Genomic DNA, 72,089 nt, shown 5'->3' with positions numbered 1-72,089 from the left:
ACACGCTCACACACACACTAACACACACACCCTACCATGATAGTCTCAACACACACACACTAACACACACACTACCGTAATACATTCAAACCAGCACCATACACGCACTAATACATACACACACATGCACACACACTACCATGATAGTCTCAGCACACACACACTAACACACAAACTACCATAATACATTCAAACCAGCACCATACACGCACTGATACATACACACACACACACCCTACCATGATAGTCTCAGCACACACACACTAACACACACACTACCGTAATACATTCAAACCAGCACCATACACGCACTAATACATACACACACACGCTCACACACACTAACACACACACCCTACCATGATAGTCTCAACACACACACACTAACACACACACTACCGTAATACATTCAAACCAGCACCATACACGCACTAATACATACACACACACGCACACACACTACCATGATAGTCTCAGCACACACACACTAACACACAAACTACCATAATACATTCAAACCAGCACCATACACGCACTAATACACACACACACACACACTACCATGATAGACTCAAACCAGCACCATACACACACTAATACACACACACACACATACACACACACACTACCATGATAGACTCAAACCAGCACCATACACACACTAATACACACACACACACACACACACTACCATGATAGACTCAAACCAGCACCATACACACACTAATACACACACACACATATACACACACACACTACCATGATAGACTCAAACCAGCACCATACACACACTAATACACACACACACACATACACACACACACACACTACCATGATAAACTCAAACCAGCAGCATACACACACTAATACACACACACACACACACTGCCATGATAGACTCAAACCAGCACCATACACACACTAATACACACACACACATATACACACACACACACTACCATGATAGACTCAAACCAGCACCATACACACACTAATACACACACACACATATACACACACACTACCATGATAGACTCAAACCAGCACCATACACACACTAATACACACACACACACATATACACACACACACTACCATGATAGACTCAAACCAGCACCATACACACACTAATACACACACACTAATACACACACACACACACACTAATACACACACACTACCATAATGCACTCAAACCAGCACCATACACACACTAATACACACACACTAATACACACACACACACACTAATACACACACACTACCATAATGCACTCAAACCAGCACCATACACACACTAATACACACACACACACACACTAACACACACACTAATACACACACACTACCATAATGCACTCAAACCAGCACCATACACACACTAATACACACACACACACACTACCATAATGCACTCAAACCAGCACCATACACACACTAATACGCACACACTACCATGATAGACTCAAACCAGCACCATACACACATTAATACATACACACACACTACAATAATACACTCAAACCAGCACAATACACACACTAATACACACACACACACACTACCATGATAGACTCAGCACACACTCAAACTCAAAAGAAGCTTTATTGGCATGACAAATAAGGACATTCGTATTGCCAAAGCAAGTTACACACACACTCACTACCATAATACACTCGAACCAGCACCATACACACACTAATACATACACACACACACACTAATATACACACACACTACCATGATGGACTTAAACCAGCACCAAACACACACTAATACATACACACAAACACACACACACACACACACTACCATGATGGACTTAAACCAGCACCAAACACACACTAATATATACACACACACACACACACACACACACACTAATATACACACACACTACCATGATGGACTTAAACCAGCACCAAACACACACTAATACATACACACAAACACACACACACTACCATGATGGACTTAAACCAGCACCAAACACACACTAATATATACACACACACACACACACACACACACACTAATATACACACACACTACCATGATGGACTTAAACCAGCACCAAACACACACTAATACATACACACAAACACACACACACACACACTACCATGATGGACTTAAACCAGCACCAAACACACACTAATACATACACACACACACACACACACACACACACACTAATATACACACACACTACCATGATGGACTTAAACCAGCACCAAACACACACTAATACATACACACACACACACACACACTAATATACACACACACTACCATGATAGACTCATCACACACACGCTCTCACACACACACACACACTCACTACCATAATACATTCAAATCAGCACCATACACTCAACACCCACACCTACACATTTAATACCATAATACACTCAAACCAGCACCATACACTCAACACACACACACTTACACACACACACTCTTTGTGCCCAGGCATAACAGTTCTCTGTGTTGTGGTGTGTGTTTATTCTCAGCCAGTGTGATTAAGTTTACTCAGAAGGGGTGCGTGGCCACGGCCGACTGCAACAAGACCACCAGCGTTAACGTGCCGGGGATCAACACTGCTACCCTCTACGATATGTATAAGACCTGCTGCTCCACCGATCTGTGCAACGCCGCCATGCCCCTCACCAATACACTCACACTCACCATCGGCTCCCTGGTCTCACTCCTCCTCGCCAAGATGCTAATGTAAAGAACTCACACACTCACCTCACCAACACACACACTCACACACACACTCACACACTCGTATCGATATCCTCGTGTTTTCTTTAATTATTTGATCCTGTTTAGGCATACGTGAATATTTGGGGGTTTTCTTCCTGTCTACCTTTTTTGTGCTACAAATGTAAAATTAAGAGGTTTTTATTAATTTTCTGTATTACGTGGAGACGAATCACACACACACACACACACACACCACACACACAGTTTTTGGTTTTGTATTCACCTTGACTTTTGCTTTTTGTAAAAAGAAATGCACCAAGTCGCGACAGTTCTCAGATTCTTCTGTATCTTTATTCATTTGTCATGTGAAATGTCAGTAATGAACGAATCCTCTCCACCCTGCTGTTGTGTTACGTTTTTATCAACTGCACACACACACACACACACGTGTTTATCACTGTATAGTGTTCTAATTAAACTGGTATTCTTTCTGGTGAACTGGAAATGTGTGGGATTAAATAAAGTCTCTACTGAAATTCTCCTGATGTCTGTTTTACCACCGCTTCATCCTGGTCAGGGTCACTGTGGGTACAATTTATTGGGCGAAAGGACACACAATCAGTACACACACACACACACATTTTTAGTATCACCACCTGGACTACAGGTTTTCGGACTGTGGAAGGAAACCCAAACAGGCACGGCGAGAACACGCAAACTCCACAAAGAAAGGACCCAGACCATTCCACCTTGGAATCAAACCCAGGACCCTGCTGTGGGGCGACAGTGCTACCCACCGAACCTGGTCAGATGCTCCACAGACACAATTTGAGTGGGAATCAGAGGTAGCAAAAGAAAGTGACTTGCAGAATACAGTCTAAGCAAGTGAGCATAAAGGGCCTTGCTCAAGGGCCCAACAGTGGCAACCTGGCAGTGGTGGGGATTGAACCAGCAACCTTCTGCTTACTAATCCAGTACCTAAACCGCTAGACTACAACTACTTTATTTCAAAGTAGTTTTAGATCATTAAATTGCTTTTAAAATAATTCCACCATAAGAACACCCTACCCATACCAGTTGTGAAACATGGTGGCGGTAGTGTGATGGTCTGGAAACTGGACGACTTGCTATATTTGATGGAACCCTGAATTCTGCTCTCTGACAGAAAATCCTGAAAAAAAAACGTCTGCCCATCAGTTCATGACCTCGAGTGCAGTTGGGTTACAGCAGGACGGTGATCTGAAGCACAAACAGGTCCATCACTGACTGACTCAAAAATGAAATGGTTTTGGAGCAGCGAGTCAAAGTCCTGATCTGAATCTCACTGAGAGGATGTGGAAAATTTTTAAATAAGCAGTTTATTCTGGAAAACCCTGCGATGTAGCCGAATTAAAACAATTCTGTAAAGAAGAGGAACAAAATTCCTCCACAGAGACGTTAAAGATTCGTCACGAGTATCACAAACGTTTCATTACAGTCGTTACTGCCAAATGTGGAACAAGCAGATACTAGGATTAAAGGGGTGATTACTTTTTAATCATGAAATGAGCTGTTTCCTGTGTAATTTGCAATTCGCTGTGAAATTCAAACTTAAAGGTTTGTGCAGTGGCGGCTCCTGCAAAATCTCTCAGGTGGGGCAATTGTTGCGATGATGGCCAAGGTGACCCGTTCAATGGGTAAATTAAAGCTTAAATAATTAACATCTTAAGTCATCTGTCGGTTTGCCCTCACAAATAACTTTGAACGTGGAGAGAGAGCAGCTTTACCATCAATCATAAAATTAAATAAAGCCTTAACACGAACAATTTATCATATTCATCAGATAGCATTTTATTTTAGGTGCAGCAGATCCAGAATAAAGATTGGGGCATCGGGGCTGATGTGCAATGAATAAACAAGTACAATTAAACAATTGGGGAGATACAATAAGTGCAATCACAATTCACTATTTAAAAATGACATTACTTACTTGTAATTTATATGATTTTCCCCCCTTTGTAGATACTTGCTTGATGTTTAAATTTGGTCTGGGTGGCCCTAATTCTTTAGTTGCTAATTTATCCTGATTACTACAATGACTGAATGGCATTTCCCTTAATGACACGATGGAGTTGCTCTGAACTGAGGTAATTGTAGTCATGTTGACGAGATCGCTAGCTGCTCCAATTATCGCTACACCAGGTTACGTGTGACGCAAGCATGGAACCCATACAGATTGTATTGCAGTGCCTACAGTTATAAAAAAAGTGCCTTAATATGAGAGTCTATCAGAGCAATCCGACTGAAATCACCAAATGGGGCGGTACTGTACGGAACACAACTCCACACTGATTGATGATATTCAGAGGCAAGACAGACTCCAGAACAGTGACAGCTAGTTTAACACTGGTTGAATGTGATAGAAAAATTTCTTCCCTTTCGCCCTTTGGTGGTGCGTCGTCCGATCGCCCTAAAGAACGAGCCTGAAAGAAGGGTGGACTTGTTCCATCAACCATTCAGGATAAGTGATCCATTTATCTATTTATTTATATTAGTTTGGGTCCTTAAAAATATTCCAAACGTTTAGGGTTCTTAACTAATTAAATAAAAAGAAAATGGATTGGCACAGAGAGCTGTAAAACAGCAAACATTAGAGACTTTCCAGTGGAGAAGGAGACAGGAGTCAAAAATGAACGGCAGAGAGAATAAAGAGGTTTGTTGATGAAGGTTTCTGGGTAAAAGTTTCCACAGTGAAAGCACAGTAGTCCAGCTGGCAGGAAAACACACCAAATAAAACCAGTGTGTGTCTGTCATGCTCTGTAACACCACACCAGGGTACAAACTACACTACACCACGTTTCAGCTCCACAACAACAAATCTACAGTATTATCCATCTATAACAAGTCTCGAACTTTCAGAAAATGAATTGAAGTGAATGGGGACAAAAAATGGGCATGGCAGTTGGGCGGAAGTGTATATCCCCATGCTGTATCCAAGTCGGGGTGTCATTAATGGGCTGTATGATATAAAGTTGGAAAGCTGTTGATAACTTTAAAAAATTGAATGGAAGTGAATGAGGTGAAAAACTGGGTGTGGCAGGTGGGCAGGGGTGCGTATCCCAATGCTGTATCCCAGTGGGCTGTGATCTTATCCAAATGCTGTATAGCAGGGGTGCACAACATACGGCCCGCGGGCCAGACACGGCCCGGCAAAACTCTTGATCCGGCCCACCAAATGAAGTGCTGATGCATTTTTAAATAAATGATGCTGTCACTTTAAATTCACCGGATAATTCCATCAACTTGCGACTGAAAATTAAGTGATGTAAATACAAGTTACCTCAGCGGTACCATGTTTGTCCAAACCAAGTACGAGTAAAAAAAGAAAAGTGGATCTGGAGCATATGAAATTTAACCCTGAATGGACATACAAGTATTTTTTTTATTAAACGGGCCATGGCGTTTTCTCATGTCTGCTGTGCTTGCGACCACATTAATCAGTTGGTGTCAGAAAGATGCTGCAGTATCTCCCACTGACCAACACATTTCTTCTAACTACCTGATTTTATGTAACTGTATTTAGGGCTGGGCGATTTTCACGATTAATTTGAATGAACGTTTTCACACGATGTTAGAAATGTGACAATCGTGATTGATACTTTATATTTTAATTAAAATACCAACATGTCACGAGGCAGAAACTGAGGAGATGCTCGCGGAATATAAATCAAGGAAAGTTTAATATTAAAAGGACGAAAACAGTGTACAAAATCCAAAACCTGAGGATAAACAGACCGGCAGCAAACGGAAGACAACAAGGATTATACACGGTCATGGTTAGATTCAGAAATAAGGAGCGCAAACACGATCGACACAACTTCACAACGACCCAGGAAAAAATGTACTGTGAAATTTCATAGTAAAACTGTTAAATATTTTTCACAACTGAAATATTTTTCACAACTTTCACAGTAAAACCATGAATTATTTCACAGTTTTACTATAAAAAAAAAAAGTTCATAGTAAAACTGAATTATTTTACAGTTCTACTATGAATTGATGGTAATTTGGCCACTTCATGGTTCTACTGTGAAATTTCATAGTAATCTAGTTGACAGTTCCACTATGAACTTTCACAGTTTGACCATAAATTATTTTACAGTTCTACTACAAACTATTTCATAGTAAATCTGTAAACCTGATTATTTTACTGTGATGTTTAACAGTTCCACTGTAAACTTAGTAAACAGTTTTACTCTGAACTTCACAGTTTACTTTGACTATAATTATTGTACTTTGACATTAATTATACAATACAATACAGTGTATACTGTAGATCTCACAACTCCATTTATTAAGCAACGGTATAATTTCAAACACAGGCACAAAAACAACTGGTAAGGATTCCTTCTAAATGGTAAACTAATAACACATGTACCAACTTGGCATTCTATAATGTAATGTTAAATGCACTAAAATAATAGTAATATAGAAAATAATAGTAATAGATTGTATTTGTTATATAATAACAGAATTATATTACACTTAAAAATTTATTTTACAATGGTAATTATACAATTATATAATTTTATTTTACAGTAATATATACAATTATATAACTGAATAATGTATTGTGGTATAATTAAGCAACAGAACACGAGAGGGAGTGTGTTATCACGAATAACATCACGGCTGTGATTCGGTCGCAGGCACGAGCCGAAGGCGAGTAGATCATCACAGCCGTGATGTTATTCATGATAACACACGACCTCGAGTGTTCTACTGCTTTTATACAACAGTTTTCACAAAATAAAGAAAGAAAATAAATCAAAGAAGCCCTAAATTTAATAATAAATATGCTTTAATATTGACAATACCTTCCACCAAAAAGTAGTTCCACAACCAATATAAAGTTTAACACTACAAAGCAGAACATCCCAAGTTGCAAAAACTCATTTCAGGGAGGTAAGAACAACAACAAGAAAAAGGCAAGAACCTCCGAAGGGAAAAAAAGAAATAAAAAAACCTCTTGCACACACCAGAGGATATATGGGTGATAACAGAACTCTTAGAAGCTGCTAACTGGGCTATTATGCTAACTGTTCGCGTTACAAACACATTTATGTTCGCTACATAGTGCACTAGATAGTGAATTAGACAATTGGTTATGTTCCCTATACAGTGCGATAGAGTGTATTTAATCAGATAACGCATTCATGTTCACTACATAGTGCATAGTGCATTGGTTATGTTCCCTAAACAGTGCGCTAGACTGGATATCAGATGACGGATTTAAAACGTGATCGGGAGCTGTGTCGCCTGCGTGCATGTTTGTTTGTGAAGTATTATTGTAAAGAAATACAGGAGATAAACTGTTCCGTAGAGCTTTGTTTTATTGCAGCCTTAAACTGAACCCACGCATGCGTATACGGCATCAAGCATAACTCCGTATTCTGTATTAACCCTTTAACGTCTTAAAGGCACAACAGTGTGCATGCAGCTTGTCGTTACTGGCAACGCGTCAGCGGAGTAATACAGTTATTGTGTGAAAAGCCCGTGCTGTTGTCACGAATATCAGCACGCTTAGATGGCTTCTGAAAAACATGACTTACCTTCATCTGCACTAATGCACTGACGCAGACAGATCTTCTCTCTTTTTAATGTCATTATTTTAGTAGCTCAGACTGCCTTAAGATGGATCGGCATGGCCCATCTGATTCACTAGTAGACTGAAAAAGAATCAAACAATTAATATCAGCAGCTATGCGATCAGTACACAGTTTAGCATTCACCCCGTAGTAACACACCTAACTGAAGTAAAAAACAGTCAGGGCTTTAAGCATATATAGATGGGCAGGCGGACACAAAGGTGGATGAATGGATGGATGAATAGACATTGTCAGCACCAAAACTGTAAAGAAGTGAGTTGTTTCACATATTTTAACACAAATATATTTTAAACACAATCTATTCTTCAAAAATCAACTAGCACTTACTTTAATTTTCTGTTTTATAGCATAGTCCTAGAATGAAATGATTTAGTATATGTAGTTATCTGGGGCTACAAAAACAGTAACATTCTGTGGATGTGGTTGTAAAGCAATGTACTGAATATCAAACTAGCTGCTACTATCATGAACTAGAATATAGAAAACCCATCCTGATGTGCTGATGTAAATGTAGGCATATACTGTTATCTACAATACCCGGGTCTTCACTGTTGGACACTAGACTCTCTCTACCTCAGCAGCCCTCCTTGACATGTGGCCATTTTCCTGGAATAAAAATACTGTTTTTAATTTCATATTTAAAATATGTAGTTAACAGAATGCTACAATAGCTTAAACACAGTGGCACGAATGCAGGGTTTTCCCTGGGTTGTTGGTTGGCTTACATGGTGTGGTCACTGGGCTTGGGCTGTGCCCAAGTCTTATAAGAGGAAGGAAAAACATGAAATGTGTGTTTATCAACGTTTTCTGAATAAATCATATAAACTTTGATCAACTGCCTCAGTTGATAATTTACAGCAATACAGCAATAATTTAAAGCACACATAATCACCCATCATTCCAAAGAAAATGCTGGACCTCCACTATTTTAAGAGCAACTTGCAGGTTAACGTTCACATTTAATTAATGTAGAGATATGTGTAGAAATAAGACATAAAAGGTGAATTGTCTTGTAGGAAATATTAAAAGCATTTACAAACTCATCTATGTTCATTTCTTAGTACTATTATCTGTACACTTAGAATCATGATAGGATTATTATAGTGCAGTTCAGCACTGTAACAACACTATAAACTAAGTAATTGTACCAGCCTTAACGCGTTGCAAGTATTACTAGGCATTTAAAAAGAGAAAAATCAACTACCGTCAGCTAACAGACTGTTAATGCTAATGGTTTAGCTAACGTCCCAAGTAACTCATTTGAAGACACAGAATCCTGAGACCTGTGTTACTTTCGGCTTTCTAAAATGGGCACTTATTTTTAATAACATTTCAGGCATAGTTAAGATATTATTGTTTATTATTATAAACTGTTTAAGTTTATGACTTACCATCGAACTTCAGGAGCTTAGCATGTTAGCATGGCGCCGCTTCACCAACGTCTTTTTTTATCCATTTCTCACTTTCCAGATAACAGTTTAGCCGTTGACGAGATTACCGTCGTCAGATTCTTGTGTCCTTTAATAAGTTCTGACTCAATAACACTTGTAGCAGGAACTTTATCTTTAAGCAGATACACAGCGCGGACTTTAACAGACTCGTTTCTGAGAATTAAATCACTGAAACTGAGACTGTATTTCGCGCGGTTCACCTGACTCGAAGCTCGAGATGCTTGGTTGAGATAACGGTCTCAAATCAAGTGCGCATGTGTGCATGCCCAGATGTCCAGACTGACATGATGTCTGCAGAAGAGAGCTTTGCGCAGAACAGGCAGAATAAAAGGTTATAACATCATCTGTCTGATGTAATATTGATGTAATGTAATATTTGTCCTGTCTGCATGAGGTTATTTGTATTTTTGTAATATTATAAATATGTAAATCTGTGCTGTATTCTTTTTTATTGGAATATTGTTAATCATCTAGTTTTTTAGATGTAAATAATGTCTTTTTGACATGTTTTTCATGTCATGTAATTAACTTACTTCCACACACATACACTTACAGTGGGGGAAATAAGTATTTGATCCCCTGCTGATTTTGTAAGTTTACCCCCTTACAAAGACTTGAACAGTCTATAATTTTTATGGAAGGTTTATTTTAACAGAGAGAGACAGAATATCAACAAAAAATCAAGAAAAAAAAACATTAAATAAAAGTTATAAATTAATTTGTATTTAATTAAGGGAAATAAGTATTTGATCCCCTACCAACCAGCAAGAATTTGGACCCCCACAGACCAGTTATGTGCACAAAAGGCACACAAATTAGTCCTGTCCCTGTATAAAAGACTCCTGTCACAGAATCAGTTTCTTCCGTTCAAATCTCTCGACCACCATGGGCAAGACCAAAGAGCTATCAAAGGACGTCAGGGACAAGATTGTAGACCTGCACAGGGCTGGAATGGGCTACAAGACCATCAGCAAGAAGCTTGGTGAGAAAGAGACCACTGTTGGTGCGATCATTCGAACATGGAAGAAATATCACAGTCAATCACCCTCGCTCTGGAGCTCCATGCAAGATCTCACCTGGTGGGGTAAGAATGATTCTGAGAAAGGTGAGGTCAGTCCAGAATTACACGGGAGGAGCTTGTCAATGATCTCAAAAAAGAAGTTGTGCACCCCTGCTGTATAGAATCAGAATCAGATTTAGAATACTTTATTGATCCCAGAGGGAAATTCCAGTTTTTTACAGTAGCACCCATTTATGTAAAAATAAACACTCTACTAGCTTAAAACAAAGAAAAAAGAAGAAAAAGAATTTGCAAATAGAAGTTAAAAAGTTATTTACACACAATTAAATAATTAAAATGCTTACATTATTATTATTGCATATATATATAAAGGGAGGAATTATAGAGTTTGAATAGCTGCAGAAGAGCTGCAGTGTGTGGGGGTGGGGGTGTGTGGGGGTGTGAATGCTTTTCCCACACAGGCGACTGTATCTGTGTCCAAGCTGTCGTTTAAGCAGAAGTTCAGTATTTCAACCTGCCATTCAAAAACAGCATGGTCCTGACCATTGAAGAACAGGGTAAAAACAGGTTAAAAAAGTATGTAGAGAAACAGATGGACTACAGTCAGTAATTGTAGAACTACTAAGTGTTTCTATATGGTAAGTGGAGCTGATAAAATGGACAGTGAGTGTAGAAACAAGGAGGTGGTTTTAATGTTCGGTGTATGTCTGTGTTTAGCCGGGTTTACTTCAAGTGTGGTGATTATGCAGCTCGAAAGTTTTAAGAATCTGAGTCAAAAAAGCTTCATGTAAAAAAAATAGCATAACGTGGCTGAATGTACTAAAAGTACAACACAGAAACACTAAACGTCTATTCATTCTTACTGGTTATAAGTGCTCTATACTGGTTATAAGAGCTCTGTACTGGTTAGAAGAGCTCTGTACTGGTTATAAGCGCTCTGTACTGCCCAAATTGATCACGTCACGGTTCACGCTGAAAAAACTAGTATTCTGTGGTGCCAGATTAGACACTAGTTCGGTGGAAACAATTAAGTTCATAAACCGGAACAGTGTCGGATCCGCGTCGGTGGAAAAGGGTTAGATGTGAGCCTACAAGGTGCCCCAGTGTATTTACAGTGGGGCCAAAAAGTATTTAGTCAGCCACTGATTGTGCAGGTTCTCCTACTTAGAAAGATGAGAGAGGTCTGTAATTTTCATCATAGGTACACTTCAACTATGAGAGACAAAATGAGAAAAAAAATCCAGGAAATCACATTGTAGGATTTTTAAAGAATTTATTTGTAAATTATGGTGGAAAATAAGTATGTGGTCACCCACAAACAAGCAAGATTTCTGGCACTCACAAACCTGTAACTTCTTCTTTAAGAAGCTCTTCTGTCCTCCACTCGTTACCTGTATTAATGGCACTTGTTTGACCTCGTTATCTGTATAAAAGACACCTGTCCACAGCCTCAAACAGTCAGACTCCAAACTCAACCATGGCCAAGACCAAAGAGCTGTCGAAGGACACCAGGAAGAAAATTGTAGACCTGCACCAGGCTGGGAAGAGTGAATCTACATTAGGCAAGCAGGTTGGTGTGAATAAATCAACTGTGGGAGCAATTGTAAGAAAATGGAAGACATACAAGACCATTGATAATCTCCCTCGATCTGACATCCCATGGGGTCAAAATGATCATGAGAACGGTGAGCAAAAATCCCAGAACTACACGGAGGGACCTGATGAATGACCTGCAGAGAGCTGGGACCAAAATAACAAAGGCTACCATCAGTAAACACACTATGCCGAGAGGGACTCAAATCCTGCAGTGCCAGGTGTGTCCCCCTGCTTAAGCCAGTACATGTCCAGGCCCGTCTGAAGTTTGCCAGAGAGCATATGGATGATCCAGAAGAGGATTGGGAGAATATCATGTGGTCAGATGAAACCAAAATGGAACTTTTTGGTAAAAACTCAACTCGTCGTGTTTGGAGGAAGAAGAAGAACCCAAGAACACCATACCTACTGTGAAGCATGGGGGTGGAAACATCATGCTTTGGGGCTGTTTTTCTGCAAAGGGGACAGGACGACTGATCCGTGTTAAGGGAAGAATGAACGGGGCCATGTATCATGAGATTTTAAGCCAAAACCTCCTTCCATCAGTGAGAGCATTGAAGATGGAACGTGGCTGGGTCTTCCAGCATGACAATGATCCCAAACACACCGCTCGGGCAACGATGGAATGGCTCCATAAAAAGCATTTCAAGGTCCTGGAGTGGCCTAGCCAGTCTCCAGACCTCAACCCCATAGAAAATTTGTGGAGGGAGTTGAAAGTCCGTGTTGCCCAGCGACAGCCCCAAAACATCACTGCTCTAGAGGAGATCTGCATGGAGGAATGGGCCAAAATACCAGCTACAGTGTGTGCAGACCTGGTGAAGACTTACAGGAAACGTTTGACCTCTGTCATTGCCAACAAAGGTTATTTTACAAAGTATTGAGTTGAACTTTTGTTATTGACCAAATACTTATTTTCCACCATAATTTACAAATAAATTCTTTAAAAATCCTACAATGTGATTTCCTGGATTTTTTTTTCTCATTTTGTCTCTCATAGTTGAAGTGTACCTATGATGAAAATTACAGACCTCTCTCATCTTTCTAAGTAGGAGAACTTGCACAATCAGTGGTTGACTAAATACTTTTTGGCCCCACTGTAATTGAGGAGATTAAAAAATGATCGCACGTGATAAAAAAATACAAACCTAAATCTTTCCATTAGTCATTTAAAACAACTCCATCCACCTTACAACCTCATTAAATAACCTCCACCTTAAAATACACTCCACAACTCCATCCACCCTAAAACCTAAATAACCTCCACCTTAATGTACACTCCATGACGCCATCCACCCTAAAACCTAAATAACCTCCACCTTAATGTACACTCCATGACGCCATCCACCCTAAAACCTAAATAACCTCCACCTTAATGTACACTCCATGACTCCATCCACCTTTAAATCTCAGTAAATAACCTCCACCTTAATGTACACTCCATGACCAGAGTGGTAGAGAGAACAGAGTGGCGACACTCCCATAGGGAACCGTTGGAAAGGGGGTGGGACATATTTTTTGCGCAGCTTCCGGGTTGTGGAGCTCTGAATAGTTCCAAACATCCCATAGAGCCTCATTCATTTCCACTACTTATCAAGCATTTTCAGCTGTATGTTGCTTTGCTAATGAATTTGATGTCATTAATATACTTAATACTGTCATTGTTTAGCATTTGCTCAGCACTAAATGTTACATGTTTATCTTAATTAATAGGTATAACTGAATTTAGCTTAGCTTAGTTAAGCTAAATTAATGCCACTAGAGTCTTTTCACCTAAAATGAGTTGATTAATCAAGAGTCTTGTTACAGAAATGATGATAAAACATTAGTCATAATAAATCATTATACTTTTACTTGCATACTTAAGTAAATTTGAAGGTAAAGAGTATTTTTACTTTTACTACTACTTTTACTGGAGTAATATTTTACCTTGGATATCTCTACTTTAACTCACCTACATGGTTTGAGTACCTTGTCCACCACTGACATTAGACAAAATGAACTAGTGCATATTCATAATGAATTCATTAATGTATTACATGTAGGAATCAATGATTAATCACTCATGATATAAGAGATGAATGAAGCTATTTCATGTACCTGCACTATAATGTTAAAGGTACGGTAGTGTGTTTATCAATCTGTACATTCAGTGCAGGTAAACATTATGAATCTGTTACGTGGGGGGAATAAGGAGGACCCAAGATGCAGAGAAAGTAGCAAAAGTTTATTAATAAAAGTAAACAAATAATAAGCAGGGATATAACGTTGAACACAAGAAAACTTAACCGAGTCGCGAACCCCCATCGCGACTTGCGAGGCCGTCGCGACCGGCATTGCAGGGCAGGAGCTTCTCCATAGAGGAAATTAGAGAATGGCCCGAACTCGCCGTCGCAAAGTTCGGGGACAGGTGGCCATGTCACCGACCGCGCCTCAGCACGATCGGGAAGCCGCACACCTATAGGAAACAAGAGAATGATCCGGACCCGCGTCCGCGCAGTCCGTGTAAACCGGTGGCTCTGTCACTAGCCGCACCATGCTGTCACCAGGCAGAAGCTCACCTATAGGAAACAAGAGAATGATCCGGACCCGCGTCCGCGCAGTCCGTGCAAACCGGTGGCTCTGTCACTAGCCGCACCATGCTGTCACCAGGCAGAAGCTCACCTAAAGGAAACAAGAAACACACCAAACTCGCCGTCGCGATGTTCGGGGAAACGGATGGTTTATCACCAAGCCGAAGCTGGAATGCAACCAATCCGTTTAGCGCAAGGAACACACCGAACTCGCCGTCGCGACGTTCGGAGCCATGACTGTATTCCCAAAGACCGCTTAAGCGGCGGGGGAAAAACAGCCAACCCGGAGCGCTTGCATAACGGGTTCGCAGGCCGAATTCCCAAAGACCGCATAAGCGGCGGGGGAAGACAGCCACCCGTATAGTGCAAGGAACACACCGAACTCGCCGTCGCGATGTTCGGGGAATCGGGTGGTTTGTCACCAAGCCGAAGCTGGAATGAAACCAACCCGTATTGTGCAAGGAACACGCCGAACTCGCCGTCGCAAAGTTCGGGGGCAGGTGGCCATGTCACCGACCGCGCCTCAGCACGATCGGGAAGCCGCACACCTGTTTAGCACACGGGACACCCCGAAATTGCCGTCGCGAAATTCGGGGAACCCGTGTGCTAAAACACCAGCCACACCTTGCTGTGACTGGGTAAAGAAGCCGACTTCAAACTAAAAGAAACCAAACCAAACGAAACAGGGACAAAGGCATGACAACCTGCAGTTGCACAGTGCCTGCTTAAATAAGCAGGTGCAGCTGCAGGTCGTCAGCCTTAATTAGGAGACCTCTAATTTAAGGCCTTTGTTCCAGAGGATCTGTAATTCCTGCAACGCCGGGGACCAAGGTAGGTTAAGCCCAACGCCGCAGGAAACCTTACAGAATCCAGCCACATGGTTCAGTGTTTAACCAAAATCATTATTATTATTATGAATCCTCAGGAAAGTGAAGGGAGATTATAGTTCATGCAAAAAACAAAACAAAAAACTTCAATCTCTGTACTGTATATTGTCTCTACTACCTAATGATATCGCATTATGTAATGTATGCTAATATAATGTACTGTGTGTTAACAAGAATGACCTATTATAAGTCATTATAAACATCAATCTTCCACTTCATATACCAAACTGACATTAAAGCAGATGCAGTAAATGTAAAGGCAGGTGAAAATACCCAGAAATTGTACAAACTTTTATTATTTATTGTTTAATATTTCACTCACTGCTGCCTGTCCCATATGAGAACATGACAGCGCCGGGTTTGTTTGGAACTATTGGAGGGTTACATGAACGACGTGACCGCGTAGCAGCGAGATCAAGGAGTGTCGCAACTCTCTCTCTACGGCTCTGTCCATGACTAATGCACAACTCCGTCCACCTTAAAATGCACTCCACTCCAGCAGCATGTTGTTGGCTGAACAGAGAACCTGGTAATGAATAAATTGACTGGTAATGAATAAATTGAGGGAACACTTGGTGGTTTCAAGGTTTATATGAACTAGATGATGATTAAGGGATCTGGTATAAATACAGCAGGTGCAGCAGTGTTGTTGGGATTTTAAACACCTCACTGTCTCAATTCAACGACGAAGACGAGGAAGACCCGGATCCACCCTCTGAAGTACAGCCTGTAGAGAGGAAGATATTAGCACCAGTCAGGGGTCAACAAACCTCCTGCAGGAGCTCCTGGTGAACGTCCGGCTGCTCAAACCCAGCCGTGCCACAACCACACCCTGATGACATCACATCACTACTCTAATCCAGGCAGGTCACGAGCATTCATAGGACGTCCACTGTCCACTGAGTACAGCAGGTGCAACTGCTACTCTTATATACACCAATAAGCCATAACATTAAAACCACCTCCTTGTTTCTACACTCACTGTCCATTTTATCAGCTCCACTTACCATATAGAAGCATTTTGTAGTTCTACAATTACTGACTGTAGTCCATCTGTTTCTATACATACCTTTTTAGCCTGCTCTCATCCTGTTCTTCAATGGTCAGGACCCCCACAGGACCACCACAGAGCAGGTATTATTTAGGTGGTGGATCATTCTCAGCACTGCAGTAACACTGACGTGGTGGTGGTGTGTTAGTGTGTGTTGTGCTGGTATGAGTGGATCAGACACAGCAACGCTGCTGGAGTTTTTAAATACCATGTCCACTCACTGTCCACTCTATTAGACACTCCTACCTAGTTGGTCCACCTAGTAGATGTAAAGTCAGAGACGATCGCTCATCTATTGCTGCTGTTTGAGTCGGTCATCTTCTAGACCATCAATGGTCACAGGACGCTGCCCACGGGGCGCTGTTGGCTGGATATTTTTGGTTGGTGGACTATTTTCAGTCCAGCAGTGACAGTGAAGTGTTTAAAAACTCCAGCAGCGCTGCTGTGTCTGATCCACTCATACCAGCACAACACACACTGACACACCACCACCATGTCAGTGTCACTGTAGTGCTGAGAATCATCCACCACCTAAATAATACCTGCTCTGTGGTGGTCCTGTGGGGGTCCTGACCATTGAAGAACAGCATGAAAGGTGGCTAACAAAGCAGGCAGAGAAACAGATGGACTACAGTCAGTAATTGTAGAACTACAAAGTGCTCCCGTATAGTAAGTGTTATGGCTGATATATATACAGTGTATCACAAAAGTGAGTACACCCCTCACATTTCTGCAGATATTTAAGTATATCTTTTCATGGGACAACACTGACAAAATGACACTTTGACACAATGAAAAGTAGTCTGTGTGCAGCTTATATAACAGTGTAAATTTATTCTTCCCTCAAAATAACTCAATATACAGCCATTAATGTCTAAACCACCGGCAACAAAAGTGAGTACACCCCTTAGTGAAAGTTCCTGAAGTGTCAATATTTTGTGTGGCCACCATTATTTCCCAGAACTGCCTTAACTCTCCTGGGCATGGAGTTTACCAGAGCTTCACAGGTTGCCACTGGAATGCTTTTCCACTCCTCCATGACGACATCACGGAGCTGGCGGATATTCGAGACTTTGCGCTCCTCCACCTTCCGCTTGAGGATGCCCCAAAGATGTTCTATTGGGTTTAGGTCTGGAGACATGCTTGGCCAGTCCATCACCTTTACCCTCAGCCTCTTCAATAAAGCAGTGGTCGTCTTAGAGGTGTGTTTGGGGTCATTATCATGCTGGAACACTGCCCTGCGACCCAGTTTCCGGAGGGAGGGGATCATGCTCTGCTTCAGTATTTCACAGTACATATTGGAGTTCATGTGTCCCTCAATGAAATGTAACTCCCCAACACCTGCTGCACTCATGCAGCCCCAGACCATGGCATTCCCACCACCATGCTTGACTGTAGGCATGACACACTTATCTTTGTACTCCTCACCTGATTGCCGCCACACATGCTTGAGACCATCTGAACCAAACAAATTAATCTTGGTCTCATCAGACCATAGGACATGGTTCCAGTAATCCATGTCCTTTGTTGACATGTCTTCAGCAAACTGTTTGCGGGCTTTCTTGTGTAGTGACTTCAGAAGAAGCTTCCTTCTGGGGTGACAGCCATGCAGACCAATTTGATGTAGTGTGCGGCGTATGGTCTGAGCACTGACAGGCTGACCCCCCACCTTTTCAATCTCTGCAGCAATGCTGACAGCACTCCTGCATCTATCTTTCAAAGACAGCAGTTGGATGTGACGCAGAGCACGTGCACTCAGCTTCTTTGGACGACCAACGCAAGGTCTGTTCTGAGTGGACCCTGCTCTTTTAAAACGCTCACCTCAGATCCTCAGAGAGTTCTTTGCCATGAGGTGCCATGTTGGAACTTTCAGTGACCAGTATGAGAGAGTGTGAGAGCTGTACTACTAAATTGAACACACCTGCTCCCTATGCACACCTGAGACCTAGTAACACTAACGACTCACATGACATTTTGGAAGGAAAATGACAAGCAGTGCTCAATTTGGAAATTTAGGGGTGTAGTCTCTTAGGGGTGTACTCACTTTTGTTGCCGGTGGTTTAGACATTATGTATATTGAGTTATTTTGAGGGAAGAATAAATTTACACTGTTATATAAGCTGCACACAGACTACTTTTCATTGTGTCAAAGTGTCATTTTGTCAGTGTTGTCCCATGAAAAGATATACTTAAATATCTGCAGAAATGTGAGGGGTGTACTCACTTTTGTGATACACTGTATGTATGTGCAAGTTCTCCTACTTAGAAAGATGAGAGAGGTCTGTAATTTTCATCATAGGTACACTTCAACTATGAGAGACAAAATGAGAAAAACAAATTCAGGAAATCACATTGTAGGATTTTTAAAGAATTTATTTGTAAATTATGGTGGAAAATAAGTATTTGGTCAATAACAAAAGTTCAACTCAATACTTTGTAACATAACCTTTGTTGGCAATGACAGAGGTGAAACGTTTCCTGTAAGTCTTCACCAGGTTTGCACACACTGTAGCTGGTATTTTGGCCCATTCCTCCATGCAGATCTCCTCTAGAGCAGTGATGTTTTGGTGATGTTTTGGGGCTGTCGCTGGGCAACACGGACTTTCAACTCCCTCCACAAATTTTCTATGGGGTTGAGGTCTGGAGACTGGCTAGGCCACTCCAGGACCTTGAAATGCTTTTTATGGAGCCATTCCATCGTTGCCCGAGCGGTGTGTTTGGGATCATTGTCATGCTGGAACACCCAGCCACGTTCCATCTTCAATGCTCTCACTGATGGAAGGAGGTTTTGGCTTAAAATCTCACGATACATGGCCCCGTTCATTCTTCCCTTAACACGGATCAGTCGTCCTGTCCCCTTTGCAGAAAAACAGCCCCAAAGCATGATGTTTTCACCCCCATGCTTCACAGTAGGTATGGTGTTCTTGGGTTCATCTTCTTCCTCCAAACACGACGAGTTGAGTTTTTACCAAAAAGTTCCATTTTGGTTTCATCTGACCACATGATATTCTCCCAATCCTCTTCTGGATCATCCATATGCTCTCTGGCAAACTTCAGATGGGCCTGGACCTGTACTGGCTTAAGCAGGGGGACACACCTGGCACTGCAGGATTTGAGTCCCTCTCGGCGTAGTGTGTTACTGATGGTAACCCCACATCATAGAAACAATGATGAGATCTTGACCCCAAGGGAGATTATCAATGGTCTTGTATGTCTTCCATTTTCTTACAATTGCTCCCACAGTTGATTTATTCACACCAACCTGCTTGCCTATTGTAGATTCACTCTTCCCAGCCTGGTGCAGGTCTACAATTTTCTTCCTGGTGTCCTTCGACAGCTCTTTGGTCTTGGCCATGGTTGAGTTTGGAGTCTGACTGTTTGAGGCTGTGGACAGGTGTCTTTTATACAGATAACGAGGTCAAACAGGTGCCATTAATAAAGGTAACGAGTGGAGGACAGAAGAGCTTCTTAAAGAAGAAGTTACAGGTCTGTGAGAGCCAGAAATCTTGCTTGTTTGTTATTGACCAAATACTTATTTTCCACCATAATTTACAAATAAATTCTTTAAAAATCCTACAATGTGATTTCCTGGATTTTTTTCTCATTTTGTCTCTCATAGTTGAAGTGTACCTATGGTGAAAATTACAGACCTCTCTCATCTTTCTAAGTAGGAGAACTTGCACAATCAGTGGCTGACTAAATACTTTTTGGCCCCACTGTATGTATGTATATATATATCTTCTTCTTCTTCTTTCGGCTTTTTCCCTTTTTCAGGGGTCGCCACAGCGAGTCATCCTCATGATCGCTCATTGATTTGGCACAGTTTTTACGCCGGATGCCCTTCCTGACACAACCCTCCCTAATTTATCCGGGCTTGGGACCGGCACTACAATGCACTAGTGCATCTAGCGGCTAGGTATCTATAGGACAATTCAGTGTTTCCAATTAACCTGGTGGCATGTTTTTGGACTGTGGGAGGAAACCGGAGTACCCGGAGGAAACCCACGCGGACACGGGGAGAACATGCAAACTCCGCACAGAAAGGACCCGGACCGCCCCACCTGGGGATTGAACCCAGGACCTTCTTGTTGTGAGGCGACAGTGCTACCCACTAAGCCACCGCGCCGCCCATATATATACTGTATATATATATATATTAGGGCTGTCAAACGATTAAAATTTTTAATCGCGATTAATCTCAGAATTTCATGTAGTTAATCGCGATTAATCGCATTTTAAAAAATCTGTGTAAATGTTATAGAAAAGAAGGATTTTTAAGTGAAATGTTACAATTAAAATGGTGAACACATTTTATGCTAAATGTACTTATGTTAAAAACTGCTGGGACAAGAGAAAACTGTAAGGGAGTTTTTGTAACAGACTTTTCTGTGGTTGTATCGTGACAATGGTTAGATAGATAGATAAGATAGATAAGATAGATAGATAGATAGATAGATAGATAGATAGATAGATAGATAGATAGATAGATAGATAGATAGATAGATAGATAGATAGATAGATAGATAGATAGATAGATAGATAGATAGATAGATAGATAGATAGATAGATAGATAGATAGATAGATCGATCGATCGATAGATACCTTATTGATCCTGAAGGAAATTAAAGCCCCAGTAGCATAATACAACAAATAATTAACAGTACAAAAACAAAACAAAAGCAAACAGAAAAAAAAATAGAACTGAGTCTTTCTTGTTATTTACATAAAATGAATAACTGTAATGATGCATGAGGTATATTGCTAGTGTGAAAATGGAATAGTAATTAAACTATCAGATTATTACATAGTAAAGTGACGTGACAATATTGCACAATTAGGCCAATATAGCCACATATATACAGTACATGCACATATATACCCATATACATACATATTCACACATGTAAATACCCATATACATACATATTCACATATGCAAATACATACACACATACTCAAGTACACATATGCAAATACATACATATAGATACTGTAGTATGGACGTTTCTACACGAAGTGAGTGTGTTTTGACCCTTTGGGGCTTCCATAGTTCATGGACTAGCGTGCTTGACTCAGCTGTGCGCTAACCAGTACAATAACAGAAGTAATAAAGTGTTTTGCTCCCGACAACTTGTGAATATAGCGTGTATTTATTTCTTTATTATGCAAGTGCATCACTACAACGCTTGGTTATATTATTTTAACAAACCGCAAATAAACAACGGTGGCAAGTCCGACATTAAAACGTTGGTTCTACCAGTCAAGTCTCAACATGAACTAGAATTTGCGTTAACGGCACTAATTTTTTTAATCGCGTCAAATTGAGATTGCGTTAAATATATATATATATTTATATATACACTCCTGATCAAAATCTTAAGACCAGTTAAAAAATTGCAAGAATTTGCATTTTGCACTATTGGATCTTAAGAAGGTTCTAAGTAGAGCTTCACAATGCTAAAAGAAGAAATGGGTGCAAGAGACAAAAACTTTTGAGCAGGGAATTTATTGAAAACAACAATTTAACTGAAACAGGCTGTTCATCAGCTGATCAAAAGTTTAAGACCATAGCTCAAAAAAACCCGAAAACCCCCTCAAAACAGAAATCAAAGTGTCAACAAAAGGACTCAGTAATGAGTAGCTCCACCATTCTTGTTGATCACATCAAATAAACGTTTAGGCATGCTTGATGCAAGTGTTTTCAGGAGGCTAGTGGGAACGTTGCTCCAAGTGTTGAAGATGGCTTCACGAAGGGCATCCACTGTCTGGAACTGATGTCCATTTTTGTAAACTTCCCTTGCCATCCATCCCCAAATGTTCACAATCGGATTTAGATCATGGGAACACGCAGGATGGTCCAAAAGAATGACGTTATTCTCCTGGAAGAAGTCCTTTGTCAGGCGGGCATTGTGAACTGCAGCATTGTCCTGTTGAAAAATCTAGTCACAACCACACAGACGAGGGCCCTCAGTCATGAGGGATGCCCGCTGCAACATCTCCACATAGCCAGCTGTTGTTTGATGCCCCTGCACAACCTGAAGCTCCATTGTTCCATTAAAGAAAAAAGCACCCCAAATCATGATGGCGCCTCCCCCACTGTGCCGTGTAGAAAACATCTCAGGTGGGATCTCCTTGTCATGCCAGTAACGTTGGAAGCCATCAGGACTGTCAAGGTTAAATTTTTTCTCATCAGAGAACACAATTTTCTTCCACCTTTCAATGTCCCATGTTTGGTGCTCCCTTGCAAAGTCCAAACGGGCAATTTTGTGGCGTTGAAGAAGACGTGGCCTTTGAAGGCGTTTTTTGTTTCTGAAGCCCTTCCCTCGCAGATGCCGTCTGATGGTTATTGAGCTGCAGTCAGCACCAGTAATGGCCTTAATTTGGGTCGAGGATCGTCCCATGTCTTGACGGACAGCCAATCGGATCCTGCGGCTCAGCGCTGGTGAAATTCTTTTGGGTCTATCACTTGACTTTTTTGTTCCATAACCCTCAGGATCTTTTAAAAAATGCAAAATGACTGTCTTACTGCGTCCAACCTCAGCAGCAATGGCACGTTGTGAGAAGCCTTGCTTATGCAGCTTAGGCCTTGCTTAAGCATCCTACCGCGTTCAAAGTCAGTGAGCTTTTTTGCTTTTGCCATCAGGAGGTCTTGACAGTGTAAGTACTTGACAGAAAATGACATGGAATCCAAATTTTTGCATAGATTTTGGCTTTTAAAGGCTGTGGTCTTAAACTTTTGATCAGCTGAAAAAAGCATGTTTGAGTGTAAATGCAGTTTTCAAAAAATTGGCTGCTTTAAAAGTTTTTATTTCTTGCACCCATTTTTTCTTTTAGCATTGTGACGCTCTACTTAGAACATTCTTAAGATCCAATAGTGCAAAATGCAAATTCTTGCAATTTTTTAACTGGTCTTAAGATTTTGATCAGGAGTGTATATATATATATATATATATATATATATATATAGATATATAGATAGATAGATAGATAGATAGATAGATAGATAGATAGATAGATAGATAGATAGATAGAGAAACAAAGACAATGAATAAATGAATGAATGTACAAGCTTTTGTATAAGACTGATTGTACAAGCGTTAATTTTCGTCACCCGCGACACCTCACCTCTGCGCTCACCCTCCAGCTCCTCCCTTTCGAGTAAATTTTTCCTTTCTATAGAAAGCTAGAACAATGAAACGGGTTTGATATAATTGTTGTCTTAATCCTGTTAGCACTGGGTGCAGCTGAAACGTGCAATTCTGATCATTAAAGGGGCGTCCACAGACTTTTGGAAAGTGTATTTCAATACAGTCGTTCCCTTTTTGTACCAGTGTGACGACATCCCAGTTCTCTAATATGATCTATACTGGTACTGGTTCGAATATTTGCATGTCCTGTATTCTGAGACAGTTGGCCGTTTGTGCTACTTCTCCTGCATGGCCATAAGTATGTGGACACCCCTTTGTTTATTGAGTAAGGTGGCTAAAGTTCTGTGAACTGGCCTAGCTCCCAAATCCAGATTCTAAGTCATATCCAATTCCTTGGACTTGGAATCCGCTGCCGCTTGGACAACCCCCGATCTGATCAAACACATGCGTGACTTAAATCAAACAGTTGAAGGTTAAGGACCTTGCTTAGGGGCCCAACAATGAAATCCTGGCTGTGATGGGTTTTGAACCAGCAACCTTTTGATTACTAGTTCAGTACCTTAACCACTGAGCTCCCACTACCCTAAAATGAGCTCTAGATCCACAGAATCTTCTCAATCAGCAGATCACTTGTGAGGTCAGGCACTGATGCCGGACGAGGCCTGGCTCACAGTTGATGTTCCAATGAATTCCAAAAGATGTTCAGGGCTCTGAGGTACCTCCTTACCCAACACATCGAACCACGCCTTAATAAGCTATATGCTTTAATATCAGTCACTCTTCTGAGTAGCCTTTCTATAAGACTTGCGTGTGTCTGTGGGAATTTGTGCCCATTTAGTCAGTAGAGTCAGTGAGGTTATGGTTGAGACCAGGACTCATTTACACATAATTAGTCAAACCATAATCATGCTGAAAGAGAACGGGGACTTCCCCAAACTGTTCCTACAGAGGTAAAAGCATCATTTTTAGCAATAGATGAATCAACTAAAAAACAACAACTCGGAGGGGCATCCATATACTTTTGGCAATATCATGTATGTAAAAGAAAGAAGGCTATAACTTCTATAACCCTGAATGTGCTCATTTTAAGCACCACCCACACACACACACCTTATTAAGACTCTGCACAGACTTGTTTTTAACAATTTGACATTCCAAAGGTTTGTTCTTAATGTTTATGATGCCTATATTTTTAATATTTAAAGCGACTTGGGATTGAATATGACCCAAGTGTTTGAGGGTTAAGTATCTTGCTCAAAGGTCCATCGGTGACTACCTGAGAGTCGTGGGGCTTGAATCAGAGGCCTTCCAGGTACCTGACCTGTACCATAACCACTGTAACACAATTAATCCTATAGACAGATACAAACAGGCACCAGCTTATCATATCCCAACATACAAAATTCTTTAGAGTACATCTGCTTGAGGGGAAAGGCAAGATAATTATATAATTATTACAACTGTATACTATATGCATGTTTAATATTTATACACATAATTAATATAATAATTATAACAATATATATAAGCATCTCAACATATGAAAAAGAATAGATAGGTATGTATTATCATTCTACTGCTACTACTAATAACAATAATAATAATACAACGTTGTAATAGTATAAATTGTAAAAATAAATAAACATACAAGTCTTGTTGGATGCAGAAATGTGCACATATGTATGAGGTAAACGCTTTATGTAAAGTGCAGAAGCTAATCATATATAAATAAAGTCCAGTTTGTAGACCAAGTAACTGAAGTTTAGAAGAAACTGTTTCTTGGGCTCATATGCTTCTATGTTTATATGTTTATTTATACTTTATTATAAAATATTTTGTCTGTTTAATTCCAGCTTTCATTGTTTCAGTCTGAATCATCAAGAAGAACAACAGCAAATTTCCATTTACAGTTTTAATGACATACCTAACAGACAACACAGACATCTGGAGGCTGTTATGAAGAAGATGAACTGGCAGGAGCCGGTTTGGGTGCAGGTTGTGGATTGTGTAGTTGTGGGTATAACAGGGCAGATAATGCAGGGCGGTTCCACTATAAAAACTAGCGGATCTGCACAAGTGCACTAATTCTGCTGAACTTTACTGGTGTTCACACCTGAGGAGAACTTCAGATCTACAGGAAAACTACATCTCTACAGCTACAGACATGAACAGAACCATCACAGGTCTCCTTATCCTGGCACTGTGCCTCGCAGCCGGTAAGTTTGTGCCGCTCTTTTGCGCATTTTTAGTGCCGAGTGCGCATTTGTGTTGGCATGGAACTAAACAGACTTGGCTGGAAAGTTTCTGTAAGGAAGAAGCATCGTGTTTATTAAAATTACACACACATAATGAAAAAACATGTATTTACTGCATTTTATTCATTTTTTTACTTCATTTTATTTATTTTACTTTTTTATTAATTAAATATCTGAGATTTTAACAAAACCTACTGTTTTATTTGTTTGTATTTTAATTATTTATCATTTATTTTATGTTGGTTCTAAAGACTGACAATGCTCAGAGTTTAACTGGATTACTTATGTAAACATTATATTACCAATTTTTAAGAATAATATGTTTAAGTTTGTTTAGTTTTATCCCAGATTAGAAGAGTAATATACAGCAGTGTACTGTGTATTCATATAAATAGAGAGGGTGGGTCAATACACATTTCAACAAAAGAAATCCATGTATAAAAGTTAGTTGTAATAATAATGCATTTATACAGACATCAAGTGATGAATATGTCACATTTAAACATTATTACAGTATATTGCTACTAATTCTATTTAACTTCTTAGAAGTCCATAAACAGGCTATTAAAGTGATTGTACATTTTGGCTCCCTCTGTAAATATAAATTTGATTTAAGAGTATGAAATATACAGCAATAATATTTTGCATATTTTGTACCTAGAATTGGATTCAGAGATTGTATAGCTCAAACTGTTACAAAAGGAAAATATAAAAAAACATGTTATGGAGAAATGTTTGAGCGGGGAAAAACTAGGAACAAAGGACTGCCAGGGGAAACACCGGCCACCTCAAGTTTTATGAGGAAAAGAAGAAAATATAACCACAGGCTTTCCCAACAGAAGAGTGGAACTACAATAAATTAACTTAGAAAATGACAGAACTAATATTTTAATATTTACTAACTAATATATACATTTCTTTTCTTTCTTATCTTTTCTTTTGCAAGAAAAAGAGAGGAACTTGAGACTTGAGGGTGAAAGTAAGAGCTCTCAGTCCTCTACCCAGATTACCGGCTGTGTGTGTTTGCTCACATGAGACAAAGATCCAGCAATGTCTGATTGCTTCTCTGTCTCTTTATAGGCTTGTGCACAGGTGTTGTGCATCAGGCCTGATTGCCGGTTTGCTGTTGACCCCTGGTGGCTGGAGTCTGCCTAGCCACATGGCCACCCCTTACAATACTCCCCCTCCGAGGAACGGCCCCTGATGTTCTCAGTCTCACGGCACGATCCCGCCAGAAAGCCCGGATGAGCTTGGGGTCCAGAATGTGACGAGCTGGGACCCACGAGCGCTCTTCTGGACCATAACTCTCCCAATCCACCAGGTACTGGGTACTACCCTGGACATCAAGGAGGCGCCAGACCGTGTAGGCTGGACCCTGGTGGGCAGGAGTACTGGTGGAAAGTGGGGTTGACGCACATGGAGGGTGGCAGGGCTAGACGGTAAGAGACCGGATTTACCCTACGGAGCACTTTTTAAATGGACCTATATATTGCTGGGCCAGTTTGCGAAAGGTAACTCGAAGTGGCAGGTCTTTGGCTGACAGCCATACCCGCTGGCCCGAACGGAAGGAGGATGCTGGTCTGCGCTTCTGATCTGCATTTCATTTTGTGTTTTCACCACTGTTCTGAGTGCTAGTTTGGCTCTGTTCCAGGTCTTATGACACCGCCGGATAAATTGTCTGGCTGACAACATACCAGCTTCTGCCTCCTGTTCAGAAAACGTGGGCGGAGCGTAGCCAAACTGGCACTCAAAGGGGGACATACCTAGTGAGGAGTGCCAAAAGGTGTTGTGGGCCATATCCGCCCACATTAGGCGGTCTGACCAGGAGGAGGGATTAGCGGATGCCAGACACCGAAGGGACCGTTCCAGGTCCTGGTTGACCCTCTCGGTTTGGTCGTTTGACTGGGGATGGAACCCTGATGACAGGCTCACATCAGCCCCTAGACTTTGACAAAAGGCCCCCCAGAACTGGCTGGCAAACTGTGGGCCTCTGTCAGAGACCACGTCCCCTGGCAACCCGTGAAGTCTCACCACGTGTTGCAGGAACAACTTGGCCATCTCCCTAGTCAACTTGCTTTAAAGAATTGGTCGACGACCACCAATGTCTTCCCCTTCGATGGGGGCAGGCCCGTGATAAAGTCAAGGGAGACATGAGACCACGGGTGTGATGGGATAGGCAAGGGGTGTCCAACTGGTTTGGTTCTGGGGTCTTTGTTCTTGACACAAATTGCACATGCGGTTATAAAAGCCAGTGTATTGCGATCCATGTGGGGCCACCAAAACTGCTGCTGTATAAATTCCAGTGTGCAGGTGACCCCTGGGTGTGCTGTAAAAGGTGATGTGTGTCCCCACTGAAGGACTCTCTTCCTGACAGTGGAGGGGACATACAGCCTGCCTGAGGGTCCTCCACCCAGGTCAGGCTCTGTCCGTTGAGCCTGCTGTATTGCCTCCTCTAGGCCCCAGCAAATAGGCGCTATGATGTGGGCATCGGGGATCAGTGCCTCGGGTGTCTGCATCTGTGACGGGGGTTCCCACTGGCGAGAGAGAGCATCAGGCTTAGCGTTCTTAGTAACCGGCCGGTAGGACAGAACAAAATTAAATCTGGCAAAGAACATGGTTAGCACCCTCTAGCCAGTGTCTCCATTTTCAAGTGCTAATTTGATGGCTAGCAATTCTCGATCACCCACATTGTAATTCCGCTCAATGGGAGTGAGGCAATGCGAAAAGAAGGCACAGGGGTGTAGCTTCTGGGCAGGGCCTGAGCACTGGGACAGCACTACACCCACACCAACTTCAGACGCATCAACCTCGACCACGAACGGAAGACTTGCTTGGAGAAGCTGGAGAATGGAGGCTGTGGTCAGGTGCCGCTTGAGCTCCTCAAATGCTTTTTGGGCCTCCTTGGTCCACAGGAATTGCCCAGGGGTTTTGCGAGTGAGGGCCGTCAAAGGTGCGGCCACTGAACTGAAATTCTTCACAAATCTTCTAAAAAAGTTTGCAAAGGCCAGGAAGCATTGGACCAATTTTAGCGATGTTGGATGGGGCCAGTCCACCATAGCCCGAATCTTGGCCGAGTCCATGCTTAAATGGTTGTGAGAGATCAAGAACCCCAAAAAAGAGATGGACCTGGCGTGAAACTGTGACTTCTCCAGCTTCACAAACAAGTGATTCTTCAACAGCAACTCATCTGACATGGCCTATGTGTTCATCTATCGTTCTGCTGTAGATCAGGATGTCATTAAGACAAACACGTAGCAGTCAAGGACCTCCCTCAAGACCTCATTGATGAGTCGTTGGAAGACGGCCTGCGCATTCATCAATCCGAAGGGCATGACCAGGTATTCATAATGGCCCGACGGAGTGATGAATACGGTCTTCCACTCATCACCCTCCCGGATACGCACTAGGTTGTAGGCACTTCACAGTAGTGAAGTGCAGTAGACGATCACCTGCTGCAGTGCCTCAAAGGCTGAGGTCATGAAGGGCAAAGGGTACCGGTCCTTGACCGTGATCTTATTCAAGCCCCAATAATCAATGCAGGGTCGAAGGCCCCCATCCTTCTTCTCAACAAAGAAGAAGCCAGCCAATGCCGGGGATGTGGATGGCCGTAAGAATCCTTAGGCCAGGGCCTCCGGGATGGGGGGGGGGTTAGTTCCTGGGAGGAGTTGAATGGCCATATTGAAGGGACAATCGGGAGCACCGATTACATAAAAGGTGATTAGCTCAGCATGTTGTCCGATCAGCAATGTTACAGGTCTTGTCTTTAGTGTGACCACCCCTGGTTCTAGGGATCGCCCATCTATAGCGGAGATAGGCAGAATTAACCAAAGCTAGACCCAGTTCTCTGGCTAGTGCAAGGTCTACAAAATTACCAGTGGCCCTGGAGTCCACAAAGGCTCCTATATGTTTCTCTGAGGTCCCTCACAAGAGGGTGGTGTGAAGGAACACTCCAAATGTACGAGGAGTCAATTGTCAACCCTCAGGGCCAGTTCAATTTATCCCTCCAGCGTAACAGGGGGGTCGCGGAGAGCAAGCTCATCCCTTAAGTCCTTACAGAGGCCCTGCTGGAAGGCTGCTTGTAGTGCCACTGAGTTCCACCCACTTTCTGCAACAAGCATACGGAACTCAATAGCAACTAACTAACTGTTTAAAGTTAAGGAGACGGGGCCCGGTCTCCCCTCCACAGACATGGTTGTCAAAGGTCTAGTGCAGGGCCGCCATGAACTGGACCGCAGAGGCACACTCCTCTGGCTGGGATTCCCACACTGGGGTGGCCCAGGCGAGAGCCCGTCTCAAGAGAAATGACACAATATATGCAACCTTGGCTCGTTCAGTGGGGAAGCGAGATGGTTGCTGCTCAAATGCTAATGAGCACTGCAGAAGAAAATTCCGGCAAGCACCTTGTTTACCTGTATAACGCTCAGGGGCAGGCAAGTGTGGTTCTGAACGAGGGGCAGAGCCTGCAGCAGTTACCAATGCTGCCCCCTGTCCCTCAGCCTGGGAGGGTCCAGGCACCTCAGGAGAAGCTGAGGTGACCTGGGTAATGGTGCAAGAATTTGTTGCAGGGCCTGTTCATGCCTCCCAATGGCTGCTCCCTGGTTTGTTAAGGCAGTAGAACAAATTTCCACAGAAATTGTTTAAAGCTTTTGAGAAGCCCTCTCAGAAGAGTGGATGTTGTTGTAGCTGAAAGACGTAGATGTCGCTCTATTTTAATACTAATTGTTAATGAAGCTGGATTTCCAGCGAGTTCCAGACCAAGACCTGTCAGTACCGGTATACCTTTGCGGATGTGGGGCGTGCACATGCTTCTGAGTATCACATCAGGTGTGTGGTGTTCTCACTTATTGTTTCGGATGATTAAGCAGTTTGATCTCACACCCAGAAGCATGTGACTCACATTGTTGATATACATGTACTCGTTCTTTATGTAAAGGTTCTTTATTTACTCCCGGAGAAGCAAACAGTCGCACTACAGCGTTTCTGAAACTCACTAGCTGTTGGTCATGTGATTAATGGCAATATGCTGATTGGATAAAAGAAATCAAGAGTCAAAATCTAAAGCTCTGGACTAGTAATCATAAGGTACTGGACTAGAACTGGATTAGTAATCATAAGGTACTGAACAAGTAATCATAACGTACTGGACTAGAACTGCACTAGTAATCATAAGCTACTGAACAAGTACTGGACTAGTAATTATAAGGTGCTGGACTAGTAATTCTAAGGTACTGGACTAGTAATTGTAAGGTACTGAACAAGTACTGGACTAGTAATTCTAAGGTACTGAACAGGTACTGAACAAGTACTGGACTAGTAATCATAAGCTACTGAACAAGTACTGGACTAGTAATTGCAAGGTACTGGACTACTAATTTCAAAGTACTGGACTAGTAATTCTATGGTACTGGACTAGTAATTCTAAAGTACTGGACTAGTAATTCCAAGGTACTGAACAAGTACTGGACTAGTAATCATAACGTACTGAACAAGTACTGGACTAGTAATTCTAAGGTACTGGACTAGTAATTCTAAGGTACTGAACAAGTACTGGACTAGTAATTATAATGTACTGGACTAGTAATTCCAAGGTACTGGACTAGTAATTGTAAGGTACTGAACAAGTACTGGACTATTAATTCTAAGGTACTGAACAGGTACTGAACAAGTAATGGACTAGTAATCATAAGCTACTGAACAAGTACTGGACTAGTAATTGCAAGGTACTGAACTACTAATTTTAAAGTACAGGACTAGTAATTCTATGGTACTGGACTAGTAATTCTAAAGTACTGGACTAGTAATTGTAAGGTACTGAACAAGTACTGGACTAGTAATTATAATGTACTGGACTAGTAATTCTAAGGTACTGGACAAGTAATTGTAAGGTACTGAACAAGTACTGGACTAGTAATTCTAAGGTACTGAAAAGGTACTGAACAAGTACTGGACTAGTAATCATAAGCTACTGAACAAGTACTGGACTAGTAATTCTAAGGTACTGAAAAGGTACTGAACAAGTACTGGACTAGTAATTCTAAGGTACTGAAAAGGTACTGAACAAGTACTGGACTAGTAATCATAAGCTACTGAACAAGTACTGGACTAGTACTTGCAAGGTACTGAACTACTAATTTTAAAGTACTGGACTAGTAATTCTATGGTACTGGACTAGTAATTCTAAAGTACTGGACTAGTAATTATAAGGTACTGAACAAGTACTGGACTAGTAATTATAAGGTGCTGGACTAGTAATTCTAAGGTACTGGACTAGTAATTGTAAGGTACTGAACAAGTACTGGACTAGTAATTCTAAAGTACTGAACAGGTACTGAACAAGTACTGGACTAGTAATCATAAGCTACTGAACAAGTACTGGACTAGTAATTGCAAGGTACTGGACTACTAATTTTAAAGTACTGGACGAGTAATCATAAAGCACTGAACAAGTACTGGACTAGTAATCATAAGGTACTGAACAAGTACTGGACTAGTAATTATAATGTACTGGACTAGTAAGTCTAAGATACTGAACAAGTACTGGACTAGTAATTATAAGGTACTGAACAAGTACTGGACTGGTAATCATAAGGTACTGAACAAGTACTGGACCAGTAATCATAAGGTACAGGAATAGTAATTCTAAGGTACTGAACAAGTACTGGACTAGTAATCATAAGGTACTGAACAAGTACTGGACTAGTAATTATAAGGTACTGAACAAGTACTGGACTAGTAATTATAAGGTACTAAACAAGTACTGGACTAATTCTAAGGTACTGAACAAGTACTGGACTAGTAATCATAAGGTACTGGACTAGTAATTCTAAGTTACTGAACAAGTACTAGACTAGTAATCAAAAGGTACTGGAATAGTAATTATATGGTACTGGACTAGAACTGGACTAGTAATCATAATGTACTGGACGAGTAATCATAAAGCACTGAACTAGAACTGGACTAGTAATCATAATTCTAAAGTACTGGAATAGTAAACAAAGTTATTAGGTTACTAAGTTACTACTGAACTAGTAATTATAAGGTACTGAACAAATACTGGACTAGTAATAATAAAATTGCCAAGTCAAACTCCACATTACCAAGTTGCCACTGTTGGACCCCTGAGCAATGCCCTTAACCCTCAATTGCTTAAATTGTTATCAGTCATAAACGTAGGTCTCAAATATAAAAGATCTCTGCAGAGTTGCTGGTAAGAACAGGGTCTCAGACTCAGCACTGACCTAGCTGGCCGTGACTCCAGTTAAACCAGTACCTTAATTACGGTTTGCTGCCCTCGAATGCTGTGCTCCACTCCAGATCTTTTAATAAAAATGTGGCGGGTCGTGTTCCTGACACAGGGTAAACACACACACACACACACACACACACACACACACACACACACACAGTAAAATGTCGTGTATCCAAAATCTTATAAAAATAAGAATCTGGAATGTGTAAAGGTGATGCTGTAGGTGAGTAAAATATTATTCGTGTGTGTGTGTGTGTCTCAGGCCACGCCCTGCAGTGCTACAAGTGTGATCTGGGTCTGGGGTCTCTGTGCCTCACCAGCAAAACCACATGCCAGACTGGAGAGTTGTGCTTCAATGGGAAAGGAACTGCAGGTAAAACCACCATACACACACACACTCACATACACACACACTACAATAATACACTCATTTCAGCACCATTCACACACACTCACACACAGAACAAACTCAAACTCAAAAGAAGCTTTATTGGCATGACAAATAATGACATTCGTATTGCCAAAGCAAGTTAAAGAGAAATATTAACAATAAAAATAAGAAAGAACAAAAATATACAGAACAGTTACATGTGCAAAAACATATAAAATAGAATAAAATATTAATAAAAACAGTGCAAAATAATAACAATAAAAAGTATAATATTTACATTAATCAGTTTGTGCATGTGTGTGCGTGTGTGTGTGTGTGTGTATGAGACATGGTCACCCGCTGTCCCTCACCTGGTGGCAGGTGTAAGTATAGAGTGCTGCTAGTGTGCAGCTCTCTCTGTGCTCCCCCAGTAGGTGGGGCAGTTTGTCTGGGTCTGGGAGGGAGGTGAAGTTGGGGATGATGATATTAAATTTAGGGAAGAATTGGGAGCGGATGTGGTGGTACTTGGTACACCGGATGAGGAAGTGCAGCTCCGTCTCTACTGTGCTGAGAGTGCAGTGCTGGCACAACCTCTCCTCCCGGGGCAGCCAGGACCGGGTATGTCGCCCCGTCTCCACGGCCAGGTCGTGTGCGCTCAGTCTGTACCTCGTCAGGGTGTTTCTTAATTTAGGGTCGGATACTGTGCTCAGATAATCTGCTGCACTGTAGTGTCTGTTTAGAGCCAAATAGCACTGCATTTTACTTTGAGTTTTAGTTTCAGTTTCCCAATAATTCAGATATTTAGCTCTGAGTCTTTGTGTGTAATTTGGTTTATTCTAATTGGGTTTACAGATTTCTCCTGTTCCTGAGTCTTTATTGTGTTAGTGTGTGTTAGTGGTGTATCTGTGTGTGTTAGTGGTGTATCTGTGTGTGTTAGTGGTGTGTCTGTGTGTGTTATTAGGGTGTCTGTGTGTGTTAGTGATGTATCTGTGTGTGTTATTAGTGTGTCGATCTGTGTTAGTGGTGTATGGGTGTGGTGACTCAGGACCAGTTGGATGAGGGGACTGGTATGTTTGCTCAGCTCTTGGTGTTTCAGGGCTTTATAATGATAAGTTTGGGGGTCGCTCTCATTTAGATGGTTCCAGAAGTTGATTGCTCTTCTCTGTATGTTTATAATTAGAGGAAATCGGCCTAATTCTGCCCTGCACGCATTGTTCGCTGTGTGTCTGTGCACCTTTAGGATGCTTTTACAGAACTCTGTGTGCAGGGTCTCTAATGGATGTTTGTCCCAATTACAGAATTGATGGTGTGTAAGCGAACCCCAAACTTCACTGCCATATAGAGCAATCGGTTCAATTATTGATTCAAAAATTTTAAGCCAGATTCGAATCGGAATTTCCACAAATGTTTGACGTTTTATGGCGTCGACGCCCTGCGAGCTTTTTCTCTCAGTTCATTTACTGCCGGGTTAAAGTTTCCTGTGGAACTGATGTTCAGTCCGAGGTAAGTATAATCTTTAGTGTGCTCAATTTCATGATGTCCTAATTTAAATGTGTGTTTGGTTCCCTGAGATCTGGCTCTTTTCTGGAAGGTCATAATTTTGGTTTTTTTGAGGTTGACGGTCAGGGCCCAGGTCTGACAGTACTGCTGCAGCAGGTCCAGTTTGTGCTGGAGACCCTGAGGGCTGGGGGACAGCAGGACCAGATCATCTGCATACAGCAGGAGTTTAATCTCTGAGTCGTGTAGAGTGAGACCGGGCGTGGCTGAGTGCTCTAACATGGAGGCCAATTCATTAATATAGATATTAAATAGAGTTGGACTTAAACAGCAGCCCTGTCTCACTCCACGCTCCTGAGAGATGAGATGTGTTCTCTTACTGCCAATTCTTATTCCACACTGGTTTTCTGTGTACATGGATTTAATAAGATCGTATGTTTTACCCCCTACACCACTCTCTAACATTTTATAAAACAATCCTTCATGCCAGATTGAATCGAAAGCTTTTTTTAAATCAATAAAACATGCAAATATTTTATGGTTATTTTGAACTACATATTTTTCGATCAGGGTGTGTAGGGTGTAAATATGATCAGTAGTGCGGTAATTTGGTAGAAAACCAATTTGACTTTTACTCAGGACGTTGTGTTCAGTAAGGAAGTGTAATAATCGTGAGTTAATTATACTACAAAATAGCTTCCCCAGGTTACTGCTCACACAGATGCCCCGGTAATTATTAGGGTCGAATTTATCTCCACTTTTGTGGATCGGTGTTATGAGACCTTGATTCCAGATTTCAGGGAAGGAACCGACACTCAGAACCAGGTTAAAGACTTTTAACATCGCCAGGTGAAATTTGGAGCTGCTATGTTTGATCATTTCATTCAGGATCCCGTCAGGTCCTGATGATTTCTTTGTTTTTAGTTTTCTAATGTTGTTTTTAAGTTCTTGTTCAGTAATTAAGGAATCTAGAGGATTCTGGTGGTCTTTAACAGCCCGTTCCAGTTCCTCTAATTTATTAATAATTTGATTTTGTTCAGGATTTGAATCTAATTCTACATTTTTAAAAAGTGATTGGAAATGGGTTGTCCAGATATCCCCATCCTGAATGGCCAATTCTTCCTGTTCTCTATGTTTTAATTTGTTCCAATTGTCCCAGAATTGATGTGTGTTGATTGATTGTTCGATAATTGTTAGTTGTTTTTGGGTGTGCTGTGCTTTTTTGGTTCTGAGTGTACGTTTATATTGTTTGAGGGTTTCACAGTAAAGAAGTCGTGTGTTACTGTTGTTTGGGTCTCTGTGTTTTTGGTTTGATACTTTACGGAGTTCTGTTCTTAACATTTGACAGTCTTTGTCGAACCAGCTGTCATCTTTTGTAGATGTAGGTTTTGATTTAGATTTAATTTTTAATTGAGCTTTATTTGCTGTATTTTTAAAGATCTGATTAATATTTGTAAATGCCTGATTTACTCCTTCTTTACTGTGAATGTACGCAGTGTCCAGAAAGTTATCTAAGCTAATTTGGATTTCTGTGTTGATGATTGCTTTCTGGAACTCCTCTGCGCTGTTCTCGGCCCATCTGTAGGATCTGGAGATGCTGTACAGCTTACTGGGCCGTGTGTGTGTGGTGGGGTTAGTTTCTGTCTTTTTGATGAACACAGTAATTTGGCTGTGATCAGACAGAGGGGTTAGAGGTTTAACAGTAAATGCACTGAGAGAGAAAGAGTCTAAATCTGTTATTGCATAATCTACTGTACTATTACCAAGAGGTGAGCAGAACGTGAACCTTCCTAATGAGTCCCCTCGTGTTCTACCGTTGACGATGTACAGACCTAAACTTCGACAGAGCTGCAGGAGGTCTTTGCCGTTTTTGTTAATAACATGATCATAATTGTTTCTGTGTTTTAGGGTGGAATTGGTATTAAGAATTTGGTTGTTATTGATGAATCTGTTTCCCTGATCATCTATAGTATCAGGCTGGGTTCCTGTTCTGGCGTTCAGGTCTCCACAGACGAGCACGTTTCCCTGGGCTTGGAAATGGCAGGTCTCTCTCTCCAGCTCTGAGAACATGTCTTCAGAGTAGTATGGAGACTCTGACGGAGGAATATAAATGGCACAGAGAAACAGATCCTTCTGTGATGATAGTATGGTTTTGTTTATTTTTAGCCAAATATGGTATTTTCCAATTTTAATAATGTTTATTAGCGTGTGTAGGTGTGATTTGTACCAGATTATCAGACCTCCTGAATCTCTGCCTTGGCGCACTGTGCTAAGTTTTTGGGAGGGTAGTATAATTTCTCTGTAGTCACGGGGACAGTGAGTGACCGTGTCGGCCTTGCACCATGTTTCCTGTAGGATGATGATGTCAAGGTTTTTAATGTGTGTGTGGAAGTCAGTGTGTACGCTTTTTAATCCGAAGGCTGAAGAGCTCAGGCCTTGGATGTTCCAATTACTAACGGTAAGTGACATTTGCAGATTGCAGTGTGTAGTGTTTAAGATGAGATAAACTTTGTAAGAATGTTAAAAAAAATTTTTAACATTCACACTCACACTCACACTCACACACACATTACAATAATACACTTATTTTAGCACCAAAAACACACACTCACACTCACACACATTACAATAATACACTTATTTTAGCACCAAACACACACACTCACACTCACACACACTACAATAATACACTTATTTTAGCACCAAACACACACACTCACACTCACACACATTACAATAATACACTTATTTTAGCACCAAACACACACACTCACACTCACACACACTACAATAATACACTTATTTTAGCACCAAAAACACACACTCACACTCACACACATTACAATAATACACTTATTTTAGCACCAAACACACACACTCACACTCACACACACTACAATAATACACTTATTTTAGCACCAAACACACACACTCACACTCACACACATTACAATAATACACTTATTTTAGCACCAAACACACACACTCACACTCACACACACTACAATAATACACTTATTTTAGCACCAAAAACACACACTCACACTCACACACATTACAATAATACACTTATTTTAGCACCAAACACACACACTCACACTCACACACATTACAATAATACACTTATTTTAGCACCAAAAACACACACTCACACTCACACACATTACAATAATACACTTATTTTAGCACCAAACACGCACACTCACACTCACACACACTACAATAATACACTTATTTTAGCACCATACACACACACTCACACACATTACAATAATACACTTATTTTAGCACCAAACACACACACTCACACTCACACACATTACAATAATACACTTATTTTAGCACCATACACACACACTCACACTCACACACATTACAATAATACACTTATTTTAGCACCAAACACACACACTCACACTCACACACACTACAATAATACACTTATTTTAGCACCAAACACACACACTCACACTCACACACATTACAATAATACACTTATTTTAGCACCAAAAACACACACTCACACTCACACACATTACAATAATACACTTATTTTAGCACCAAACACGCACACTCACACACACTACAATAATACACTTATTTTAGCACCATACACACACACTCACACACATTACAATAATACACTTATTTTAGCACCAAACACACACACTCACACTCACACACATTACAATAATACACTTATTTTAGCACCATACACACACACTCACACTCACACACATTACAATAATACACTTATTTTAGCACCAAACACACACACTCACACTCACACACACTACAATAATACACTTATTTTAGCACCAAACACACACACTCACACTCACACACATTACAATAATACACTTATTTTAGCACCAAACACGCACACTCACACTCACACACACTACAATAATACACTTATTTTAGCACCAAACACACACACTCACACTCACACACACTACAATAATACACTTATTTTAGCACCAAACACGCACACTCACACTCACACACACTACAATAATACACTTATTTTAGCACCATACACACACACACACACACATTACAATAATACACTTATTTTAGCACCATACACACACACTCACACTCACACACATTACAATAATACACTTATTTTAGCACCAAACACACACACTCACACTCACACACAGTACAATAATACACTTATTTTAGCACCATACACACACACTCACACTCACACACATTACAATAATACACTTATTTTAGCACCAAACACACACACTCACACTCACACACAGTACAATAATACACTTATTTTAGCACCATACACACACACACACACACACTACAATAATACACTTATTTTAGTACCAAACTCACACACACACACACACTACAATAATACACTTATTTTAGCACCATACACACACACACACACACATTACAATAATACACTTATTTTAGCACCAAACTCACACACACACACACTACAATAATACACTTATTTTAGCACCATACACACACACACTCACACTCACTACAATAATACACTTATTTTAGCACCAAACACTCACACTCACACACACTACAATAATACACTTATTTTAGCACCATACACACACACACACACACACTACAATAATACACTTATTTTAGCACCAAACTCACACACACACACACTACAATAATACACTTATTTTAGCACCATACACACACACACTCACACTCACTACAATAATACACTTATTTTAGCACCAAACACTCACACTCACACACACTACAATAATACACTTATTTTAGCACCATACACACACACACACACTCACACACACTACAATAATACACTTATTTTAGCACCATACACACACACTCACACTCACACACTACAATAATACACTTATTTTAGCACCATACACACACACTCACACTCACACACATTACAATAATACACTTATTTTAGCACCATACACACACACTCACACACATTACAATAATACACTTATTTTAGCACCAAACACACACTCTCTCTCACACACACACACAAACACTCACACACTACAATAATACATTTATTTTAGCACCATACACACACACTCACACACACTACCATGACAGACTCGGCACACACACACTAACATACTACACTCAAACCAGCACCATACACACACTAATACATACACACACTACCATTATAGTCTCAGCACACACAGACTAATATACACACACACACACACTACCATAATTCACTCAAAGCAGCACCATACACACACTAATATACACACACACAAACACACACTACCATAATTCACTCAAAGCAGCACCATACACACACTAATATACACACACACAAACACACACTACCATGACAGACTCAAACCATCACCATACGCACACTAATACGCACACACCAATGGCGGCTGCTGGCGGTCTTTCAAAGAGGGGAAGCTCATTGTCGGCTTACATCATAAAATTTGTCAATTTATTTATACATAAATTCTGCCCTCTGTTACTTCTCATGAAAATGGCCTGAAATGGGTTACAGTTTGTCTTTCGACTTTACTCGCAAAATCTGCGATGGGACTGAAGCTCCCAGTGATTACGTGACAGTGTAGATGTTTGAGCTGTTGTAAAACTTGACTTTCCCTCTGGGATTAATAAAGTGATCTATCTATTTATCTAGATCTCAAAATAGCTGTCAATTAAAACGGGATTCAGCCTTTCGACTGATCCTCCAATCATCTTGCAGAAGCTCAGCGTCCAGACCCACCCACAGCTCCATTCACCCCCGCTCAGCGTCCGGGGGCAGGACAAAATCGTGGCATTTATCCAATGACCGGCGAGTTTCGAAGCAATGAAAAAAACCCTTCCATGCAGTCCCACAGAAGTGAAGAGACGCTCAGCTTCTACGGGTAAATGCACTGACGCTCCGGGAATGTATGAGAAGTTAGAGTCAGTGGATTTGTGATAAGTAGCTGATTCTGAACGAACTCGTCTTCCAGATGAACGTGTTCTAACGCATTTGTAGTCAATGAAATGTTAACACAACTGTACATATTTGACCATTTAATTTTGGACATTTAAGGGATGCTGAGCTTCCCTTGCAGTCTTAGAGAAATCGCAACTGACGCACACTAATACACCACACACACACACCAGGATACACTCAAATCAGCACCAAACACACACACACACACATTCACTACCATGATACATTCAACACACTCTCTTTCTCTCTCACACACACACACACACACACACAACCATGATATACTCAAACCAGCACCATACACACACACATTCACTACCATGATACATTCAACACACTCTCTCACACACACACTCACACACTACAATAATACACTCAAACATCACCATACACACACTAATACATACACATACATTAATACACACACACACACACTCACTACCATAAAACACTCGAACCAGCACCATACGCTCAACACACACACACACACACACACATTTAATACCATAATACACTCAAACCAGCACCATACACTCAACACACACACACACACACACTTACACATTTAATACCATAAAACACTCACACTAGCACCATACACTCAACACACACACACACACACTTACACATTTAAAACCATAATACACTCAAACCAGCACCATACACTTAACACACACATTTACACACACACACTAAACATTACAGTTTTTCTCAATTGCTAAAACACTAAACCCCATTCTTGGAACACAACTGTCAACTGCCAAAACATGTCTATTGAATGACTCACTCATTTCACAAAACCTTAAACCATTTTCTCCTAGTTTGACACAGTTTCACATCTGATTCAACCTTTTTGCAAAACTCTAAACACATTCTCACTGACTAACACACATTTCTCATGGCAGTGCACTTTGATGCAAAATGGCACACACAGGCCACAAAGATTAAACACAACAAACACACTATTGTCATCGTTAACACACTACAGGTAAAAACTGTTCACACATGTGTCATATCAGTAAAAAGGGTTAAGATGATTAGGTAAACAGAATAAAAGTAATATCAGATGCATGTGGCATTTCTGAGCTGTATTGTGACTTTAGCAATGAAGGGCGTGTCAGAGGTGGTGGACGAGGAGGAAGATGAGGATGACCAAGAACAAGAGCAGTTATATCAAATACTGTATTCTGTGTAAAGCAGCACATTTATACAACAACATGAGGTCTGTCATGATGTGTCACATTTAAACTAAAACCTCGGAGAGACCCCATGAATGTTTACATTTGAACAAAGCTGGATTTATTCTCACAAAGAGGTGGAGAAGAGGTCTCAACATAACTGATCAACCTGCAATTATAGAAATGCCTGATCATTGTGGTGGCAATGTGAACATGTAGTCTAGCAGTTAAGCTACTGGACTAGTAAACCCACTGCAACGTTGCCACTGTAGGACCTTTGAGCATGACCCGGAACCCTCAGTTGCTTAGACTGTATACTGTAAGTTGTCTGGATAAAAGTGTCTGCATATTGCTGAAAATGTAAAATGTATGTGCGTCCATCAACAGCAGTGGGGTACTACTAACATTTCTGGATGGTCTACAAGATGCTTTGATTGGACTTCAGCAGGGGATCCTGAGCTGAGAGAGCACCACCCTCTGTACGTTGTCGTTTGACAAATGTGAGCTTTCACCTTCGTCTAAACGTTAGTGGTTTTTCAATAACCTCTGTTTCATAAATCTAAGCCTTCCAGCATACTCTCTCTTCCTAAAATCATTTAGGAATTCTAGTGAGTGTACCCAGAAAAATCTGCTCCAGTCAATAGATGCAGTGTGTGATGACATTAGAGTGGATTCTTCTCAAGCCTGGATTCTGAATGGATTTTTTTTTGCACTGTCTAGTTAGGGAGAATATTGCCTGTGATGTAGATAAAGTCCTGTGGCCTGACCGAGCCCAGAGACATGATCCTGTGGCAGAATAAATGATTGACTTTGCAAACTGTATATACAATAAATAAATATATTGCAGTTCATATACTGTATTTCTTTGTTTGTTACCTAGTATTTACAGTTTTTCTCGATTGTTTACACACATTTTCTGAAAGCATGCCTCATACTCTCAAAACTCTACACACAAATCAAAAAACACACACATAATGGGCAAAACCCCTCAATTCTCCTGCAAAATGAAACTTTACATTCAAAACAATGTTATCTCTTCTCAAAATGGTATTTTGTTTTCAGATGACACACACAAACCATCATATAAATAGACATTTATAAGAACCAGTTGAACACTGATGTGCTCAATGTAAAACACTATGATGAATGGAAAACACTTCTTCTCCATTCATCATAATGACTTAGGCCTTTTTTTGTTTAGTGTTACACTTACTACAGACAGTGCATACATAAGTGTGTTGTAAAATATTTTGGAATATTGTTTTTATACTCAGAACACACAAATACACGGTAACGAATGTATTTTATTTTTCCCACAAAAACAATTTACACAGTGTACATCCCAACCAACACAAAGTCGCACATACAGTGGTCTACATACAAAACAACAGAGGAATTTACTGTATACAGTTACAGTAAAAAAAAAAAGACACGGTCCAGCATTTTGAAATATCTCATTGTTTTCTATTATTTTTCTTTGTATTTGCCATAATGTTATGGCGTTATTTTCTAGGACCATGTTCATGATTTCAGTTTCCTGTCCAGGAGACAGAAGACGTTCCCAGCCACCTTGTGTTGGTAATCTTTCAGTTCTGCAATAAAAATAGTAAAATACTGTAAATACTGTATTATTCCCAAATAATTGAAACATACTTTATTTTTACAGTCCTACAGAGCAGTCAACAGGCAATACTGCACTACTGTCCTCATTGAGTACTGTACTGATATGCAGTACTGCAGTTTTGTAGTGAGAGTAGATTTCTTACCTATTCTCATTTCAGAAAGTCTGGATGATGGATGCTACAGTGTACCTGCTCAAATTTGGCTGTGCTCTTTGCCCTCATTGTTAGACCATGGTTGACCACATGGTCAACCAAAGTGGCTCGGATCTCATCAGAGATTACGGTCCCTGGCCTTCCTCATCTTACTTTTACTCCTCTGGCTCTGCCTCTGTTTCCAATTTTGGCATCCATTGCTCCAAAACAGAAGAGCTTACCTGTTGCCCTTTCATACTAAAGCCCTGATTTCCGATTGTTAACCTGTGTGACAGGTGTTTGCCCATGTGATGAGTCAGTGTGCATAGTAGAGCATTTAACTTTAAGGTTTTGAATAACAGTGTGTTCCTTGTGAAAACAAGAGATTTTCTTCATGAAAATTGTGCCAAATGCAGAAAATTGTGTGTAGTGTTTTGAAGAAAGTGTGTTTTAGAACTGCAATTTGAGTGTAAAGCAGGAATTGTGCTTGTAGTTTAGCAGAACTGGTTTAGGGGGTTGGTGCATGAGTTACATGTTGTGGTCATTGTGTCTCAAGTACCAGAATTTGTGTGTAAACAATCGAGAAAAACTGTAAATATGTAAACAAAAACATTTCAGAATACCTGAATAAAGGTTTTTTGGTTTTGCTATGATAAAAGCACAGTGTTTTCTATTGTTTTATGTAGTATGTTATAACTGCTGTATAGTGTTCATGCATTGGCTGGATTTGTGTGTATTTTGACAGCAGTGTTTGGTTTTGAGTGAAGATTTGAGTTGATAGTTTAATTTTGCAAGAGGTTTTGTGAAAGTAGCTTACATTTTGGGTTTTGTGTTTACTGTTTTGAGAAAAGGAGAGCAGATTTCAGGAAATGTGTTTTAGCAACTCAGAAAAACTGTAATACACACACACACACTACCATGATAGACTCAGCACCATACACACACACACACACACCCACACACACTCACTACCATAATACATTAAAACCAGCACCATACACTCAACACACACATTTACACACACTTACACACACATTGTTTGTACCGCACCGTAACGGTTCTCTGTGTTGTGGTGTGTGTTTATTCTCAGCTGGTGTGATTAAGTTTACTCAGAAGGGCTGCCTGGCCGTGGCCGACTGCAACAAGACCTCCAACGTTAACATCCAGGGGAGCAACGACACTATCACCTATGAAATAAATAAGACCTGCTGCGCCACCGATCTGTGCAACACTGACACACTCAAACCCTTCACCAACACACTCACCGATACTCTCTCACTCCTCACCAACACACACACACCCCTCACCAACACACTCACACTCACCATCGGCTCACTGGTCTCGCTCCTGCTCGCCAAGATGCTGATGTAAAGAACTCACACACTCACACCCCTCACCAACACACACACACACACTCGTATCAATATCCTCGTATTTTCTTTAATTATTTGATCCTGTTTAGTAGACATACGTGAATATTTGGGGTTTTCCTTCCTGTCTGCCTTTTTGTGCTACAAATGTAAAATTAGGAGGTTTATATTTTTTATTAATTTTCTGTATTACGTGGAGACGAATCACACACACACACACACACACACACACAGTTTTTGGTTTTGTATTCACCTCGGCTTTTGCTTTTTGTAAAAAGAAATGCACCAAGTGGTGACAGTTCTCAGATTCTTCTGTATCTTTATTCATTTGTCATGTGAAATGTCAGTAATGAACGAATCCTCTCCACCCTGCTGTTGTGTTACGTTTTTATCATTAACTGTACACACACTCACACACACACACACACACACACACACACACACGTGTTTATCACTGTATAGTGTTCTAATTAAACTGGGATTCTTTCTGGTGAACTGTAAATGTGTGTGATTATAAAATAAAATAAAGTCTCTTCTGAATTCTCCTGATGTCTGTTTTACCACCGCTTCATGCTGGTCAGGGTCACTGTGGGTGCAATTTATTGGGCGAAAGGTAGGAAACACCTTGGACAGGTCGGCAGTCGATCACACACACAAATACTTTACTGGTTTGTTCTTTTCTTGGTTTCGACTACACAGAGATGATCACGTGTGTAGAGAAACACACTTTTACATTGATTATGGTATCACCAAAAGAACAAAATACACTCAATACATAAACACACACATCAAACATTGGCTGTGTCTGAAATTGCATACTTCCATACTGCATCGGCAGCCATTTTTGAGTATGCGAACACAGCACACTGAGGTCTGATAATCTATCCCATAATTCAACTGGAGATGCAAAGGCTTTTGAAGAATCTGAGTAGGACAAAAATTAAGTATTAAGTACAACCCTAAATAATGTAATAAGTAGCTTTGTAGAGAACAACAGATTTATTTTTTTCTGATTTTAAAATCGTTATAACTGAGCTGATGAGACGTCATGCATCATGTGACGTTGGTGAGATGGTGGACGTAGTACATCTGAGGTTGTGTGTTTACTGCACTGAAAGAGCGTACTGCTTTACCCAACGAGCAGTGCGCACTGCCTCTAATTAAGTACGTACTGTTTAAGTACGTGATTTCGTATGCAGCCGTTGTCAGCACACTACAGCACAGAAAAGTCTCTTATGCTAGCAATCCTACAGCAATTCAGTTAGCAATAGCTTAGTCAAACTGTCCAAGGTGTTGATGTGTAAAGCAGCTAAAAACACGACTCGGGTAACTGACTATCTAACAACCAACTATTACGGTGAGCTGTGCTGTGTATTGTAGCTTCTATTGATTCCATCATTCAGTTTATGGGTGTTATTTAAAATTAAAGTGCCTCTAATAAATAAAATAATGATTTAAAAGATTTAAGTTTCCTTGTTTTTCTTTCTCTTATATTAAAATTAGTTGGAAGATCTGAAACATTTGAATGTGACAAATGAGCAAAAACAGAAGAAATCAGGTGTGTGTGGGGGGGTGCAATAATTTTTCACAGCACTGTGAGTCTCTTATGTAGGAATCTAGCAGTGACTGATGTGAATTAGATGCTGTCCTTCATGTCATATGTGAAGTGAAGATCAACAATGCAGTGCTGGCTTCAGGCACCGATGGCTCATAAGCAGCATTCCAATTCAAAGGTGTTCGGTAAGGCAGAGGTCAGGGCTGTGTGCAGGCCACTGGAGTTCCTTTTAACCAAACTTTAGTGTACAGCGGCTTAGTCATGCTGGAACAGGAAAGGGCCTACCCTAAACTGTTGCCACTTATCATATTTATGTTTCAAAATATACATTATATCGACAAAGGTATTGGGACGCCCCATCTAATGATTGAATTCATGTGTTTCGGGCACAACAGTTGCTAATAGATGTAATAAATCAATTATATACAGAAAATTCTAAGCTTTCAACTTTGCAGCAACAGTTTAGGGAAGGTCCTTTCCTGTTCCAGCACAAGTGAGCTCTATAAAGACATGAAGAAAACCCTGGTTTAATTAAAAAAAAACTCCTGCACAGAGCCCTGAGCTCTTTGAAATGAACCAGAACATCAACATCAGTACCCAGCCATACAAATGCTGTCATCTTTTGACTGAATGGGCATAAATTCCCACAGACATACTTCAAAATCAGAAGAGCTGCTGTTGTTCTAGCTGAAAAGATCACACAGAGGTCACGACAAGCAAACGGTCAGGTGTCCGAATACTTTTGGCTCCGCCTCTCACACGCACCCAGTCGCTTCTTTTCACCTGTCAGTGTTGGGTTCCATGTGATTTTTGTACAGGTGCCCGGGTCAGTCCAGGAGACCTTATATCACACATATGAATACACTTTATGGTCAAAAGTATGTATACGTTCCATTACACATTACAAGTTCCATTACAAGTTAATACTTCCGGCGCTGCGCGAGCGGCTGCCCGTTGCAGCAGGTCCGTCTTTCTTGTTTCTTTTGGTGTGTTTATTTTACTTTTTGTCTTTTTTCTCGCGTTTTTTCTTTTTACGTATCGTATCTCTACACAATCCTGTACAGACTTGGACATAAAACTGGCAAAATTAGCAGTGTTTTTTCTGTTTATTTTCGGAATCATCGCTATCGCATCTGCAAACCCATTCAGCCATGGATCTATTGTTTACACTCGGGAACAACTGCTGGAGCTCAGCCACACAAAGTTTCTCTTCGCGGACACATCAGCGATACCGGCAGAAATAAGGAGAAAGAGGAGGGGATGCAGAGCCGGAGTGAGGCGGCGTGTGAGAAAAAGACGGTATAAACGTTGTCTTCCGTCTCTTATTATGGGGAATGTAAGATCGCTTCCAAATAAGATGGATGAACTAACGGCGCTGGTCAGACTACAAAAGGAGTACCGGGAATGTAGCATTATGTGCTTCACTGAAACTTGGCTGAATGGACTCACTCATTGAGCTTCAATGGACATTGAGCTTCTAGCTGTCGGCATTCGGCCATACTATCTTCCGAGGGAATTCCCGCCCTCTGCCGACGCTGCTGCAGCATGTGATCTCTTACACACCGTAGTATCAGAGCTGCAGACCTCGCACCCTCAGTCCCTCCTCCTCATCTCCGGGGACTTCAAACATGCATCCCTGTCCTCCACTCTCCCCACTTTCACTCAGTATGTTAAATGCCATACAAGGGACAGTAAAATGTTGGATCTACTGTATGTTAACACAAAGGATGCATACAGCTCTTCACCCCTCCCCCCGCTTGGTCGATCTGATCACAACTTGGTGTACCTCCTGCCTGTCTACACCCCCATGGTTAAGAAACAACCCCCTACCACAAGATCTGTGAGGAACTGGTCTGCAGAGGTCAGTGAGGCATTAAAGGACTGTTTCGAGATCACAGACTGGGAGGTGTTATGCAGTCCACACGGGGAGGACATTGACAGCTTGACTCACTGCATAACGGACTACATAAACTTTTGTGTTGAGAGCACCGTACCAGCACGAACTGTACAGTGCTTCACTAATAACAAACCCTGGGTGACGCCTGAGCTTAAAGCACTTCTTAACGAGAAGAAGAGGGCTTTTAGATCAAAAGATAAGGAGGAGCTAAAGAGGGTCCAAAAAGAACTCAAAAGGAAAATAAAAGAATGCAAGGACATTTACAGGAAGGCACACCTTCAACAAAACAACGCAAGAGAAGTTTGGCGAGGACTAAATAAAATTTCAGGACGGAGTAGCAGCGGAAACTGACCAGTGTGTGGAGACAGGACATGGGCTAACGAGCTGAATTTGTTTTTCAACAGATTCGACTCAGGCTCCTCCATGCCCCCCATTCACATGCATATGAACCAAACAGTGTCCAATCCACAACAATCCATGCTATCTCACTTAACCATCCCCTCAACCCCCGAGTCAAATACGGCATCACCCATGCACAGCTTGGGTCCAATCCACCCCCCACAACTCATTGGTGAAACCTCCTTGTGTCTACCACCTCTAGATTCCTCCCCATTCATCTCTATAACGGCTGAGCAGGTGAGGAGAGAACTCAAGAGGAACAAAGTGAGAAAAGCCACAGGCCCAGACGGCATCAGCTCCAGACTTCTCAAGGACTGTGCAGACCAACTCTTTGGGGTGGTTCTTCACATCTTCAATCTAAGCCTGAGTTTGAAGAGGGTGCCAGTCCTATGGAAAACTTCCTGCTTGGTTCCAGTGCCTAAGACTGCGCACCCCAGGGAGCTGAATGACTTCAGACCAATGGCCAGACCAGAGGAGAAGAGGCAGCCGGCTTCCGTTACCGGCTATTACGCTGACAAACGCGCGCTCATTACGCAATAAAACCGATGAGCTTTTAACACTTTTGAAGTTCGATGGGGATTACCGACATACCAGCCTTTTTTGTTTTACTGAGACCTGGTTTTCAGCGGATGTGGTTTTCCAGTTGGAGGGGTTTGACATCATTCGCCTTGATAGAGATGCGACCAAAACAAGGAAGACGCTTGGGGGCGGTCTCTGCATGGCTGTAAACAGCAAGTGGGCAACCAACTACACAGTGAGAGAGACGGAGAGCTGTAGACACTACGAACTCTTAATAGTGTCATTTAGACCGCACTACCTCCCACGTGGGTTCTCCCAAATCACTGTTATTTTGGTGTATGTACCTGGGCCTGATTTTAAACTTGCTGCTGAGCACATAGCGGACAGTTTTAACAGGGCTGTCAACAGATCTGGAGATCAGCCAGTATTTCTACTGGGAGACGTTAATAAATGTGACATCACAACATACTTGCCTAATTTAGAGCAATATGTCACAATAGCCACCAGAGGGAATAATATACTGGATCGGGGTTATGGCAACATCCCAAATGCATACATCTCAAAGTCACGCCCACCCCTGGGTAGATCAGACCACAATGTTATTCTGCTTCTACCAAAATACAGGTCACAACTGAAAACTGGAGAACTACTGACAAAAACCGTCCAAGTTTGGAATGAGGACTCAAGTAAAGCACTAAAAGGATGCTTTGAAATGACAGACTGGGACTTATTTTTTAATGATAGTGGGAATGATTTTAATATGTTGACTGATGTGTTCACCTCATATATTCTTTTTTGTAAGGAATCTGTTACCACTACCAAGCAAATAAAAATTTATCCAAATAACAAAAAATGGATTACAAAGGAACTTAAAAAGTGCTTGGTAGAGAAGAAAAGGGCCTTCCTACAAAAAGATCAGCAATGTGTGGGGGAGCTGGAGAAGGAGTTTCAGAGGAAAGCTACACTTGCCAAAAGGAAATTTACACGTAATGTGGAGCAACAATTGAAATCTGGGAATGCGAGGGAGGCATGGCAGGGCTTAAACATCATGATGGGAAGAGATCCCAAACCCTTGTTGGTTAACTGCCCAGACCCTACCTCCTTTGCAGAGCAGCTCAACATCTTCTTTGCCCGGTTCAATAGTCGCTGTTCACCCTTCAACTGGACTGGTCCCACCCACAGCACCACTCAACCAGCCTTGATTATCAGGGAGGAAGAGGTCACTACCATCCTGTGCCGTATCAACCCATACAAGAGCTCTGGCCCTGACGGGCTTCAAGGCAGGGTGTTGAAGGAATGCTCCACCCAGCTAGGTGGGGTATTCACTAGGTTGTTCCAGCTCCTCCTGGATTCTGGCTGTGTTCCAGAGCAGTGGAAAAAATAGATTGTAATTCCTATCCCTAAGAAAACACGTGCAAAAGAACTGGGCGACTTTAGACCTGTGGCGCTGACATCAGTTCTGTGCAAGTGTATGGAAAGGGTAGTGGGAACCCAGTTGAAAAAATTCATTTCAGATAAGCTGGATCCTTTACAATTTGCTTATAAGGCAAAACATGGTGTAGAAGATGCAAGTCTTACATTTTTAAACACTGTCACGAAACATCTGGACATGACACAACCGCATATAAGGATCTTATTTATGGACTTTTCTTCCGCTTTTAACACTGTTGATACAAACACTCTGCTGCATTGCCCCTCAGACCTCCATCTCCATTCATCATTGCTCTTATGGATACACAATTTTTTAAAGGATAGGCCACAACAGGTGCTTCTAAACGGTTTTAAATCCAAAAAACAAGTTTTAAGTTCTGGGCTTCCGCAAGGCTGTGTTTTATCGCCTGTTCTCTTCTCTGTCTACACAAATAACATCATATGTAGCAGTGAAGAAATGACACTTTTTAAATATGCAGATGATATGGCCCTGGTGGCCTCAGTAAAAACACTGGAGGACTTGTCCCGGTACCAGCAGGCAGTCAGCACTCTGATCCAAAGATTCAAAGATCTTCACCTGGAACTGAATATAGCAAAAACTAAAGAGTTGTGCTGTGGGAATGGGGGAGTCAGGGAAGCAACCATATCCCTGGGTCAGCCTCTTAGCATACAGGGCCAGCTGGTGGAGCAGGTTGAGTCGTTTAAATATCTGGGAACGGAGATTGATAACTGCCTGACCTTCACAAATCACAGTAATTGTATCTACAAAAAGGCACAACAAAGACTTAACCTGTTGAGGAAGCTCAGGACTTTTAATGTTAGCACAGACATTTTAACAGCTGTCTATAGATCACTCATTGAATCTATACTTATTTTTAATATCACATCCTGGTATAACTTTCTTACAGTTAAGCACAAGGTACAATTGTCTCGCATTATTAAACAAGGTAGCAAAATTACAGGCTTTTCACAGACACCATTATTAGCATTGTATGAGCGAGCAGTGCTCAGGAAGGCCACCCTGATCACTGCAGACCCATCTCATCCACTACACCCACACTTTCAGTTACTTCCATCAGGAAGGAGATATAAGGTTTCATTAGCTCGGAAAAAAGTTTACAAAAGATCATTTGTTCCATCGGCAATCACAATCTTAAATTCATAAAACATAATGTTTTAATTGTCTTAACCTATGTTGCATGTACAGTACAGGCCAAAAGTTTGGACACACCAGTCAAAAGTTTGGACACACCTTCTCTTCAATGTTTTTTCTTGATTATTTTTATTTTCTACATTGTAGATTAATACTGAAGACATCCAAACTATGAAGAATTATGTAGTGAACCAAAAAGTGTTAAACAAACCAGAATATGTTTAAGCAATAGAACACGAGAGGGAGTGTGTTATCGCGAAATAACATCACGGCTGTGATTCAGTCGCAGGCACGAGCCGAAGGCGAGTGCCGTAGACCATCACAGCCGTTATGTTATTCGCGATAACACACGACCTCGAGTGTTCTATTGCTTTTATACAACAGTTTTTACAAAATAAAGAAAGAAAATAAATCAACGAAGCCCTGAATTTCATATTAATTATGCTTTAATATTAACAATACCTTCCGCCAAAAAGTAGTTCCACAGCGAATGAGTTGCTATGCAACGGTAAACATTCTCTACCTGTACAGTAGGCTAAAAAAAAGGCATGAAGCTTGTCACGGATTTAAAACGTGATCGGGAGCTGTGTCGCCTGCGTGCACGTTTGTGTGTGAAGTATTATTGTAAAGAAATACAGGAGATAAACTGTTCCGTAGAGCTTTGTTTTATTGCATCCTTAAACTGAACCCACGCATGCGCATCAAGCGTAACTCCGTATTCCGTGTTAACCCTTTAACGTCTTAAAGGCACAACAGTGTGCATGAAGCGTGTCGTTACTGGCAACGCGTCAGCGGAGTAATACAGTTGTGATGTGAAAAGCCCGTGCTGTTATCACGAAATATCAGCACAGTTAGAACGCTTCTCAACCAATCAGATTGTAAGGTCGGAACTACCTGTTGTATAATTTATATTTTACCAACTCTACCTCTGCACAACCCAACTGATGGTCTCAAACACATTAAAAAAGCAACAAATTCCAAAAATTCACTCTAGACAAGGCGCAAACATTCATTGAAAACCATTCCAGGTGGATACCTAAAAAAGCTGGTTGAGAAAATTTCAAAGAGTGTGCAAATCTGTCATTAAAGCAAAAGATGCTACTTTGAAGAATCTAAAATATAAAACATATTCTGGTTTGTTTAACACTTTTTTGTTTACTACATAATTCCATATGTGTTCCTTCATAGTTTGGATGTCTTTAGTATTAATCTACAATGTAGAAAATTAAAAAAAAATTAAGAAAAACCACAGGAATGAGAAGGTGTGTCCAAACTTTTGGCCTGTACTGTATGTGGATTGTATGTATGTGAATTGTGTATTTGTGATTGTGAGTGTACTGAAGCCCTGTCAAAGACGAATTTCTGTCTCAGTTGAGACGGACAATAAAGATTATCTATCTATCTATCTATCTATCTATCTATCTATCTATCTATCTATCTATCTATCTATCTATCTATCTATCTATCTAAAAAAAGATGAGCTCCTTGGTTTTTCTGAATGCTAATCTTCACTAAATACTTAAAAATACTGTCACCTGGATGCTGATTTTTCATTTATATTTTCATTTATATTTTGTTGAGTGATGCTTCGTTGATGTTGTGTTGTTTCACTCTAGATGCTTTTTTATTTTGTTTTGTTTATTAGGATTTTAATGTCACGTTTTACACTTTGGTTACATTCATGACAGGAACATTCATCTCACTTGCATGTCTTTGGACTGTGGGAGGAAACCGGAGCACCCGGAGGAAACCCACGCGGACACGGGAAAGACATGCAAACTCCACACAGAAAGGACCCGGGCTCTTCATCTGGGGATCGAACCCAGGACCTTCTTGCTGTGAGGTGACAGTGCCAACCACTTAGCCACCGTGCTATCCCACTCTAGATGCAAATTTACAAATAATATACACAATCAGATTTTTTTGTCTAATTGAGATGGGTCTTTGTTTTTGTATTTTATAATTTATTGTTGGAGCACTCTGTTCCATGTTGAGTATATAAATAAAGCCATTTAAATAATAAACATTTGATACAATGTTTTTTTACATTAGTAATTCATTTTACATGTAATTTGGTAATAAATTAATTTAAGCAACAAAAAAATCTAAGGAGTCACTTGGGAGCCAAAAGAGCCGGCTCTTTTTAGTGAGCCGAGCCAAAAGAACCGGCTCTCTAAAAGGAGCCGAAATTCCCATCACTACCACACATCCACTATATGAGTCTGTAGGAGACCTAACAAGCTCCTTCAGTACCAGACTCCTCCACCCCCTGTGTAAGAAGGAGCGCTACCGCAGGTCCTTTATTCCCGCAGCCATCAGAGCTTACAACAATAATAATATATAATAATATCACTCATTCCTAATCTTTCATGTTGGGTGTAATAACAAGTGCAATATGTAACCTATTCACAATAAGTGCAATAACTTAATATATTTTGCATATTTTTAATGTATATATTATTTTTTAGATATTTTATAGAGTAAATAACTACACACTATGTGTGCAATATTTTTTACTAACAAGTTAATTTCCCTAAGGGGATCAATAAAGTCTTATCTTATCTTATCTTATCTTACATCCACAGACATTACACTGTGTTCCAAATTATTATGCAAATAATATTTTCTCAGATTTTCCAAAATTACCTATATGAATTGCAGTCATTGTAATTTTCCAGTCATCAACTATTAGAGTACAATTGAAAGGTTTTTGAACAAACTGCCAATGATAACAGTATATTTTTAAAAAAATAAAACACTTAAAATGCACTCAAAATGCATGTTCCAAATTATTATGCACAGCAGAGTTTTCAACCTTTTCATTTTTATAAAGAACAACAAAATGGTCATTTGTGAAATTATAAGCATTAGCAGGTTATTACAAACTGAAATCAAACAGTTTTCAAGTCAAAACTTTATTCTAGGTGATGTTACATTTGCACATAGGACCCCTTGTTCGAAAGGAGCTTCTGAACTCTCTCGTCCATTGAATTTGTCAGGTTTTGGATGATATCTGCTTCAATTGTTTTGCATGAGGACAGAATACCCTCCCAGAGCTGTTGCTTAGATGTGAACTGCCTCCCGCCATCATAGACACTCCTTTTGATGATGCTCCAGAGGTTCTCAATGGGGTTGAGATCAGGGGAGCATGGGGGCCACACCATAAGTTTGTCCCCTTTTATGCCCATAGCAGCCAGAGATGCAGATGTGTTCTTTGCAGCATGAGACGGTGCATTATCATGCATGAAAATGATTTTGCTGCGGAATGCACGGTTCTTCTTCTTGAACCATGGCAGGAAGTGCTGTTTGAGAAACTCCACATACATTATGGAGGTCATCTTAACCCCTTCAGGGATCCTAAAGGGGCCGACAATCTCTCTCCCCATGATTCCAGCCCAAAACATTACTCCACCTCCTCCGTAGCCTTGTTTGCATGGGGTGTCCATCAACCAGCCATCCTCCACTCCATCCATCTGGACCATCGAGCGTTGCACGGCACTCATCGGTGAACAAAACAGTTTTGAAGTCAGTCTTCATGTATTGTTTGGCCCACTGGAGCCGTTTCTGCTTGTGTGCAGTGGATAGAGGAGGTCGACAGGATGGCTTATGCACAGCTGCAAACCTCTGAAGGACCCTGCATCTTGTTGTTCGGGGGACGTTGGAGGCACCAGCAGCTTCAAAAACTTGTCTGCTGCTATGACAAGGCATTTTTGAGAGTCCTCAATTTTCCCTTATCAGCACGCACACGTGTGTGCTCTGAATCAGCTACATACTTCTTGATTGTGCGATGATCACGATGAAGTGTCTTGGCAATGTTGATTGTAGTCATGCCTTGACCTAAACACTCCACAATTTGTTGCTTCTCAGCAGCCGACACATCCTTTTTCTTTCCCATTTTGGCTGAAAATGTAGGCTGCTTAATAATGTGGGACAGCCTTCTTAAGTAGTCTTGCCTTTAATTGGACACACCTGCCAAACTAATTAGCACAGGTGTCTGCAATTGCTTTCAGTGATATAAAGAGCCCTGACACACATCACCATCAATGAGTTTAACTGACAAACAAAAAAATTCTTACCTTATCACTCCTAAACACTTTTTGCATAATAATTTGGAACACAGTGTATTAGGCTTTTTGCAAGATTATGAAGTGTGTCTGTGGGAATTTGTGACCATTCAATACACAGAGAGGGTTGAGTACACCAAAGCTGTCAAACCATGTCTTTACGGACCTCAAATATGCTAGAACAAATGAAGGCCCTTCCCCAAACCGTTGCCAAAAATTTGATTTTATACTTCTGCCAACATACACTATGTGGACAAAAGTATTTGGACATCTGACCATGGGCTTGATGGATGTCCAGTTTCGAAAACGAAAGGTATTAAACCAGAGTGACCTCTGTGTGATCTAATCTAAGGCTTCTCACAAGACTTACATCTGTACATCTGTGGGAATTTGTGCCCATTCAGTCGAAAGATGATAGCATTTGTATGTCTGGGCACTGATGTTCCTTGGTTGATGTTCTTCTCTAAACTTCCCAAAAATTAGAAGGGGTGTCCCAATACTTCTGTCCATATAGTGTAGGTGTGGCCGAAACACCTGAGCTCAATTATTTGGAGGGGTGTGGAGAGAGAACCTGACCTTGTGGTCACATATTGGCTACATTTTGTCTTTGTTACCATCCAGTGGTAGCAGAAGAAGATGAAAAATGCATTTAAAAAATCAAAGCTCAGGTCTTAAGTGATTAAGTTGGGCTGTTTGATATATGCAAACGAAATGCTCTCAGGCGCCCTCCTAGGGGAGGCTGAACTGGGAGGCCAAAGGGCAGCACTGTCCATGTCCCACATGGTTTTTCAAGCGTAACAGGATTTGGGATCTGCCACCATTTCTTTACCAACAATGTGAGCGCACTGTGAGTGCGTGGGTGTGTGTGTATAAATATAACAGCCCACCTGAACTCACCTGTACACCCTGAGCCCACCTGAGAGGACGTGTCTCCTGTACTTAACTGTATCTGATACAAACTGAGCGTCAGGATGAAGGCCGTGCTGTTCGGACTCATCGCACTCGTCGGAGTCTTCGCTCTCAGTAAGACAACCACTAATCAGGATTTATTTTATTTATTGATTATTTTATCGATTTATAGCAGCAGAATCAATCAGGAGATCATTTCTCTTACTGTAATTCTGCTGTAAAATATTTAATTAGTGATTAGCTAAAGACTTCTCTGTGCCCATATAAATACTGACTGAGCCCCATTAAATATACATAAACAAAGTATTTATTTACTGTTAGGACACAAAGTTAGTAACAGATTTAACCGACTGGAGCTGTAATGATCCTGTCAGGAACAAAACACCAGTGAGGAGGATTAGATGACTGGTAAAAATTTAGTCCTAAGATACACAATATAAATGTATCAAAAACATATTTAAAAATCAAATCTATTTATCTATATGAAACTAGATTCCTCTAACTAATAATGATGGGTGTGGTATCAACATTGGTCTCTTGGAATGTAAGAGGACTTGGTCATCCTGTTAAAAGAGGTAGAGTATTTTCACATTTGAAATCGCTAAAGGCTGATATAATTTTTCTTCAGGAGACGCACATAAATCCAGTTCATCAGCATAGATTGAGAGTTGGCTGGGTGTCTCAATATGGAAGTAAATTTGTCTCATCAGATTTTGAAATTTAAAAGCCTTTGAATTTTGATAACTGAACTTTTTTTGCCTCACAATTCAACCCACATATTTTACAATAACTCATTTTTACTTTCATTTTTCGATGTTAACAAATTCAAAATCAAAAATTCAAGTTTATAAAATTCAAATAATATATATTCAGGTTGCTCAAATTCGATAGGTCAAATTCAGAGCACAAAATTCAGATTAAAAAATTCAGACTAAACATCCGGGACACGCAGGATGAGCAATCGATTCCAGAGCCATAGAGAGAACAGAGTAGCGACGCTCGCATAGAGAACCGCTGTGACGGGGGCGGAACATTTCTCTGTGCCGCTCCGGGTGGAGCTCTGTTCAGTTCCACTACTGAGCAGCATTTTCAGCTGTATGTTGCTTTGTTTTAAAAAAATAATGAATTTGATGTCATTAATATACTTAATCCTGTTATTGTTTAGCATTTGCTCAGCACTAAATGTTACATGTTTATCTTAATTAATAGGTATAACCCAACTTAGCTCAGTCAATTAAGCTACATTAATGACACACGAGTCTTTTCACCTAAAATGAGGTGATTAATCAAGAATCTTGTTACAGAAATGATAATAAAACATTAGAGCCATAATAAATCATGCTACTTTTACTTTCATTCTTAAGTACATTTGAAGGTAAATACTTTAGTACTTGTACTCAGTGAAGTGGAGGTAAAGAGTATTTTTACTTTTACTACTACTTTTACTGGAGTAATATTTTACCTTGGATATCTCTACTTTAACTCAACTACATGGTTTTTGTACCTTGTCCACCACTTACATTAGACAAAATGAACTTGCGCATATTAATTATGAATTCATTCATGTATTACATGTAGGAATAAATTATTACTTACTCATGAAATAAGAGATGAATGAAGCTATTTCATGTACCTGCACTATAATGTTAAAGGTACGGTAGTGTGTTTATGAATCTGTACATTCAGTGCAGGTAAACTTTATAAATCCAGCCACATGGCTTAGTGTTTAACCAAAATGATTATTATTATTATTATTATGAATCCTCAGGAAAGTGAAGGGAGATTATAGTTTATGCAAAAAAAAACTCTTTAATCTCTGTACTGTATATTGTCTCTACTACTTAATGATATCACATTATGTAATGTAGGCTAATATAATGTACTGTGTGTTAACAAGAACAACCTATTAAGTCATTATAAACATAAATGTTCCACTTCATATACCAAACTGACATTAAAGCAGATGCAGTAAATGTAAACGCAGTTGAAAATACCCAGAAATTGTACAAATGTTTATTATTTAGCGTTTAATACTTCATTCACTGCTGCTTGTCCCATCCCAGCTAGCCTTGTAATTGTGGCCCACTTCCGGCGCAGCTGGGCCAGAATTGCCCCCAAAACACTGCGATACCATTTATTTCCCGTTTTATTCTCCTTTCACATCCTCATAGATAAAATAATACATTTATTCTACAGATTAACTACAGATTGTGCAGCAGAAAGTATTTTATTAAGATAATTGCAGCAAGTATAATATATATATATATATACAGTGGTGGAAATAAGTATTTGATATTATTAATTATTATTATTAAGTATTTGATACACAGTATTGAATGAGCTTTAATTATTTAGCAGCTGTTGGCTAATGCTAGAAACTGTTTACCTTTTAGCTAACGTTACCTGAAGTGTATTAGTTCAGACTACCAGTTAACCTGAAACTCACTAGATAACATTACCGAACAGTTTCCATTTCCAAATTGCTCTCCATCTCAATCCAAAACTCATTAATAAACTTTCTGCTTACTTTTTGCTAAGTAAAATGTTGTTAAGATTAAACGTTAATTTACCAAACACGAACAAATAATTAGTCCTCTTTTTTAACGGCTCGCGTCGCACTGTTGCTATGGTGACACTCGTGCGCCACAGCCGGACAACCAGCGTCGGCGCGCACGCGTTTCTACGAGCACCAGCCAAACCCAGCTGTGGTAACAACTGGGCCGGATCTGGCTACATTGATTCTGGCCGATTCTGACACTCGGCCGACTGTGCCGATAAAAAAGAGGGAGCTGGACCAGATGATTGTGCTAGCTGGGATATGAGAACATGACAGCGCCGGGTTTTTTTGAAACTATTGGAGGGATACATGAACCACGTGACCGCGTGGCGGTGAGAACAAGGAGTGTCGCAACTCTCTCTATCTACGGCTCTGATAGATTCTGTCTCAAATCGAACCGACACCCAGCCAATCAAGTTACACTCCAGCAATCAAGTGACAACGAAGCGGCTTCGTTTACAGCAGAGCCGTAGAGAGAACAGAGTTGCGACACTTCGTGTTCTCGCGGTCACGTGGTTCATGTAACCCTCCAATAGTTCCAAACAAACCCGGCGCGGTCATGTTCTCATATGGGACCGGCAGCAGTGAATGAAATATTAAACACTAAATAATAAACATTTGTACAATTTCTGGGTATTTTCAACTGCGTTTACATTTACTGCATCTGCTTTAATGTCAGTTTGGTATATGAAGTGGAAAATTTATGTTTATAATGACTTAATAGGTTGTTCTTGTTAACACACAGTACATTATATTAGCCTACATTACATAATGTGATATCATTAAGTAGTAGAGACAATATACAGTACAGAGATTAAAGAGCTTTTTTTTGCATAAACTATAATCTCCCTTCACTTTCCTGAGGATTCATAATAATAATAATAATAATCATTTTGGTTAAACACTAAGCCATGTGGCTGGATTTATAAAGTTTACCTGCACTGAATGTACAGATTCATAAACACACTACCGTACCTTTAACATTATAGTGCAGGTACATGAAATAGCTTCATTCATCTCTTATTTCATGAGTAAGTAATAATTTATTCCTACATGTAATACATGAATGAATTCATAATTAATATGCGCAAGTTCATTTTGTCTAATGTAAGTGGTGGACAAGGTACAAAAACCATGTAGTTGAGTTAAAGTAGAGATATCCAAGGTAAAATATTACTCCAGTAAAAGTAGTAGTAAAAGTAAAAATACTCTTTACCTCCACTTCACTGAGTACAAGTACTAAAGTATTTACCTTCAAATGTACTTAAGAATGAAAGTAAAAGTAGCATGATTTATTATGGCTCTAATGTTTTATTATCATTTCTGTAACAAGATTCTTGATTAATCACCTCATTTTAGGTGAAAAGACTCGTGTGTCATTAATGTAGCTTAATTGACTGAGCTAAGTTGGGTTATACCTATTAATTAAGATAAACATGTAACATTTAGTGCTGAGCAAATGCTAAACAATAACAGGATTAAGTATATTAATGACATCAAATTCATTATTTTTTTAAAACAAAGCAACATACAGCTGAAAATGCTGCTCAGTAGTGGAACTGAACAGAGCTCCACCCGGAGCGGCACAGAGAAATGTTCCGCCCCCGTCACAGCGGTTCTCTATGCGAGCGTCGCTACTCTGTTCTCTCTATGGCTCTGGAATCGATTGCTCATCCTGCGTGTCCCGGATGTTTAGTCTGAATTTTTTAATCTGAATTTTGTGCTCTGAATTTGACCTATCGAATTTGAGCAACCTGAATATATATTATTTGAATTTTATAAACTTGAATTTTTGATTTTGAATTTGTTAACATCGAAAAATGAAAGTGAAAATGAGTTATTGTAAAATATGTGGGTTGAATTGTGAGGCAAAAAAAGTTCAGTTATCAAAATTCAAAGGCTTAAAGTTCAGTAATCAAAATTCAAAGGCTTTTAAATTTCAAAATCTGATGAGACAAATTTACTTCCATATCTCAAGTGTTTCAGGCACCCTTTACATCCAAAGCTAGAGGTGTCGCTATACTTTTTCGTAAAAATATTCCATTTCATTCTGATTCTGTTATTTCTGACGCACAGGGCAGGGACATTATTGTTTCAGGACATATAAACTCTTTTCCTTTGACACTGATCAATGTATAAGGTCCCAGTTTTGATGATCCCAGTGTTTGACGCAATTCCGGACCACAATTCCACAAATGTCATAATGGGTGGGGATTTTAATTGTTATCTGGATCCATTTATGGACAGACTTTCTCAGAAACCTCCACCTACAATAGCTTCAGTCAATGTGTTACATAATTTATTAAAACCTAGAAATTTAGTAGACATTTGGAGATTACTACAGCCAACACATAAGGATTATTCTTATGTTCATAAATCATACACCAGGATAGATTATTTCTTCATAAGCTCTGGACTTCCAATACTGTCAATGCCAAATTTAACAACATTCTAATTTCTGATTATTGCCCAGTTACTCTTCAAATTCAATATCCTCTCCCTAAGCAAAATTATAAGTGCCATTTTAATCCTTGTTTGCTTAAAAATTCATCATTCATGGAATTTATCACTTTAAAGCTTAATGAATTCATTGAGACTAATGACAATGGAGAAGTTTCAGATTCTACTTTGTGGGAATCCCTGAAGGCTGTTATGAGAGGTCATATTATATCCTTTGATTCTCGAAAAAAGAAAATTAATAATAGTCGTCTTTTGGAAATCGAATTAGAACTTCCAATCCTAGAACAAGTTTATAGAACTTCCCTCACACAATCAGACTACAATCGAATTCTTAAACTTAAATATGAATACAATTCAATCCTTACCAAGCATGTTAAATTAAAACACAAGTATTTCGAACTCTGAGATAAACCTGAAAGGCTGTTGGCCAGACAGTTAAAAGGAATACAAGCCAAACAAGCAAATCACAAGATTAAATCTAAAGCTGGTGATTTCATTACTGATCCAAAACAGATAAACAATTGGTTTAGGGAATTTTATTCAGAATTATATGCTACAAATATCCGGGTAAGTGATACAGAATTTAGTACATTTTTTTATTTGGACTCCCCATTTTCTGAAACTGAAATCTTAACAGCTATTCTAACTTTTCCAGCAGGTAAAGGATGGATTTGGATGTGAATTTCATAGAACCTTTCGTTATAAACTTGCCCCAATTATGTTAAGAATGATAAATGATTCTATCAAAAATAAGAAACTCCCTAGTTCTTTATATGAAGCAAGCATCTCTCTGTTATTGATAAAGGAAAAGGACGATTCAGACCCTGCTTCTTATAGGCCGATTGCTCTTTGAAATTTTCATCAAAAAGTGTTGACGAAAGTGCTGTCTCTTAGATTAGGAAAGCATATTTCAAAGATAATTCACCCAGATCAGACAGGGCTTATCCCAGGTAGATTTTCATTTGGCAATGTACGTCTGCTCTTTACTATTCTTTATTCAGACAGAATAAAAGATAATACAGCTGGTATCATCTCCTTGGATGCACAAAAAGCGTTTGATCAGATAGAATGGCCATACATGTTTAAGGTATTCAAAAGATTTGGGTTTGGTGACCCTGTCATTACATTGATTAGGATGCTTTATCTTTGCCCAACATCGTCTGTTCTATCCAATGCTGACCTTTTCAGCCCTCTTGAAATACATCGTGGTGTCCGACAAGGCGATCCACTTTCGCCACTTCTTTTCGATTTAGCGTTGGAACCACTAGCAATAGGGATTAGAAATCATCCGCATATTCACGGCATTAAAGTTGGAAGCATTGAAAGTTTGGTGAATCTATATGCAGATGATTTACTATTGTTTATTTCAGATCCGGCTGTTTCTGTGCCTAATTTATTATATTATATAGATTCATTCAGCAAACTCTCAGGATATACAATAAATTGGAGTAAAAATGAATTTATGTGCATTCTGGATTCTCTACCATTTAAAATAGTTGACCACTTTACATATCTTGGCATCAAAGTACCGAGAGATCCTAAGCATTTGTTTAAATTGAACTTCCTTTATATGATTGACAAATTAAAAGCAAATATTGAAAGCTGGAGGTTACTTTCCTTATCGATGATTGGACGTATTAATGCTATCAAAATGGTTATTTCACCAAAATTCAATCAAAATGGTAAAATTCCACGTATTTCAAAAAGGCACCTACAAAAGCCTCAGTATGTGGTTTAGGATTACCTGTGTTTAAACACTATTATTGGGCAGCTAACGCTAGGGCACTCACCTACTGGCAGTGGGGGGTTCCAGGAGAACTACTGCTTGAGACTTCTCCATTGTGGTTATAAATTGAAACCCGGTCTGTACCAAAATCTTCACTTCGCACCTTTTTGTAAAGACTAAACTTGAGACTGAAACAATTGGCAAGAATTTTGTGGTAAGAACCTCTCTGAAGATTTTAAATCAAATGAAAAGTTTTCTCTCTTCACCAGTGATCTCCACATACATTTCAATTGCTTATAATCACCATTTTGTTCCATCACAACTCGACTTGGACTTAAGTGCATTAAGGACCTATATATAGACAACAGTTTTGCATCTTTTGCTCAACTTAAAGAAAAATTTTGTCTCTCCCAGTCTAATTTTTCCAATACCTGCAACTTAGACATTACGTCCAAAAAAATACGCCATCCTTCCCGGAAATCCCAGAAGAGCATACACTACATGAACTGTTTATTTCACATCCGGATTCTAGACATCTAGTCTAGTCACGAGAACGAGCGCTGATTAAGCGCGAGCTACGGGAATTAAACTGCTGATGCAGTACGTGAAAACACTCCACAACTCAGGACTGTACTAAAAAACAGAAGATAGAAAAAGGTAAATAGAAATCAAACAACTAGCGGGTATTTCGGCAATTATTTGGGATCGCCGAACACTAGTAATAATAACCCGACGAAATGTTTAACTCGCGGGGGAACTAATGAAGTTAGACTGGGGGCCGAACGGCGCTGCGCAGTAACCGGAAAACACGCCGTTCTAAAACAAGAGAAAAAAGAGAAAATGTTAAATCTAACGTCCGCGAATTCAAACCGTGGTTGCCGGTAGTGGAGACCAACGTGTATCCACTACCCTAACCAGAAGTAACAGTGAGCCCTAGCGGTCTGGCACTTTGAGGTGCGCGGACCGCTGTAAATAGGCTATGCTTGCGTTAACCTCGTGCTAACAGCGCAGCAAGGACTAACAGGCTCGAGAAAGTAAAAACAGAGCATGGGCTGCACGAAATCGCACCGTTCTGTCTCTGAAAGAGGAAATAAAACCCTGGCTACCTCGACCTTATGGCCTACACACCCTAACGGCCTTATGCCACCCGGGGTACCAGCTTTCCCTGTAAAACAGACAGAACCCACGCAGACAAGCGCCTACAGAAGTCAACCAAAATCGAAGGTGCGACAACCTGCAGCACCACGGAGCCTGCTTTTATATGCTAAGCTCAGCTCAGGTTGTCAACCCTAATTACAGGGCCTAGTATTTAAAGCCCTCGTTTGTGATACTCTGTAATTCCTGTGACTCTGGGAACTAGAGCTAGTTTCCCCAGACGCCACAGGAACCCTTACACATTGTTGTTCTATAAACTCTAGATATAGGCTTATTATGCTTCACAGGTTTTATTATTCCAAAACAAAATTAAATAAAATATACAGTTCAGTCTCCTCAGAATGTGATAGGTGCCACGTGCTTGAGGGGTCGCTGTGTTTTGCCCAATGGTACAGGATTACTGGATTAACACCTTCAGCTGCTTTTCAAATGCCTTTAAAGTAGATATTGCCCCAGATCACAATCTAGCTATTTTGGGGTATTCTGATAGAACCCTCCTCTTACTTACCACACAGCAGCAGGCTTTGATGGCTGGTATGGTTGCAGCCAAAAAGGTCATACTTCTGTCATGGAGGTCTCCGACTGCTCCATGTTTTAAAAGATGGTTGAATGAGATTCTGTTTATCATACAAATGGATCAATTACATTCTATCTAGTTTTAAAAAGGTTAAAATGCTAATTTAACCAAGACTTACTTATAGAATACAATTCAAAAGGTATTTTGCAAGAATCTTGTGTATACTGGTATTTGTTTGAGTTTTTTTTTTTTCTTTCATTTTTTAAAAATTAGAATTTAAAAAAAAAACAGCCTGATGCAACATCTTATGCAGATTTGTTCAGATCAGTTAAGAATTGTGCCCTGCTGTGCAGCCCTTTTTGGCTGGCAGGGTCACAGTGTAACCTGTCATTCTCTTAATGACATTCACCTTCGACTCGTAAATGCTGATGCTACCCAGGTGGCATGTTTTTTTTAATAAATATAACGTATTCCTGTCTTCTTTGTCAGTGCATCAGCTGGCTTTACGAGAGGAATGCACTGGCAGAGAGGAATGACCCAGATGTCCCTATTTCTCAGGGTGATACGCTGCCATAAAACCACAAGGGGATTGGTAGGGGGTCCACTTATAAGGGTGGTGCAGAAAGTTATCTTTCTCTCCTTGTGGAGTTACAGGAATTCAACACAAAACAATTCAAGATAAAAGTATAATTAGTGAAAAAAAGGAGTTTGAGTTCTTCATTACACAGTCCAGCCTGTAATATTGTCCATTGTGAGTTCTGGACATTTTTGGTGCAAACTCGTCAGGTTTTTTGTCACATCTAGCAGGAGCAACATTGTTGGCACAGCAGTCTCGACTTTCAGGCCTCAACCTCAGTTGGGTAAACAGGTTTCTGTCAGAATCATTTCTGGGTAAAACAACAGAAAATGTAGTTAAAATGTGAAGTCGTTAAGAGTAAAATGTCAGTTTTTCAGAGAGTACCATAAGGCTTTGGCACCCCTAAGTATTACAGCATAACTAAAAGAGAGAACTAGCAGGTAACGTCATGAAGGCTTTCACAGGACATCAGCGTCCACCTCCCTCACTGTCATCAACCCTGAGTGATCGTACAAGAGAGGCAGAACGACAGTAACCCAACATCCCTGATCACCACAAGTTTCTATGACCTACAACCCCCAAGCTCTGCACCTTGTCTATAGTTGTGGTGGGCAGCTCCAGTCCAAGGGGTCAGAAATCGCAGTCAGGAGCCAACACACAGCGGCCAGCAAATCCTACAAATATGAGAGCACCAGACTGCCCAGACCCCAGGACCAGAGCCACACACCCCTAGTCTGGAAAGACTTATTAAAAGCCTGAGTAGACAAATATGTTTTTAGTGTAGACTTGAACATCTAGACTGTGTCCGAGTACCAGACAGAGGCAGGAAGATTATTCCAAAGTTGTGGAGCTTTGTAAGAAAATGCTCTTCCACCAGCTGTGATCTTTTTAATTCTAGGAACTATAAGTAACCCTGCATCATATGAATAAAGTGGACGTGCTGGGCTGTAGTGCTGAAAAAGTTTACTCAGATACTGAGGTGCCAGACCATGTAGCGCTTTATAGGTTAGTAAAAGTATTTTGTAATTAATGCAGAATTTAATGCAGAACTGGCAGCCAGTGTAGAGATGATAGAACAGTAATATGATCAAATTTTTTAGTTCTGGTTAGCACTCGAGCTGCTGCATTTTGAACCAACTGGAGTTTGTTTATGAATTTACCAGAGCATCCAGTTAGAAGAGCATTACAATAATGACAATGAATGAATGTATGTACAAGCTTTTGTATAAGACCGATTGTATAAGCATCAATATTCGTCACCTGTGACACCGCACCTCTGCGCACACCCTCCAGTTCCTCCCTCTCGAGTACATTTTCCTCTCTATAGAAAGCTATAAGAATGAAACAGGTTTGATATAATTGTTGTCTTAGTCCTGGTAGCACTGGGTGAAGCTGAAACCCGTGAACTTGATCATTTAAGTCCACAAACTTTTGGAAAGTGTATTTCAATACAATCGTTCCCTGTTTGTACCAGTGTGAGGACATTCCAGTTCTCTAAAATGATCTAGACTGGTTATCAGAATGATTAGAATATTTAAGTGACCTGTACTTTGGGACAGTTGGCTGTTTGTTATCTTATCCTGCATGGCCAGAAGTTTGTGGACACCCCTTTGTTTATTAAGTAAGGTGGCATGGTTGCTCTGCGAGTTGAGCTTCTTGACTTCTTACGCATCCCGTTCCCATTGACTTAATTCAAACAGTTGAAGGTTAAGGGCCATGCTTAGGGGCCCAACAGTGAAACCCTGGCTGTGATGGGTCTTGAACCAGCAACCTTCTAATAACTAGTCCAGTACCTTAACCACTGAGCTACCCCTGCCCTATAATGAGCTCTAGTTCAACAGGAATCGTTTCAGTCAGTAGCCACACGTGGATGTGAAGGCTGAGCGAGTGTACGAGACGGCCAGAACAAAAAATGTCCCCCAAGTCAACCCAATGTACCCCATCTATCAATGGAAAGGGAACCCCTGTACGACCCTCACTGACCAGATGATGTTTAGGTGGTGGATCTGGTATGACTACAGCAGGTGCAGCAGTGTTGTTGGGATTTTTAACACCTCACTGTCTCAAATCAAGGGTATACACTGATCAGCCATAACATTAAAACCACCTTCTTGATTCTACACTCACTGTCCATTTTATCAGCTGAATTTACCATATAGAAGCATTTTGTAGTTCTACAATTACTGACTGTAGTCCACCTTAAAACCTTCAGTAAATGTTCAACTTCACCGCTTCTGTTGATTTTTCTCTTTTTCTATGTGAGACACATCGTGTTCACTGAACAATTACGGCAGGATTTCGTGCTCAGTTTGACCACAATGTAAAAAAAAATGCATTAAAATTTTAGTGTTCTTTCTGTGTGGAGTTTGCATGTTCTTCCCGTGTCTATGTGGGTTTCCTCCGGGTGCTCCGGTTTCCTCCCATAGTTTAGGTTAATTGGAGTGTGTGTGTGAGTGAGAATGTGTGCGTGTGATGGATCCATTGCAACCCTGACCAGGATAAAGTGGTGCTAAAACAGACAATGAATGAATGAATGTACAAGTTTTTGTATAAGATCGATTGTACAAGCATCGATACTCGTCACCCGTGACACCGCACCTCTGTGCACGCCCTCCGGTTCCTCCCTCTCGAGTACATTTTCCTCTCTATAGAAAGCTATAAGAATGGAACAGGTTTGATATAATTGTTGTTTTAATCCTGGTAGCACTGGGTGAAGCCGAAACCCGTGAACTTGATCATTTAAGGGGCGTCCACAAACTTTTGTAAAGTGTATTTCAATACAATCGTTCCCTGTTTGTACCAGTGTGAGGACATTCTAGTTCTCTGAATGATTAGAATATTTGGGTGACCTGTACTTTGGGACAGTTGGCTGTTTGTTATCTTATCCTGCATGGCCAGAAGTATGTGGACACCCCTTTGTTTATTGAGTAAGGTGGCATGGTTGCTCTGCGAGTTGAGCTTCTTGACTTCTTACGCATCCCGTTCCCGTTGACTTAATTCAAACAGTGGAAGATTAAGGGCCTTGCTTAGGGGCCCAACACTGAAACCCTGGCTGTGATGGGTCTTGAACCAGCAACCTTATGATAACTCCACTGTGCTACCCCTGCCCTATAATGAGCTCTAGTTCCACGTGAATCGCTTCAGTCAGAAGAGCATTTGTGAAGTCAGACACTGATGCTGGACGAGGACCAGCTCAGTCGACGTTCCAATGCATTTCAAAAGGTGTTCAGTATACAGACAAAAGTATTGGGACACCTGAGTAGGAGCTTGTTAACCTTCTCGTTCCAATATTGAACTCTGTGGGAATTTGTGCCCATTTAGTCAGTAGAGTCAGTGAGGTTATGCAGGAACTGATGTTCGTGTCCAAGTCCAAGTGTACAGGCACCAGCTTGTCATTTCATATCCCAACGTAAAGATTACGAGTACAACACCTGCTTGGGGGGAAAGGCAAGACACCAAAAAAATATAGACACACAGATATCTACAGGGGTTGGACAAAATAACTGAAACTCCTGTCATTTTAGTGTGGGAGGTTTCATGGCTAAATTGGACCAGTCTGGTGGCCAATCTTCATTAATTGCACATTGCACCAGTAAGAGCAGAGTCTATGTGGAGGGGTGGAGCAGGGTGTGAAGGGTGACATACCAGGGTTCAAAAGAGGACAAATTGTTGGTGCACGTCTTGCTGGCGCATCTGTGACCAAGACAGCAAGTCTTTGTGATGTATCAAGAGCCACGGTATCCAGGGTAATGTCAGCATACCACCAAGAAGGACAAACCACACCCAACAGGATTAACTGTGGACGCAAGAGGAAGCTGTCTGAAAGGGATGTTCGGGTGCTAACCCGGATTGTATCCAAAAAACATAAAACCACGGCTGCCCAAATCACGGCAGAATTAAATGTGCACCTCAACTCTTTGGCTGCTATAGCCAAACCTTTGGTCACTCGTGCCAATGCCAAACGTCGGTTTCAATGGTGCAAGGAGCGCAAATCTTGGGCTGTGGACAATGTGAAACATGTATTGTTCTCTGATGAGTCCACCTTTACTGTTTTCCCCACATCCGGGAGAGTTACGGTGTGGAGAAGCCTCAAAGAAGCGTACCACCCAGACTGTTGCATGCCCAGAGTGAAGCATGGGGGTGGATCAGTGATGGTTTGGGCTGCCATATCATGGCATTCCCTTGGCCCAATACTTGTGCTAGATGGGCGCGTCACTGCCAAGGACTACCGAACCATTCTGGAGGACCATGTGCATCCAATGGCGGTGCCGTGTATCAGGATGACAATGCACCAATACACACAGCAAGACTGGTGAAAGATTGGTTTGATGAACATGAAAGTGAAGTTGAACATCTCCCATGGCCTGCACAGTCACCAGATCTAAATATTATTGAGCCACTTTGGGGTGTTTTGGAGAAGCGAGTCAGGAAATGTTTTCCTCCACCAGCATCACGTAGTGACCTGGCCACTATCCTGCAAGAAGAATGGCTTAAAATCCCTCTGACCACTGTGCAGGACTTGTATATGTCATTTCCAAGATGAATTGACGCTGTATTGGCCGCAAAAGGAGGCCCTACACCATACTAATAAATTATTGTGGTCTAAAACCAGGTGTTTCAGTTTCATTGTCCAACCCCTGTAGCATTACAGTCATGTTTACTTACAGAACATCCTACAACAACATTTTACCTTTAAGATGAATAAATTCATCTATATAGTAAGGTGTTCAGATGGCACAGCGGCACCACTGCTGAGATCTGGGTTTGAATCTCAGCTGTGCTCTCAGCCAGCCAAGCATCATGATGAGACAGACATGATGGGCTATGTCTGAGAGGCGGTTACCCCTGTCCTCCTGCTTTGCGCCCAGTGCTTCTGGGTGAACCTGATCCACCCTGTGGCTACAAACTGATATTAAGTCTTTAATCTTGAACCATGACAAGTCAAGTACATGCGTAGGGAGCGACAACTTTGGTCGATCTCTTTTGATTCCTGGTAGAGCAATCATAGAGTAGACAGAGGTGGTGCCGGCAGCTCGATGACATCTATTAAAAGAGGCAGATTAAGGTGAAGAAGGAAGAATTATAACTATATTACAATCAAATTATTATAATCAAACATAGAAAACATATAAAACAAACCCACAATACAACAGTACTACTGAATTTAAGCTTTCATATCTTAATCCAACACCAAGGCCATGAACTGAATAGGCAGGCAGACAGACAGACAAATGATAGATAGATAGATAGATAGATAGATAGATAGATAGATAGATAGATAGATAGATAGATAGATAGATAGATAGATAGATAGATAGATAGATAGATAGATAGATAGACAGACCGACCGACCGACAAAGAGACAGATGACAAACAAATGATAGATAGATAAACAGACAGACAGACAGACAGACAGAAAGACAGGCAAATAGATAGCTGGATAAATAGATTCAACT

The 72,089-nt window shown here is 40.6% G+C and overlaps 2 protein-coding genes across 2 annotated transcripts in view; both read left to right on the top strand.

Annotated features, from left to right (window-relative positions):
* Positions 1–3,245, top strand: part of LOC134318914 (sperm acrosome membrane-associated protein 4-like) — a 16,924-nt gene extending 13,679 nt beyond the window's left edge. The window contains exon 4 of the mRNA XM_062999870.1: positions 2,514–3,245. Within this exon, the coding sequence (XP_062855940.1) occupies positions 2,514–2,734 (221 nt within the window). The 3' untranslated portion in view covers positions 2,735–3,245. The remainder of the gene's footprint in view (positions 1–2,513) is intronic.
* Positions 3,246–26,243: 22,998 nt separating this feature from the next.
* LOC134318907 (sperm acrosome membrane-associated protein 4-like) lies at positions 26,244–45,715 on the top strand. Its single transcript, XM_062999862.1, has 3 exons — positions 26,244–26,295; positions 33,846–33,956; positions 45,435–45,715. Exons 1-3 carry the CDS (start codon positions 26,244–26,246, stop codon positions 45,713–45,715), a joined length of 444 nt encoding a protein of 147 aa, XP_062855932.1.
* The last annotated feature ends 26,374 nt before the right edge of the window (positions 45,716–72,089 follow it).

The sequence above is a fragment of the Trichomycterus rosablanca genome, chromosome 1, assembly GCF_030014385.1.
Source record: "Trichomycterus rosablanca isolate fTriRos1 chromosome 1, fTriRos1.hap1, whole genome shotgun sequence".
NCBI classification, from domain to species: Eukaryota; Metazoa; Chordata; class Actinopteri; order Siluriformes; family Trichomycteridae; genus Trichomycterus; species Trichomycterus rosablanca.
The sequence above is the reverse complement of the archived record's forward strand: the minus strand, read 5'-3'. Positions and strand labels throughout refer to the sequence as shown.

What these genes read in the sequence shown, in the direction of transcription:
- LOC134318907 (XM_062999862.1), top strand. Translation starts at nt 26,244, where the DNA reads ATGAACAGAACCATCACAGGTCTCCTTATCCTGGCACTGTGCCTCGCA. An exon ending in GGCACTGTGCCTCGCAGCCG is followed by an intron (nt 26,296 to 33,845) that starts GTAAGTTTGTGC and finishes TGTGTGTCTCAG; the next exon opens with GCCACGCCCTGCAGTGCTAC. An exon ending in CAATGGGAAAGGAACTGCAG is followed by an intron (nt 33,957 to 45,434) that starts GTAAAACCACCA and finishes GTTTATTCTCAG; the next exon opens with CTGGTGTGATTAAGTTTACT.